The sequence below is a fragment of the Rattus norvegicus genome, chromosome 6 (assembly GCF_021556685.1).
Source record: "Rattus norvegicus strain SHRSP/BbbUtx chromosome 6, alternate assembly SHRSP_T2T, whole genome shotgun sequence".
Classification (NCBI taxonomy): Eukaryota; Metazoa; Chordata; class Mammalia; order Rodentia; family Muridae; genus Rattus; species Rattus norvegicus.
Window position 1 is genome coordinate 137794892 of NC_141539.1, and position 68999 is coordinate 137863890.

At 56.1% G+C, this 68999-nt stretch overlaps 3 protein-coding genes across 4 annotated transcripts in view; 2 read left to right on the forward strand and 1 right to left on the reverse strand.

The window, feature by feature from the left end:
• Positions 1-925: 925 nt before the first annotated feature.
• Cep170b (centrosomal protein 170B) lies at positions 926-26049 on the forward strand. Of its 2 annotated transcripts, NM_001427267.1 has the most exon segments (19): positions 926-1126; positions 3255-3386; positions 9846-9935; positions 10637-10715; positions 11098-11156; positions 12225-12363; positions 14089-14193; positions 14278-14751; positions 15079-15791; positions 16069-16242; positions 16456-16546; positions 16721-18391; positions 19673-19910; positions 21764-21923; positions 22241-22387; positions 22527-22615; positions 22877-22970; positions 23977-24028; positions 24123-26049. In NM_001427267.1, coding segments are annotated over 18 exon segments (4728 nt in total). In that variant the 5' UTR covers positions 926-1126; positions 3255-3281; the 3' UTR covers positions 24371-26049.
• Positions 26050-38226: 12177 nt separating this feature from the next.
• Pld4 (phospholipase D family, member 4) lies at positions 38227-45739 on the forward strand. The gene is made up of 11 exons (NM_001126288.1): positions 38227-38351; positions 39949-40035; positions 40675-40838; positions 41212-41395; positions 41702-41822; positions 42244-42371; positions 43480-43680; positions 44258-44397; positions 44512-44677; positions 44765-44861; positions 45164-45739. Exons 1-11 carry the CDS (start codon positions 38247-38249, stop codon positions 45358-45360), a joined length of 1590 nt encoding a protein of 529 aa, NP_001119760.1. The 5' UTR covers positions 38227-38246; the 3' UTR covers positions 45361-45739.
• A 1580-nt stretch (positions 45740-47319) lies between these two features.
• The window catches only part of Ahnak2 (AHNAK nucleoprotein 2), a 35219-nt gene continuing 13539 nt past the window's right edge, over positions 47320-68999 (reverse strand). The window contains 1 exon segment of the mRNA NM_001446917.1: positions 47320-68999. This exon segment is cut by the window's right edge and continues 1242 nt beyond it. Coding sequence (NP_001433846.1) covers positions 50820-68999 — 18180 coding nt within the window. The 3' untranslated portion in view covers positions 47320-50819.

The window sequence follows — 68999 nt, forward strand, 5'->3', positions numbered from 1 at the left end:
TAGGGCAGAGTTGGGCAACTGTGGCCGCAGGCTTTGGAGCCTGGGAGGGGTGGATTGGGTTCACACAGCTCCACTATACCAGCAGGATAAAGCGCACATTCCTAGGCCTGGAGTCCTCCTCGGCTTCCCACTTCCGCCAGGGCCCTCACTATTACCCTTCAACAGGAATACAGGAATGCACTCTTCGGAACAGTCCCTCCACCACTTCTCCAAAGCCGCCCCGCCCCACGCTAATCCTTTCCCTCTTGGCTCTAGAGGGACACCTGATACCTCCATTGTGGCACCGGGCACCAGCTAGCGGCCAGTGAGAACGTACCTCAGGAACTGGGAGCGCCTTCGGAGTTCCCCGCCCCTCCCCGTCCAGCCCACTGTGACTTCCAGGTAGGTTGGAGTCTTTGCCCACCATCCTGTTCCCAGTCCGTGGCCTGTCCTGCACCGTTGGGGGCGCAGGAGGAAGAGAGCCAGCTGGACGCACAGGCCTCTGGGATCCATCCTACTTCCTTCGCCCTGCACCCCTCCACTGAGCTGAAAGGCCAAAGGTTGGGCTGGGAGAGCGGCTAGAGCCCTGGCTTCTGGAATGTGGTTAAGTGTTAACTATTCAGCTCTGGGACTGGACGCTGGGCAGTGGTACGCCCTGTCTCGCAACCCTGGGATAGCGGGAGCCAGAGAGAAGGTGGTCTGGGTGCACAGGGTGGGGAGACGCGCGGCCCCAGGCCGGGCTGAGGACAAAGGTGATCTCCGGTTCCTGGTTGCCCGATCGGGCGCGCCAGGTCCGGTGGACCGAACGGGAGGGGCTGCTCGCAACCTCTGGGGCGGCGCGGCGGAGTCTAGCTCACCTGCTGCGGCTGGCCCGCCCTAACCTGGTTTCCGGGGGGCGGGGCGGGGCGACACGGGGGCGGGGCGCGCCGGGGCGGAGCGTGCCGCCGCAGACGTCAGGGGACCCGCCGCGCGAGGCCGCGGTCCGGCGCTCTGCCCGTGGGCTCGGCCGGGGCTGCCGCCAGCGTGCGGGCCGCGCCGGGCATGTCCTAGGCGGCGGCCCCGCCCAGCGCTCGGCCGGGCGGGCGGAGGGCCGGGCTGGGCCGGGCAGCGTCCTGGCGGGCGAGCCGCGGGCCTGGCGGGAGCACAGGTAGGACGCAGGAGGGGCCGAGCCAGCCCTGCGCACACCGCAGCAGGGCCTCCAACAGGATACCTGCCTGCGTGCTTCGGGGCCGAACCGGAGCGGCCGGGCCTGGACAAAGGCGACAGCAAGGAGGGCGGTGGGCGAGGGCGCCTGGCACACCTGGTCCGGCCAGTGCCCGCGATGCTGCCCATGTCTGCGCGCTCCCGGGAGGGGCCGCCTGGCACTGGCGACAAGGCCTGGCTCCGCGCATGTCTACGCGGCCTGCCGAGCTGGTAGACCTGGGCGCCGGGTCCCCGCCCGGGCAGGGCCAGCGCTGATTCAGGAGACAACGCCGCTCCCTCCCCCTCCGGGCCTGGCGCGCCTGCCCACCTCCGGGCCTCCTCCCGGTTGCCGGGTCCCCCCTCCTTCTGCGGTCCCTCCTTCCGTCTTCCTTCTCTTCTCTCCTTTCCCTTTAACCACTACCGTCTCCCTGCTTTCTCTGCCTCCTTTGGGCTTGTCCGCGGCCGGGAGGGGACCTCGTTCTTTCTGCTCCTTTCAGCCACTGGGCTGCTCCCTGCTGCCTCTCAGCATCCGCATCACCACCTCCTCCTTCACCTTCGGGTGGTGGCTCTTCTGCCTGGCACGGCTGAGGGGGACAAGTTTGGGGTGTTTAATATTTTCCCTCCTAGCAACGATGGCCGGGCTAGCCCAGCCCCAAACCTCCTCCAGGAAGCCCTGGCTCCGAAGCTTTTCCCAGTTGGGCCGGCGGTGGCAGTGGTCACCCCATGACCAGGCTCTGGGGTTTGGCCTCCCTCTTCTGAGGGTGTCCCTGAGCCCGCTGTCCACAGTGAGATGACGGCAGGTGATGTCAGAGTGGGAGACATCCAGGCTGGGTGGGGCTTGAAGGCTCAGTGACGCCCCGGGTCTGGGGTCTGGGGGGCTCCCTCCACGGCTCTGACAACCTTGGCCAGTAGGATTGGATCTTTCTGGGAACTGGGGCTATGGATACCCAACGGGGTCTGTGTCCTGGAGGCTCCAAGGGCATTGAAGTCTTGCCCCTTTAGTCGCTACCTTTAGGCTGGGCCATAAGGAGAGAGGACCCCACAGAGGGGTAGGGGATGCTCCTGACCACCTGGAACTGTTTTGTAATGAGGCAGGTTTCTCCATCTTCCTCCTGCTTCCTGATGGAATGCTATGGGCCTTCATAGATGGGCGAAACCCTGTGTTCCTGCCTGCTGCTTACCCCAAAGGGGACGGAGACCTGGGTGAGCAGCCCAGTGTTGAAGTCTCTAAGACATGGCCCCTGGGCGTTGCAGGATAGGGTTTGGGGCGCTAAGATCACCAGTGTGACCTCTCTGCCAGAGAGGTGACTTGTGTGACCGCTCCTGACCAGCCCTGTGGGGACCCAGAGTCTTTCTGTATTCCTCTGCCTCTCATCCAACTTCCAATTGCTGAATGCTGTGGCCCTGCCTTCCCCTCTACCCACTCTGCTCCACACCGCTGCCTTTCTTACCTGTGAGAGTCTTCCACTAACTCTTAGTTATTCCTTCTATTGCTGTCCCCTGACTTTCACTTTCTTGTGAGAGTGTGTGTGTGTGTGTGTGTGTGTGTGTGTGTGTGTGTGTGGTTTTAAAGTACGAGGGTTCAAATCCAGGAGGCATCCGCCTAGCAACTGCCACACCTCAGGCACTCTAGGAGCTCTAGAGTGCCCTCTTGGACAGTTTGCCCGCACAGAGCCACTGCCCTGGCCCAGACTTGGGTTCACGCTCTGTTCTTGAAGCTAACGTCTCTGTTTGAACAAGGCTTGGATTTTTTTTTTTTGGTTCTTTTTTTCGGAGCTGGGGACCGAACCCAGGGCCTTGCGCTTCCTAGGTAAGCGCTCTACCACTGAGCTAAATCCCCAGCCCCAAGGCTTGGATTTTCATGTTGTACTGGGCTCTATGGGGATGGAGCCAGACCTGTGCTTGGGGATCTGCAGAGTGGCCCTGCTGCGGGAAGCAGACCCTCTGGTGAGGGTGGGTGTCCAGCAGCTCCCCATGGGCCATGCTGGGTACCACCTGGGAACTGTTTCTCATGGTTCACATGGACATGTGGGTCTGCACCAGGGGACCAGAGTCTAGGCTGGAGAGCTCCAGTGTTGACCCTCTCCCCACAGGGCCAGGCCGGCCTCCTCGGTGCCAAGATGAGCGTCACATCTTGGTTCCTGGTGAGCAGCAGTGGCACCCGCCACCGGCTCCCGCGTGAGCTCATCTTCGTGGGGCGTGATGATTGTGAGCTCATGTTGCAGGTGAGTGGGGGCTCCTCACATTTGGGCAAGTAGAGAAGAGATCCCTCTTTCCCTGGGCCCCATGCCCACAGATGGGCAGGAGTAGGGTACTCATGGGCCTGGGCTCTTGCTCTCACGTCAGACCTGTTTCTGACAAGAAAGTGCCAGGGTTCCAGGAAGGGTGGGAAGGTATGGGCTGAGGGACATCTTGGCTGCACTGAAAGGTGGTTGGTTTGTGTTCTTATTGGTTTGCCATAGGGTTTGCCTGAGGGAGGGCTGTCCTGGAGGTCTTGCTCCCAAGTGTGTCCACATGGTAGATAGTGCTGCTGGCTTTTTCATGTGGCCCGACAGGATGGGTCCCCTTCCTGGGCTAGAAAGGGTGATATGGCTGGGCCACCTGGGTTTCAGAGCCTGAGTTGGGTTTCTTGGGGCTTGGAAATAAAGGACGGGGTTTTGGTGCTGACCTACATGGTATATCCTGGCCTTGGGGGGTACAAAGGAGTTGGGCTCCCTGCAGTCCCTGCTCCCACCTCAGCGTAGAGCATAGAATCCTAGCCTCAAGCCTCCGGGCTCCGTTCCCATCATGGGACTCTGCGAAGGACATGAGTGTCCTCATGGGGTCCACCTAAGGGGTCTGATCAGGCACAGAGCAGCAGGCGTGTGCCCCCACATGGGTCTTTTTGTAATTATTTAATCTCCCATGCACAGCGTGCACACTCCCAGGCTGCGTGAGGTTCCCGGGAGTGGCTGAGCAAAGACAGCTGGACAGCAAGCCTTGACGGACGGACACGTCCGAGGCTAGTACCACCCAGCGCTTGTGCCGCTTTCTGAGAGCTCATGGCCCTCAGAGGTTGCAAGCTGGATCTGGTCCCTTGTGGGATGGTGTTAAGAGGTGGGGACTCGAAGGTCCTTGTGTGGGGAATTAAAGGGTGTCTTGTGTGTCTGCTGTTGTGATAAAAGCCATGACTGAAGGCAACCTGGGGAGGACAGGGGTTTTGTCACCTTACTAATCTGTCACTTAACCGTCATGAGAGGAGGAAACCAACTGGAAGCAGGAGCTGACTGAAGTAGAGGCCATAGAGGTCCACTGCTTGCTGGCTTGCTCTTCATGGCTTGCTCTGCCCGCTTTCTTCTCCACCTAGGACCACCTGTTCCAGGGTGGGATTACCCACAATGGGCTGGGTCATCCCCTGTCAATTAGCAATAAAGAAAATGTCCCAGGCTTGTATGCAGGGAATCCAATGGGTTCATTTTCTCAGTTGAGACCCCTCTTCCCATGTGACTCTAAGCTTGCGTCAAGTTAGCAGAAACTCATTAGCACAGGGTCTTTATAAAAGATGTCTGAGGCAACTTGCCCGCTCCTTATGCCAAGCGGGGACCCAGCTGGAAGGCGCTGCCTTTAAAATTGCCTGTCTTTGGCACCTTAATCGTTGGTACCCATCCCTTAGCACCACAGACATTAAGTTTCTGTCATTTATAAATCCCATGGCTAAGGCATTTTGTCATAGCACAAGTTAGACCGAGTCTGGGTTTTTCTGGCTTTTCTCCATATGATGTCTGGAGGACTTCACCTAAACAAAAAACCAGCAGCTGCTCCTGCTGGGAGATCCTAGGTTCCCTGCACAGCCCCTCTGTCCCTTCATGACTCTGCAGGGGGAGCCAAGTCAAATCCGTCCTGTAAAGGGCTGTGAGGGTCATGCAGTTTCTGCCGTGTGACGTGCCTTGCTTGCCTAAGTCTGAGGGAGTGCAGTGACTGTGGAAGAACACACAGGAAGTTTACATACTCATGGGCATTGGTTTTATGAGGCACGCACTAGCATTGGGTGCTTCATAGTTAATTTGAAAGTATAGAGCTGGGCTGGAGAGATGGCTCAGTAGTTAAGAGCTCCGCCTGCTCTTCCAGAGGTCCTGAGTTCAAATCCCAGCAACCACATGGTGGCTCACAACCATCTGTAATGAGATCTGATGCCCTCTTCTGGTGTGTCTGAAGACAGCAACAGCATACTTATATAAATAAATAAAATAAATCTTTAAAAAAAAAAAGAAAGAAAGAAAGCATAGAGTCTACGGAACAGGTGGGAGTTCTGGGCTGTGTTCCGAGCCTGTAGCCCACGGGGTCGTTCCCTCATGGTGTGGTCCTCATACAGGCCTTGGCCATGGCTTTGCTATCTTCCCCAGGGTCACCAGGATGTCTCTATGGGACACCAAGGGACAGACAACACTTTGGGAGGAGTTGGAGTGAGCCTGGACCCAGAGCTGGGGACCCAGAGCAGCTTCTCCTCCCTACCTGGACCTGGCCTCGCAGCTCTAGGTCTCCTACTCAGGGGTCTTAGTACCTAGAGCAGATTTGGGGTCAGGCTCTTGGTTTCTGGGCTTGTTAGTGGTGGAACTGCAGCAGTTTTCCATGCTGGGTAGCCCCTGGTCTGCGTGCCACTCCATTTCTGTCCTCTCTGTCCTCAAGGGATGTCTCTCTTACACATACTATCTTAACTGAGGCTTGGGAGGTCATGCAAGCATAGAAGGAGTGCAGAGCTGAGCCCCTTCCTGTCCCCCTTGCAGGCGGCCTTGCCCTGCCCTGCCCTGCCCTGCCCAGCTGGCACTATTCTGGCCACCCCTTCCTCTCACCCTCTTGGTGTCTGCCATCTTTCTGCTTTTCTCTCTGTGCAGCTTCCCCTCTGAGAAGCCCCAAGGCTCTGTTCCTGGTACCTCTCTAGTCTCTCTGGCCTCTTGGCTGCTTGTGGCCAGAGGATTTACATATCATTTGTACCTGCCCTGACCTCAGCATCTGGGCTGTTCCATTGCTGTCCTGGGACCTTCCAAAGTAGCCTAGGCGTGTCACCATCGTCTGTCCCCTCTACATTAATACCAGGAGCCAGCGTTACCCCGGTTCCCTTCCCTGCATTGGGACCCTCCAGTTCCCCAACCCCACCCTACACCATCCCTGATTGATTTCTGTCTCCTTGTCACGGCCGTCGCCACCCCCAGCCAGCTCCCGTTCACCTCGGCTCCCAGCTCCTTCTCGGTGGAGGCATGCGTCTTTGGCCAGCCTCAGTAATACATCTTGCTCCATTTCCTATGTGAGGAGAAATGGGAAGAGATACCACTGTGGGTGGGATTGCAGGGCCTAGGACTGACCAGGCACATCAATGAAGGGTGGCGAGGAGGTGAAGTACCAAGAGGGTTGTTTAAGGAGTTGGAGACTCCACTGTAAAGAGGATTGGCTGCAGGAGGACAGAGGGGCGACTGCCAGACCGGGGAGCATCAGTGGTGTTCCAGAGAGGCTGTGCTTGAATCAAGTCAGAGGGCCAGAGACATTTTGTTTGTGTCACAACACAGCCACCACCAGTAGCCACATGCCATCACCAGTGGGCTGTGCTGTGGAGGGACTGCAGTGTCTGTTCTGTATTCCCAGAGCAGACCTGGCCCAGAGCCAGCACCCATGAATGACATGATGTATCATGTAAATATGAGCACATGCATACACACATGTGCATCCGTGAGGTATCTGCAGGTTTTTTAAAAAATATATATGTTGTATGTGTATGCATGTGCTGTTAGCTTAAGGAAAGCAGGCTCTCGCCTCTACCCTAGTCTGTTCTTTGGCTGTGTATGACACCCTAACCCAGAAAGCACATCTCAGAGCCTCAGAGAGGCTCTGTTCGCACAGCAAGTTCAGCTAGCTGCCGTGGGTGCCCGTATCTCTGCTATGGTTATGTGGGTGGTGAGCTGGTGGGGCAAGGCATGTACGGAGCTCTGGGTGTGGTCATGGCTGGGGTCAGCGCAGCCAGGACAGGGTGCCAGGCGTGAATTTTAGATGCCTGTCGTTTTAACATTGTAAGTAAGCACAGGTTGTTAACGTCTCCTTCCTTCAGTGTGTGTCTGGTGCTCTTCTGGCTACCTCACATGACTATGTTTGTCCCCTCTGCCTCACAGTGTTCCTTTCCAGTCCCCGGAGGAGTCTAGCACTGGGTACGGGCCCAGAACTCCGTCTTCTGACTGGGCTGGCTTCTGCCTCCTTAGCCTGTGGGTGTGGCTGGGTAAACTTTACTGCTGGCCTTTAGGTGTTGCTGACGGGAGAATTCTGGCTGGGGATGGCAAGGAAGCAGCTTGATTCCTTCCTCTCCTGTAGTTTGAGAGGGACTTGTCAGGGGACAGTCTGAGGAATGGGTGGCTTACAAACCCACCATGAGTCAGGGGTGTTCATGGGAGCCTTGGGTCGAGTCAGAGGTATTGGAAATAGGTCAGGGTAGGAGTAATACTGTGGGAAGAGGAAGGGTGGGTTCAGGGAGAGGACGGTACTGGGTGGACAGCATCATGAGGGCTGGAACCCAGGCTAGGTGAGGGTGTGGTATGAATAAAGCCTATCTGGCCTGCCTGAGAGAAGGAGGTGTGGAGAGGACGCCAGGGCCTTAGGGCTCTGGGTATGCAAGCCTAGGGGTCTCAGGAAGTTACTCGGGACTGGGCAAAGTGGTGATGGTAAAAAGAGTGCCAGTGGGGTGGGGAAAGAATGTTTTAGATGTAGGCCTGCTGAATACAGAGGCTAACAGAGTATACCCCTAGGAATGGTCGGGACATGCTGGGTGGACATTCCTGGAAAGGTCCTGGAGGGTAGGAATGGCTGAAGTGCCTGAGGTGGCCATCAGGTTCAGGGCGTGGAAAGCTTCAGGCAAGAAGCCCTCCCGCCTGGAAGGGTTGGCCTGAAGTGCTTCAGGGGTCAAGTCAAGATGCATCCACCTCGGGCTAGCAGAGCCCAGGGCTATCCTGCCCCTTCTGGCCCTGAGTCTGAGCTTCCCTGAGGCCAGAGTTAACTGCAGGTAGAGCTGTAGGGAAGAAATTTGGACAAGATGGGCCTTGAGGATGGGGCTAGGCCTTTCAACGTCAAAGACCCACTCTGTCAGAGACCTGTGACTTTGGGAACAGGTAAACTAGACCAGGAGAAGGCCTGGGGAAATCCCAGGGAGACATCGAGCAGGCTGGATCTTAACGTGTTTGTCCCTAGCAGAAATGTGTGCTACACTGGAGGAGGCAGCTGAAGGGTGCCCACCGCCCCCAACCCCCGGAAACTGCTCTCCCCATTATATAACCTTTGTATCCCACTCATTTCCAGAAAGAACTGAGGGGTCCTGACGGGATGAGGTGTGACCCCTCTCACCCCCACCAGAACCTACTGTCACTGCGGCCTACCGTCATGGACAAGTCAGCCACCTTGGGGCTGTTGGGTGCTTATTCCCCTGGTGGCAGTGGCTGTGGGACATAGAGGCTGAGCCAGGGCCCACCTGGAACCCACCCTGCTGCAGTCCTGTCTCTAGGATCTTCCCTAATACCTCCTCTAGACAAGTAGAGTCTCCTCTGCCAGGCTGGGTGGGTAGCAGTAGAGGTGGGCTGGGCCAGAGCTCATGGTCACCCTCTTCCCCGTCTCTCCTCTGTGCCTGGTCCTGGAGGGGTGCCCCCCAAAATGGGTCAGTTGTTGCTGGGAATATGGTACCTGGAAGGAAAAGGGCCCAGGCTGTAGTGGTGGCCGCTTGAGGCCCCCGAGTCCCCAAGGGAGCAGCTGCAGGTCTTGCCCCAAAGGCTGTCAGCGGTGTGCTTCCGAGGTGAACCCCGTTGTTTGGAAGGCACTCCATGTGAGCTCAGTGGTTTCCCTGAGTTGGTCTGTGCTATTGTCCTCTCTTAGGCTGAGCAGGGAGAGGGGCCAGGCAGACACCACTGCTCCCTGAAGTGCTTGTCGTGTGTACTATGGGGAAGGAGATGGGGCAGTAGGCAGTGGTGCCGGTGCTGACGTGGCCTTGCCGACCGGATGGCATGGACCCACACTGACAGTGCCTAGCAAGTAGCCCGACCCTGTTCCTGCCCATGTCCTGGGCGTAGACTCTGGGGCCTCAGCTGTGTGAAGGGCTCGGTGACTATCCTTGGGAGGGGTCCTGTGCAGGTTGGTGGCCAGGCAAGGTGAGAACAACTTGGAGTGGAGTGCCACATGCTTGTTGAAATGAGAGCTGGTGCTCAAGCGTGAGCAGGCGCACGCCAACTGCCGGGGTAGGGCAGTGGGAGCGGGGTGGGGAAACCTAGTGATAAGTACTTACTTACTGTCGGCTACATGTGGCCACCACGCAGGTTTATGTGCTCCTGTGGGCGGGGCCAGGGTGTAGCCTTTCCTCTGGCTCAAGTGGACGGGGATGGCCTGTCTCAGATGACTAGAGGGTTCCCATGCCGTCCCATGCTGACCCAGGAGCCAGCACCTGCCCTGGAAATGATGCTGGGGAGGGTGCTTCTGGAAGAGGGGTCCTTGGTGTGGCCCTGGTGCCTTGCATAGCCCTGTGGCTTGCTGTAACAGCTGAGTGGGTGACTCTGACTGCACACTGTCATAGGACAGGGGCCTCAGGAGCTTTGAGTCCCAAGGGTTGGTATTATGGTAGGCATTGGGAGCGTGGGGGACTCCAGCCTGGGGTTGGGCACCTGAGGGCTACCGTCTGTTTCCTCCAGTCCCGTAGTGTGGACAAACAGCATGCTGTCATCAACTACGACCAGGACCGTGATGAACACTGGGTGAAGGACCTGGGCAGTCTCAATGGGGTGAGTGTACTGGGCTCTTGCTTGGAACCACCCCAGCCACGATGTCTCCAGGGACCTGTCCAGAGCCCCCACTGGCCGAAGATGAGGCCCTCTTCAGCCAGATCTCTGCTGGGCTGGGGAGGCACAATGCTAGATGAGCCACCTGCTCCCACCTGGAAAGCGAGTGTGTGTCCTTTTCTTTGGTTCTTTGGGACTGGGGAAGGGGGAGGCCTTGGCTGTACGAGTGAGGATAGGAGGACGGATGGATAGGCTCTGTGGCTTCGTGCATCTGTCTTACCTAGACACGTTTCATTCTATGTTTGTCAGACGCAGTCCATCCCAGGACCCTGTTTCAATAAGAAAACAGACTCTGACCTGTTGCTGCTTGTGCAGCCCTGAGAAGGTGTCCCACAGCTGCCCTAGTGTGTCTTGCCTACATAGTGTGAGCTAGGGACCAAGACTTGGCATCACCCTCCACCGCCCTGATCCACCCTTCATATAATGCAGCCCTTCCTGCAGGGCTTTGTGACAAGTAGGCTTTCCCTTGCCGCCCACTGGACTTGGAAGACCGTGGGGACATCTGACCCCAGTCCCAGCAGGTTTGCCCACCTGGGCCCTGCAGAGTCTGCTACCTGAGAGGTCTGCTCCTGGGACAGTGGGTCAGGAGCACAGGAAGGTGAGGGCCCTGCTTAAGGCCTCCTCCTCCTCCCTTTCTTCCTCAGACATTTGTGAATGACGTGCGCATCCCAGACCAGAAGTACATCACACTGAAGCTCAACGATGTCATCCGCTTTGGCTATGATATCCTTCTCTGAGGGACTCCCCTACTTTGCCCCATCAGGACCAAGGCCATGACTGTTCTGCCGTCTTAAAGAAGATTAGGGGATTTCTAAATCACAGCGGAGGCCCTCAGGCTTAGAGGTTACCTGAGGTTGGGCTCCCTCTGATAGAGGGGCGTGTCTGCCCCTAGCCTCAGCCTTCCTAGCTGTATGCTCAGCCCGAGGTCACAGAGGAACTGGGGAACTTGGGACTTGGAGTCCTGGCTTGACCTTGAGTACATTGGGGCACGTTTGGTCCTCCCTGAGAAGGTCCTCCTACCCAGGAGCCTTTGAGCCTACCCAGTGCTGCAGCCATAGGTCCCTCCTGCTCCTCCTGTTCCGTGTTCTCCTTAACTCATAGCCACATTCCAACATGTACGTGCTAGAGCGTGTGCAGCACCGTGTTCCTGAGGAGGCGCTCAAGGTCAGTGTCAAGGAGGCCCAGGGACTAAGAGAGCCCCACTTTGGCACCCCCGGCTGTGAGGGCTGAGCCCGAGAGCCTGCCATTCTCTGCCTCTGCTTTGGTTTACCTCCAGACAACCCCCAGGCTCCTGAGCCACCCTTTGCTGGCTGCGGGTACCATGAATCAGGGCTGTTTGGCCTGTCCTGCCGGATGGCCCAGTCCAGCAGGCAAGAAGTAGTCATTACCCTTAGGTTTATACAGTGACAGATGGTGGGGACAGCTGGGGAGGCGAGGACTGAGTGGTTGGCCCTCCTGGAACTGTTGGAGCTCTTGAGTCCTACAACTATATAGCCTTGGACCTTTCAAGTCAGAGTCTGTGGCTCAGAAGATAACCCAAAAGCTGGGAAGCAGAGGATACGGGTGAGCCAACTGACGGGAGGCCAAGAGCCCCTGGAGTAGAGTTCCTCAGTGGGCCAAGCAGGGTGGGAAGTCAGCCCACACTTTTGGGCCCTGAGCCACCCAGGGGAGGATACAAGGACGGATTTAGTTAGACCACTAAGGGCGGGGCAGGAAGTAGAGAGCAAATGGAGACCGCCACTGTGTCCTCTGGGTTGGTGTCTTTGAGGCTCCTGGTTGGTCGGAGCCTCATCTAGGAACTTAGGATCTTCCAGCAGGCCAGAGTTTTCCTTCCCCTACTTGTATGGGTCATGGAGCTTTGAGCTCTTATGTGAACCATGTGAGTGGTCTGTCCTTACCCAGTTTTCCAAGTGAATTTGTAAAGTAAGAGGTCATGCAGCTAGGACCCTGAGTGGCTTACCCTCCCTAGGGTCCGTTTCAGGTGGGGCCTGGAGGGTGATGGTCTCCAGGCTCTGTTCTTGTGATCCTTGCTTTCTTCCTCCCCTCCAAAGAAGCAAATTCCATTCTGCCTAGCAATGTGAACTAGAACGTCCTCCACGGGGACCTAGACCCTCGATTGCCTCACCAGACGGACTAGTCTCAGATTTGTTTGTGGAGGAGAGGCAGGGCTGCCTGGAAGGTTTTTCGAGGCTGGCACAGCACCCCTTACCTTGCTTGCTTGCTTGCCCGCAGCACGAGAAGTACACCAGCCAGCTGCAGGTGAGCGTCAAGGTCTCTGCACCCAAAAGGAGTGACACGCTGCCAGACCACACACCCTACTGCGAGTCCTCACAGCCCAGGCCGGAGAAAGGGGACCGCAGACATGGAGCAGGTGGGCCGTGGGTGTGGGGACCAGGATGGGTGGGGGAAGGGCAGAAATACAAAGCCACTCAAGGCCTTTCTGTCCCCATCCCTGTCTACCATCTTCCCTTGCTGTACCCCATGGGACCTCTCGTCCCAGCTTGCGCTCACGGTTCACAGCACAGCATGGTAGTCAGGGCGCAGGCCTGCTTAACCATGGGCTGGTCTTGTGTGTCCGCATATACCTCCCCAGGCCTGCCCACTTTTCTTGGACCCCAGGGCCGCCAACAGTTGACGGATCATTAGGTGCCAGACCTTGTGGTCTGCAGCAGATCAGAGGGAGGCAGGGCAGGTCTCCCTTGCCTGAAGTTGGGTGTCTGTGCCTGATCCTGCCGATCATATGGTCCCTCGGGCTGGGGTGGGTAGGCGAGTGCAAGGTAAGGCCTGACTTGTACATTTAGGGGCTGCTGTAGAGGTAGGCAGTGGTATCTGGGTGTAGGTGGGCATGGGGATAGCATAGCATGGTGACAGGCAGTGTAAGTCCTGCCTGGGTATTCAGTGGTTGCCTGGGCAAGCTCGAGGTGGAAGAAGGTGCCCCAGCCTTGGCCAATATCTACTGTGCCCTGTGTGTGGGTCAGCCCATGTATGCACATATGGAATCTTGAACTGCTAGTGTGTGGCTGAGATGAACAGTGACGCATGCTTGCTTGTGAAGACTGCTGGGGACCGGGCAGGTTTCCAGAGTCACCTGACCTGTTCTGAGCACCTGTTAGTGTCCAGACTGTGAGTACACACAGCTGGTGACAGCAGCCTGGAGCTGCCCCTGAGGTTATAGCAGGTGCAGCCAGTTGGGCAAGTACGTTTCTCAGTCCTACAGAGCAGGCACAGCACACTGGAGGAGCCCAGAGAGGCTTGGACAGCACTGCCTAGTAGCAGACACATGCTGCTTCAAGGACTGCAGTGTACAACACTGGGTAAAGAATGAGATGGGGGGGGGGGAGGCTGGAGAGATGGCTAAAAAAAAGAAAAAAAAAGAATGGGGTCAGGGGGCCAAGAGGAGAAGGGTGTGGATGGTGGAATGAGATTAGTACATACGGTAAACCGCAGGGAAATGAAACCCGTCATTTGTACACAGAACATATAGCAATTCTGTAAAGAATAGAGCCCCTGAGGGACAAGGAGACACACGCAAGACAACAAGGGAGAGCCTCCATTCTACAGGGGCACTCAGGGGACAGAGCTATGTGTACCTCATTGCTGACACCCTGCCCTGGGGCCCTGGACTCTGCTCCTGCCCAAATCAGGGCTGAAAAACCTAGATTCATGGGAGATAGAATATCAACTTCTAGACATAGATCCTAACATTAAAACAAATGCACCTAACTGTCACATTGGCCACTCAGACTGTGGTGGCCTCACCCCAGAGCCACCCACTGTGGCATAGCCATTTATAGAATCTTAGAAGAGTTTCTAAACCTTGTTTGTGGGCTCTTGTTGCCTTGTATACTGTAAGGCAGAGAATGCTGTCCTAGGAAATGAGCCTTCCTACGTCACCAGCGACAGGCCTAGGCAGGGATAGAGGTCATCTTCACCCACAGATGTGGAAACAGGCCCAGAGTGTTCAACAACTGGCCAGACACTTGAATAGCTGCAGGTCCCAGCTGGCAGGCAAGACCAGGGCTTAGTCCTCAGACTGGCCCTGTTCCAGATCTTCACTTTGGAGGCCATGGAACCTAAGTTCTGAACTCCCCTACAGAGGCGGTAGCTTACCGCACACCCCTCTATGGGCAACCCTCCTGGTGGGGTGAGGATGACAGTGGGGCACCATCTGAAGACCGGCACCAGCAGGAGCCCTACCCAGGTGAGTCTCAGTGCTCCAGCTAGCACTGGGTGAGGGTAGCAGGGTGGCTTCTAAAAGGCTTGGCCTGAGGACCCCTCTCCACAGAGCGTCCCAAGGACCTGACACAGCAAGACAGTGAGCTAGACAGCTGCCGTGCTCCTGCCGAACCACCAGACTACTCGTTCAGACGTGAGCCCAGCTACTTCGAGATCCCCACAAAGGAAGCCCCGCAGCCTCCACGGCTCCCTGAAGTGCCAACGCAGGAAATGCCCACAAAAGACCAGGAGGCCTGCACTGGTGGGACGGCCCCAGTGGTGCAGAGCCATGCCTCCTTCACCATTGAGTTTGACGACTGCAGCCCAGGCAAGGTGAAGATCAAAGACCACATCACCAAGTTCTCCCTGCGTCAGCGGCGGCCCCCCAGCAAGGAGACCACACCCGTGGAGATGGTCTCGGCTGAAACCAAGGTGGCTGACTGGCTGGTGCAGAATGACCCAAGCCTGCTGCGCCGGGATGGCCCAGGGGATGACCGCCACAGCACCAAAAGCGACCTTCCTGTCCACACTCGAACTCTGAAGGGTAGGTGTTGACCGGCACCGGGGCAGGTGGTCTGCCTGCCGCTCACATTCCCCATGTCGGTGAGGGCCTGGGTGGTTCGGCTGATTTTCACTTTCCAGTGAGTTGGCCAAGATCACCTTCCTGGTCTGGGTCTGGGGAACAGGATGGGGACAGCGTCAGGTGTCTTCTAGTCACTGAGCCACTTGTCACCTAGTCACTAGGCTCCCAGTGCTTGCTACAGGACTCCCTTCCATATGGGTGTCAGTTTGGATTCATTCCCAGTGGGCACGGGGTAGCGAGGCTCCCCAAGACTGATCACTGTATGCTGACCAACAAGGGTTCTCTCAGGCCACAAGCATGAGGATGGGACACAGAGCGACTCGGAGGACCCCTTGGCCAAGACTGCTTCAGTGTCTGGAGCCCCGACAGAGGCCAGTGGGGAGCAGGTGCGGCTGCAGAGGCAGATCAGGAGGGACCCTCAGGAGCTTCTGCACAACCAGCAAGCCTTCGTCATTGAGTTCTTCGATGAGGACACACCCCGTAAGAAACGCTCACAGTCCTTTACACATACTCCACCTGCAGACCCCAAGGCTGACAAGCGCAGGGTCACGGGGGCTGCGGACAGAGAGCGTCCCGGTGTCACGGTGCGCACCACAGGCAGCAGCTCAGGACCACAGAGGGCCAGCTCGCTCAAGCGAGAGAAGACTGAGGAGCGACTGGGCAACACCTCTCCTGTCCCCCGTGCCTCCACCCGCCCCTTTGGCAGTGTGGGGCGCCGCTCCCGCCTGGCCCAGGACTTCATGGCCCAATGTATGCGGGACAGTTCCCCAGCCACCAGGCCTGGGCCTGAGAAGACGCCTCCAGTGCTGCCCGCCCCTTTGACGCCCCGAGGGGCCAGCCCCGTGACCCCCTCAAGCACCCCGCCGCCTCCCACTGACCCCCAGCTGACCAAGGCACGTAGACAGGAGGAGGATGACAGTCTTAGTGACGCGGGCACCTACACCATCGAGACAGAGGCTCAAGACCAAGAAGTGGAGGAGGCTCGGAAGATGATCGACCAGGTATATGATACATGGTTAGATGGTACCCTTCAGTGGGCTGTGTGGCAGGAAGGGTCATGTTGGGGAAACCAGATGTTGGCCTGTTGCTATCAGGTCATGTGTCTGGTCCAGCCGGACAAAAGGACTAGGAGAAGGGAGCGCCCCGGGCTCTGCCTCTTACCGTGATGGGTTGGAACCTGTTGCCCATGCACCATACCCAGCAGAGTAATTGGGCTCACGTCTGTGTGAGGGTGGAGACCCGGCACCTCTGACCCTTGGCACTCTCTCCTTTTGGCAGGTCTTTGGGGTGTTCGAATCCCCTGAACTCTCCAGGGTGTCCTCAGCTACCTTCCGCCCTGTCATCAAAGGTGACAAAGATGAATGCAGTGATGGCGGCATGGCCCAGCGGATGGCTTTGCTGCAAGAGTTTGCTTCCCGCACCCCAGGCATGGCCGCACAGATGGAGCAACAGGTACGGGGCTGGTCAGCCGCCCCGGGAAGAGTGAGGGAAGAGAAGGGCCTGAGTCCTGATGTGCTGGTGAAGCTGACCAGTTGGTGACACTGGGGCCTAGGGCAGGCCACAGGGCCCTCCTGACTGCTTCTGCAGAGGGTGTCTAGGACAGCTTTGGCATGATGAGTCTCTTCTAGCTTCTGTTCTGAGCGTGTGCCTCCCTTCTCTCTGCAGAGCCTCCTGGTCCCAGGTTCCCCTGGGGGTCAGAAGTGGGTTTCGCGTTGGGCTAGCCTGGCTGACAGCTATACTGATGCTGGCTTGGCAGGTATGGAAACCCAGAGTCACCGTAAGGGTTGGGGGCCATGCCAAGGTGGCCCCAGATCCTCACCATAGATATAGTTTGTCTCAGCCTGGACCTGGGAGAGGGTTAGGGCTCTGTGCGCATGTAGGGCCTGCAGGTCTGTAGCCATTCTAACTGCCTTGGGCTTGTGATTTGCAGAGGACGGTCCTGGCCGCAGAACTGGAGAGCCCGAGGGGCCCCTGCCTGTGCGAACCCGGCGTCTGCTCCCTCAGTTGCCCAGCGATAGGGCTGACAGCCCCGCAGGCCTTGAAGCGGCCAGGCGGAATGGCCCAGGGCCACCAGAGCTGAGTGGTGATCCAGCAAACTGCCTTATAGGCCAGGAAGACCTGGACCCCGATAGTCTCAGTGATGCCAGCGGGTCAGATGGTGGCCGAGGCCCGGAACCAGGCACAGAGCGGCAGGAGGATCTAGCATGGGTCAGGGGTCGGCGCTCACCAAGGGCCCCTGGGGAGCTAGCCCCCACCTCTTTCTTCATTGGTGATCAGAATGGGGAGGCCACCTTCCCCAAGAAATCATTTGTGGCTCCTGGGGAAGCGGATGGCCCGGGACGGGTTGTCCAGACCAGCCCTTCAGCAAGGGACAGCCTTTACATCAGTTCCAACGGGAGAATGGTGATCCAGTTGCGCAGTGGTCGGTCCCCAGAGCCTGACCCGGCCCCACCCAAGGAGACTCTGACCTTTGCCCGGCAAGAGAGTTTCACTAAGGAGCCGACCAGCGGCCCCCCAGCCCCTGGCAAGCTCCCCCACATTTCTAGCCACCCGCTCCTACAAGACTTGGCTGCAGCCCGCGCCTCACGCATGGACTTCCACACTCAGGACACCCACCTGATCTTGAAGGAGACCGAGACAGCCCTGGCAGCCCTGGAGGCCCGACTCCGCTCCAAGTCTGCAGATGAGTGTGAGGAGGGCAGCACCCCTAGGCCCCCAGAGGACTCCCTGTCTGGGGATTCGGATGTGGACACAGCTAGCACTATTAGCTTGCTCAGTGGCAAAAATGGACCTAGCCCAACAACCCCCCAGACTCCAGGGCCACAGAAGGAGAGCCTGCTGTCTCCTCCAGCAGTACCAGACCCGGGGGTTATGACCCCAGGCAGCGCCCGAGAGCGACTATCTGAGCGACAGCATCGCCCACCACCTGCAGACTTGGGCCATGGAGACCCATCAAGGCGCCTGGCTATGCGGCGAGGCCATGGGTCTCGAGGGTCCCTGGACTGGCCAGAAGAAGAGCGAGGCTCTGGCCTTGCCCACCTGCCCAATTCTAACCATGAGACCCCCGAGGCTACCGTGTCAGGTCGCCAAGGGCCTCGCCGGAAGCCGGTGGCTCCCCCACCGTCCCCAGCTGCCCGGGAGGAGCAAAGCCGCAGTTCCACCACGGCTCAGAAGGTGCAGCAGGTACTGACCCGCTCCAACAGCCTGTCCACCCCAAGGCCCACCAGGGCCTCCCGACTCAGGCGGGCCCGTCTGGGGGATGCCTCAGACACTGAGGCCGTGGATGGTGAACGAGGGACCACGGCCAACCCTGAACCAGTAAATCGTGCCGCCCCTGAGCAGGCCAAGAAACTGACACGCTTGGACATCCTGGCCATGCCCCGGAAGCGGGCGGGCTCCTTTACAGGGCCCAGTGATTCTGAGACCACCCCTGCCCGTACTGGCTTCTCTGGTCGCAGTGCTGAGCTCTACAGCACCAGCCGTAAGCCCACGATAGCTGAGGCCCGCGCTGCTGCCAAGAAAGCTGCTGCTACTGCTGCCAACCCAGGCCCCCGCCAGCCCTTCAGCCGGGCTCGCCCGGGCAGTGCCAGATATTCTTCCAGTGAGTGTGGGGGAGTGGGCTGGTGGGCTGGTGGGCAGGCAGGGTGGCTAACAGCAGCTGAGCCCCTGGGTAGAAGTGTTGTAGACCCACGCTGGCCAGGGGTGCCCATAGCACCTATGTGGCAAAAGACCCTCCAGGGTGCCTCCTGTCACCCCAGGGGCTTCAGTGCGTGGGCCTTAAGGTTGGCTCTGTCATTCTTGGTGTCCACAGGCTAGAACCTCTGATGGCTCTGTAGGGCCCAAGCTGCCCAGCTGAGGACCTGAGGAGGGCTCTCCCAGAGTTCTCTCTAGCCCCTGTCCCCTGTGCTGAAGCCCCAGTGAAGGGTGTCTATCTAATGAGAGCCCATCTGACACCCTTGAATGGCCACAGAACCCCTGGCCTGAGAGGACTGTGTCCACATGAACAGTGACCTCTGCCCCACCCCCTGAGTCACGTGTGTACAGTAAGAAGGGGCATACTATTTCAGCTGTCAGAGCTGGCCCCGTTTCTGGAGTGGCCGGTGACCTGTCCATTTAGCTCCCGTCCCATCCCGTCAAGGGGGCTGAGATGTGCCCGAGGATTGAGTGGATTGGTTTGAGCCAAGGTGCCGCAGCCGCAGCCCCACCCCTTGGCGTTGCTGTCCCCGGCTGACCCCACTTCCCCCCTTGACCTCCCAGCATCTTCACATAGACCTCCTGCCTGCTGGGACCACTGGGTGGGGATGGCTGCTTGTCAGAAACTGCTTGTCCCTAACCTGCCAGCACTGCTTAGCATGGAGGCCCCATCCAGCCCTCATCCATAGTGTGTTTGCGATCAGTGCTGGGTGGGGCTCAAGACAGCTCTGAGCCTAGGAATCTGAGATCCTACCCAGGCAGCCACACCTGAGGATGTAGGTCTGATGAAGGCTGTGGGAGCCTGGCTTGGGCTGGCAGAAGCCTGACCCCACTCACCTGTGTGAGCCAGCTTTGTGGCACCATAGCTGGTCCCTGTGAATGGCTTACCTCATTATCTGCCCGGCCTCCTTTCCTGGTGCCCAGGGAAATGCTCCCATGTCATCGGGCACAACCGGTTGTCACTCTGATCCCACTCTGCCCCCTGGATGCTGTGCTGACCCCAAGAGTGCCCAGTCCCTGGCCCTGCATGTCCCTTGGGCTGGGGTGCTTCTGCTAGGGTCCTCTGGGGACAGCTGTGACGCGCCTGTCCTGCAGCATGGGGCCCTCGTCCTGAGGGACCCCGAGGCTACCTAGGCACTGAGTGTTCTCTGTTCTGTTCTCGCTTCTGAATCCAAACCACTCACTCAAGGCACTCGGCGGCGGCAGCAGGGTTCGGATTACACGTCCACCTCCGAGGAGGAGTATGGGTCCCACCACAGCTCCCCTAAACACACACGCTCCCATGCCTCAACAGCCACACAGACCCCAAGGGGCAGCAGCTCTGTCCGGGCTCGCTCCCAGGGCCCCCGAGACACAGACGATGATGAGGAAGAGCCTGACCCCTACGGCTTCATCGTGCAGACAGCAGAGATCGCGGAAATTGCTAGGTGAGCGACCAGTCAGGGCCAGGCCAGGGGCCCCTCCCCTTGGCTGAGAGTGGCCTAAGGGCAGGGGCTAGGCCGGGCTCCTGACCCTGAGTAGATTTAGAGATTGTTTGCTGGGTGGTGGTTATGTGAGTGGGTGGGTGGATGAGGCCAGGCGTGGCATGCCTTTAATCCCTGTACTTGGGAGGGAGAGGCAGGCAGATCTCTGAGTTTCAGGGCAGCCAGGTCTGCAGAGTGAGTGAGTTCTAGGACAGCCAGGGCTACATAGAGAAGCCCTGTCTCAAAATCAACAGCAGCAACAACGAAGAAGGTGCATGAATGACTCAGTGGGTGTGGATGGAGGGATTAGTCACTAGGTGACGGCTCGGTTGATAAGTAGATATTTGATGGATGGGTGGATGTCTGTCTAGAAGGGCGGGGAACTTTGGGTTCAAGGAGCTAGTGTGACCACAGTTTATTCTAAATAAACTTTGTCACAGGGCCAGTCTCTGGGATATGTTCTGGGAGAGGGTGTGTAGAGATGAATCTCACTGAGCTATGGCCAATGCCCTGGGGGCCAGGCACTGAAAGGCTTGTAGAGGACCCCTAGGAACTATGTTGAGGATGTTGATCTTGAGAGCTCTTGAGACACTGAGAAAGTGACCAGAGACAGATGGCCCTCAAGAGAGTGACCCATGTGGGGATGAGGGTAGAGTTACAGTAATCTCACAGGCAGAAATTGCAACCATGTAGGAGACAGGGTAAGAGAGATGGGTTGAAAAAAGGGGCCTTCTAAGAGGCAGGTGTGGGATGCAGGAGGATGTACGGCCCTCAGGTGAGAACCAAAAGGATAAGGGCTCCCCAGGTCTCAGCTGGGTTTAAGAAGGAACAAGAAAAGGCGTAGCCATGTGGGTTTCTCAAGCTCTGTTGGGCCTGCCTGGGCCCAGGGAGGCAGCATAGGTGGAAGTGGGAATGGTTGGAGGTTTGGTGTCACCTAGAGTCTGGGGAACCTGCTTCTCTGCTCTCTTGATGTCAGAACCAAGAGACCAATGGGTGAGCGGCCTGGGTAGCCCAGGTGGAGAACCATGAGGAAGCTTTTAGAGAGGAGCAAGTCTGGCAATAGCCCAGGGTGCAGGTCTAGGTCATAGGGTATCCCAAGTCTGCAGCTGAGGGTTCAAGTGTGTGGACCTCAGCGGTGATGAAGAACCATTAAGGCGGGAGATAGGATGTTAGCCCTTCAGGGACCTCCCCAAAGAGGGGGCTGGCCATGTGCCCAGGAGCCTAGTTAAACTGGGGCCCTCAAAGCAGCAAGCTCAGGGAATTGCTGCTGCCTCCTTTCTCCTCTTGTCTCCTGGCTGATTAGGTACCTCACTGGGACAAGCCCAAAACCCTTGTCAGATAGGCGTTCCCCTATGGTGTGATCAGAACTCAGCCATATTGGAGGAGCCACAAGGTCCCTCTACCTAACTCTGACCTTTGGAGTTAGGAGTCCCCCATGCTAGTTATGAGTCTCATTCACTCCTCCCCCACTTCTGTTCCCCTGCTCACCAAGGTGGGACCTGTGCATTCTGTGGCTGAGTTAAATCCATTCTGTCAGGACCTGGTGGCCAGTGTCTAGCTCTGCTGTGCAGGAAGTGGAGAAAGTCTGGGGGTTCTACTCTCTGTCAGACCCTTCCCCATACACCTCAGGCCCCGCTCTGGCAGACAATGTACCTCAGGACCAGGCCTTCCCCAGCACGGCCTCAGGCAGTGGAGTTGGACCTAACTGCTCTGTGTCCATGTGCACAGGATGCTTGTGGGTCCTCACCACCCACTCGTGTGCTGGGGCTCTCCCAAGAGGACCTCTTGCAGAACTTGTTTTTTCCTGTTGGCTGCAGGCTAAGCCAGACACTAGTAAAGGATGTGGCCATCCTGGCCAGGGAGATCCATGATGTGGCTGGAGATGGGGACTCGCTGGGCTCCCCAGGACCCACTCGCAGCCCATCTCTCGGGAATGTGCCCAACACCCCTGCCTCAACCATCTCAGCCCGGGAAGAGGTGAGTTCCAGGCCTCTCGGGTGCACACGCTCATCTGCCAGGGTTGCGGTCCCACCTTGTGCTTCTTGGTTTGAGGGCTGTAATGAGAATCCTCACAGAGTCCATGAGAACTTGTGCTGTGGAAACTCGTCCTCAAGCTCCGCTGATTCCTTCCGAGGGAGTGGGTGTTGGGAGGGATCTTGAGCAGATGGGCCCAGGCCTGTTTTATCCTGTTTTATCGCTTGTCTGTGTCTGTTGAGCAGTGGAGGGGCTCACTCCACCCCCTAGTGACTCCAATGCATCAGAGGAGGCAATGGATCTTTCTCTGTTCCCTGCAGCTGGTACAGCGCATTCCAGAGGCCAGCCTCAACTTCCAAAAAGTGCCACCTGGCTCCATGAACTCCCACAACAACTTGGACCAGAACATGAATGACAGCCCCGAGGATGCCCTGGCCAACAAGACAAGGCCTCGGAACCGCGAGGAGGCACGGTGCCCCACCAGCATTGCGTAGCTGCGGGTCGGGGCATGTGTTAGACAGTGTCTGGAATGTGGGATGGAGGCCAGCTAGCGGGGTGGGGAGGGGAGGGACGGCCCCTGCTACACTAATGCCCGGGTCCTTCCAGGTGATCTTTGATAATCTGATGCTAAACCCAGTGTCCCAACTGTCACACGCCATCCGTGAGAACACGGAGCATCTTGCCGAGAAGATGAAGTAAGTCCCTGGGGGCAGAGGTGACAGGTCACGTGTGCTGTGTCTAGCATCCAGGACCACAGCCTGACGGGTCACGAGTAGGTAGCCGCATGCCCACACTCCCACCTGAGTGTCAGAGAGCTAGTCAAGTTCCTGCTCTGGGCTTCAGTTTCTCTCCCGACTCTAGCAAGAGATGGCGTCAGCTTTACTGTGGTGAGAGAAATATGGGGAGCAGCTGTTCTGTGTTCTCTGTCACTGCCCTTGTCCCTGCTCCTCTCCCAGGATCCTCTTCCAGAACACAGGCCGGGCATGGGAGGACTTAGAGGCCAGAATCAACGCTGAGAATGAAGTACCCATCCTGAAGACATCCAACAAGGTGAGAGACAGAGACCCCCATCCTCAGGCCTGGCCCCCATCCTCAGGCCTCAGGCCTGGCCCCCATCCTCAGGCCTCAAGCCTGGCCCCCATCCTCAGGCCTGGACCCCATCCTCAGGCCTCAGGCCTGTCCCCCATCCTCAGGCTTGTCCCCCATCCTCAGGCCTCAGGCCTGGCCCCCATCCTCAGGCCTGTCCCTCATCCTCAGGCTTGTCCCCCATCCTCAGGCCTCAGGTCTGGCCCCCATCCTCAGGCCTGGCCCCCATCCTCAGGCCTGGACCCCCATCCTCAGGCCTCAGGCCTGGCCCCCATCCTCAGGCCTCAGGCCTGTCCCCCATCCTCAGGCTTGTCCCCCATCCTCAGGCCTCAGGTCTGGCCCCCATCCTCAGGCCTGGCCCCCATCCTCAGGCCTGGACCCCCATCCTCAGGCCTCAGGCCTGGCCCCCATCCTCAGGCCTCAGGCCTGTCCCCCATCCTCAGGCTTGTCCCCCATCCTCAGGCCTCAGGTCTGGCCCCCATCCTCAGGCCTGGACCCCCATCCTCAGGCCTGGACCCCCATCCTCAGGCCTGGCCCCCATCCTCAGGCCTGGCCCTTCATCCTCAGGCCTGCCCCCAACCCCGAACCCCATCCTCAGGCCTCAAGCCTGACTCCCCCATCCTCAGGCCTCAAGCCTGACTCCCCCATCCTCAGGCCTCAGGCCTGGCCCCTCATCCTCAGGCCTCAGGCCTGGCCCCCATCCTCAGGCCTCAGGCCTGGCCCCCATCCTCAGGCCTGGCCCCCATCCTCAGGCCTGGACCCCCATCCTCAGGCCTCAGGCCTGGCCCCCATCCTCAGGCCTGGGCCCCCATCCTCAGGCCTCAGGCCTGGCCCCCATCCTCAGGCCTGGCTCCCAGGCAGTGGGTTTTACTGAGCTGGTCTAAGGCACAACTCCAATCCAAGTCCACCAGGAGGACCTGGGGGCCCTGCATGTTCCTACTCTAGCCTTCCTCCTCCTCCTCCTTCCCAGGAGATCAGCTCCATCCTAAAAGAACTTCGACGTGTACAGAAGCAGTTAGAAGGTAGGTGTGGCCCAGACCTAGGGCAGGCAGGGGCAGCCTCAAAGGCTTATAGCCAGATTCTCACGTGGTATGCCTCCTTGGCCTCTTCCTCCAGTCATCAATGCTATTGTGGACCCCAGCATGAACCTCGACCTACTGATGGGAAACAGGGCTCCTGCAGGGTCCGTTCAGCCAGGACTTGGGAAAGCCCGGCCAGCAGCTCAGAGCTCAGCTTCTCCTGCCTCGGTGGACACCTTGCTGCCAGCCATGCCTCTCAGGAGCTTCCCACAACGGGCAAACTGCGGGCCCCCCGGCCTCCCGGAGCCTGCCTTCCTTCCTGATGCTGAGAGGTTTCTGATCTAAGCTGTGAGGCGGGCAAGGCCAGCCTTCTTGTGCGCGTGTGTCCTGTGCATCACCCATCCCATGGCCCACCTGCCTGGCTCAGGCAGTTCTGTGAAAACCCCACATGTGCCATAACCCATGGACGGGTGCCTCCCATTCCCAGGCCTCTCCTCAGCCAGCACCCGAACCACTTCATCCAGCTCATGGCTACCCCATCCCCACAGACCTCCTAGCCCAGCCCCTGGGGTGTCCACTGCCGAGGGCCAGCCTGCGAGGTCCCATATTCACCTCCTGTCACTCACGTTGTTTTTGTTAGTAGCTTTAAAGGAAAGAGTAATTTGCTCCCCTGCAGGAACTCCTAGGCCCAGCTTAGGTGCAGCTCCAGCTGGGAGGCCCTGTCTCATCCCTGTGTGCTGGCTGAGGCCAGACAGAGAATGGAGCTGGACCCTGGGACCCATCAGTGCCAAACACAGAAGCTGGATGAGTTTGGCATGTCCCCAAACTGTCCAGGAAAGAGGCCACTTGCTTTGTGGCTCCTACTGAGTCCACGGCCAGAGCTGCTGCAGAGTCCATCAACCTGGGCAGATGAGTGTTTCACGGAGATATTTGGGGGAGGAACCCCACAGCTCTACGCCCTTGGTGCCAACACAACTGCCAAACCCACTGAGTTTGGGTGCCATCCCAGCAAGCTCTCCTGAGTGGTTCATCCCAACTAGGGATCCTGGGCTTCCTTACGGTGGGACTGGGTATAGCTGGTGAACCAGCAGTCCCGTTGGTTATGGTGAATGCTTTACCAGAGAGGCAGGAAAAGATTTGGAAGGTTTGTGATGTAAACCATGCACCTGCTCCTGCTGTCCCAGATGGTGTGGGCAGGAAGTGGTAACTACAGCAGGCTCCTGTGGCCTGCTCCATCCTGGAGGCCTGGCAGGGACAGGCCCACTACTGGCTATGCTTTCTCAGGATTAGTTCGGCTGGGGCCTGCCGGGTGAGCAGAGAGCGGCTGCCCTGCCGCTGCCCCTTGCTGATGTTTCTGGCGGCACTAAGCCAAAGAGACCGTTGGCTGGAATGGGATGGGGAGAGTCCCTTATTGTTCAGGCTGGCATGGGTGTGCTCTGTAACCTGCCTGATGTTTGTGTGGGTGTTGCTCCTGAACAGGACCTATCTGCTGGGGAGAGGTAGCTGCGGCGGGGGACCCAGAGCCCTCAGGGGTAGCATGGGTCTCCCTGTTTACACTTAGCTGATAGTCATGCACGGGTCCTGTGTGCCTCTGCCCAGCCCACCTGATGTTTACGTGTGTGTGTGTGTGTGTGTGTGTGTGTGTGTGTGTGTGTGTGTAGCCTGCTATCTGTCTGGAGGAGGTGCCAGCCCAGCCCGTTGGCTGCTGCCTTGCATGTCCCACACATTGCCCACAGCCTGCTCTCCATAAGTAAACGGCTGTCCTGCAGAGTCCATGCCTCCCACCCCTGGTCATCACTGTGTAATTTTTTTTTTAAATGCACAAAATGGTGTCCTCTACACACTTAGTTCCTCTGTCACTTTAGCCTTCACCCTGGCATTGGTACTGTGCCTGCCTGGCTCCTGAAGGCCTCTGTACATTGTTCTCAGGCGGTCTTGTGGATGTCTTTTCGAAAACGGTTATTTTATATGATTTGTCATGGGATTTGTTCTAATAAATCATTCCTCCACGTGGCAGCACACCAGCGTCTGCAGCCTTGGCCCTCTTCTCTGAGGATGGTGTTGGGTAAACGTCTCCTTGACACAAGGGGTCTCTGGGCTCACACTAAAGGCAGCAGGTATGGTGGCATATGCCTTTGATCCAAGAACCTGGGAGGAAGGGATCTCTGCGTTTGAGGGCTGCATAATGATATGGTCTTTTAAGAAAAGTGAATTCAGATGTCGCCACCAGGTGGCACCCAAAACAAGGAAGCAGCAAGCAGATGTTTGCTTTTATTCCAGTTATGCGTATCAGTGGTCGCATGCGCTCCGTGCATCCCTGGTGCCAGTGGAGAGTAGAAGAGGCCATTGGATCATCTGGAACTGGAATTACAGGTGTCTGTTATCCGCCACGTAGGCTCTGCAGACCAAATCTGGTCCTCTGCAAGAGCAGCCAGTGCTCCTAACCACTGAGCCGCCTCTCCTGCCCCAGCTCCTCACTTCATTACAGATCAGAAAGCAGCTGGCAGACCAGAAGCTGGGCTAAGCTATCTCCTCCAAAGGCCCCTGCTGTCCCCCTTCAGCCACCAGGCCCCACCTCCTGAGCTTCCAGTCTTACCTTCTGGGGTCCCAGGAGCTAAACGCTGAGCCTGGGAGGGAACATTCCAGATCCGAGGAGTCGTGGGGGGAGGGGCAGGATAAATAAATCATGCTCTCACCTTCAACTGGGAAAAGATGCACAAAACAACAGCTTTCGGATATGAGGCAACAGCAAAGAAGGACTGTGATCCCCTTGAGAGGACATGTGAGCTGACAGCTGCCCTCTGCTGCACGCGAGGGCTCTTGCCCGACATCAGGGCACTGCTAAGCAGATGTAGGAAGGACAGAACCCAGCAGGGCAGAAGAGCATGGGAGAGAACAAGCCTGGACTACACAGATTGGCCATGACCTTCACTTGTGGGAGAGACTGCAGGAGGTTAGGGAAGCAACCACGGAGTGGGATGGAGGCTGCGTGTCCCTGGAGGCTGCTCCAGGCCTGGGACTGTTTATGTTGTCACCGTGTAGAGAAAAGAGCTCATGACACACAGGGCATGGGCCTTGGTGTAGGGATAACCTCTTGTGGACTGTGTGGAAGCATCACCTGTCAATAAAAAGCTGGTAGCCTATTAGCAAAAGGGGGAGGGAACAGTGGAAAGAACGTGAGGCTGGATTGGCAGGATCTGCCGTGAGGTTGTCAGGAGCCATAGGACACAGACAGAAGAGCCAAGGCAAGACTCGGACGCAAATAAAGGACCATGTGTCTCGGCAGTAGACTGTCATAGAGGGTTAGGGTAGATCAATATCTACCTAGCTTCGTGCTTGCATCCTGTTAATAAAAATACCAGATCTCTAGAACAGGTGTAAAAATGCCCTGCTGTCGTTTGGGATCAAAGGGACATAGAAAATGCTCCAAAGATTTACTTTGTATTTGGTGCCCAATGTGGGGCTAGAAATCTAAGCCTAGAGCCTAAGAACTGGTGGAAGGTGATTCCTTTGCCAGGGACTGGGAAACCACAGAGAGGCAGTACCAAAGGTGGATATTTCCAAACAAAACAACAAAAACCTGTGGAATAGAAAAGCAGCTCTTCTGGGCTTGGAGCACATGTTACAGGCCAGACCCGACCTTGACGTGGGGGAAGGTTGTGCTTCTACCTGTAGCTGGGAAATACAGAGCTGGGACACAGAGTAGCTGGATTCAGCCTATACAAAGAGGCCACAGGGGAGGGGTCAGGCATCTGGTAAGACACAGCTCCTAGCTGGTACCTGTCAACAAGAGACTGGACTGCTACCAGCTACAAACCTGGAAGGCAGAAACTCCTTCCATGAACTGAACGGGAAGGGGTGGGGGTGGGGTCCATACAACACCAGCTCTGGCCAACACAGACATGAGAAGAAATCTGAGCACAGATGATCGGGTAAAAAAAAAAAAAACAAAAAACTGTTTGAAATTATGTTTGGATGCTAAAAAGGGAAAAAGGCTGGGTATGAAACACCGCTGATAGATGCAAATAGTTTGAGACTAGTAAAATCCTTAAAGAGAATTAAAATTAAAAAGAGTAAGCCACACAAGGATGAAAAAGGACTTAGAGAAAATTAATACAGAAAAGGTTCTAAGTTTAGAAGGCAGTAATAGAGAAGTGCACATAGAAGATTAAGTCTCAGAGCTGGAGAGGTGGCTCAGCGGTTAAGAGCACTGACTGCTCTTCCAGAGGTCCTGAGTTCAAATCCCAGCAACCACATGGTGGCTCACAGCCATCTGTAATGAGATGGGGTGCCCTCTTCTGTTGTGTCTGAAGACAGCTACGGTGTACTCAGATACATAAAATAAATAAATCTTAAGAAAAAGATTAAGTTTCTGAAGGAAAAAAATAGATAAAAAAAATTTTTTTAATGTGCACAGAGGCTAAAGAAGATAAAGGAAAGTCTCCAAAGAAAGGAGAGAGAGAGACTGAAAAAGAAAATATTTTCAATGTTAAAAAAGTGGAAAGCAGGGGTTGGGGATTTAGCTCAGTGGTAGAGCGCTTGGCTAGCAAGCGCAAGGCCCTGGGTTCTGTCCCCAGCTCCGAAAAAAAGAAAAAAGAAAAAAAAAGTGGAAAGCACTGTAGACGGGCATTTGGAGCCCATAGAGCTTTGCTTTGACTGTCAGCATAAAATGATTATATAAGGCAGGCCAGTGGAACAGAATTGAAGACCCAGAAATGAACCCACACCTGTGGTCACCTGGTCTTTGACAAAGGAGCTAAAACCATCCAGGGAAGAAATAGCATTTTCAGCAAATGGTGCTGGTTCAACTGAAGGTCAGCATGTAGAAGAATGCAGATCGATCCATGCTTATCACCCTGTACAAAGCTTAAGTCCAAGTGGATCAAGGACCTCCACATCAAACCAGATACCCTCAAACTAGTAGAAGAAAAAATGGGGAAGAGCCTCAAACACACGGGCACTGGGGAAATTTTCCTGAACAAAACACCAATGGCTTATGCTCTAAGATCAAGAATCGACAAAGGGGACCTCATAAAACTGCAAAGCTTCTGTAAGGCAAAGGACACTGTTGTTAGGACAAAATGGCAACCAACAGATTGGGAAAAGATCTTTACCAATCCTACATCTGATAGAGGGCTAATATCCAAAATATACAAAGAACTCAAGAAGTTAGACTCCAGAGAGCCAAATAACCTTATTAAAAATGGGGTACAGAGCTAAACAGAATTCTCAGCTGAGGAGTATGGAATGGCTGAGAAGCACCTAAAGAAATGCTCAACATCCTTAGTCACCAGGGAAACGCAAATCAAAGCAACCGTGGGATTCCACCTCACACTGTCCCTGTTTAGCTTCTGTATGAATGAGACTCGGGCTATGATTTATTTATTTAGCTCCATGCAGTTACTGGGGGATGACCCCTAATCTATATTTCTATTCGCTACACTGTTAATTCCCAGCTGTGCTCCCCAAATACTTGCTGTTTGGGCTCCTTCTGCCCCAGCAGTATGTCCTGGGGGGTGGGGGGCATTTCACTCAGGCACATGCTCCTGCTCCATCTCTAAGTGGAGACCTCCTGCTCTCTCTGTCTTCCTCTTCCTTCACTGTTCTTTCTCCTTCTCCTTCTCCTCCCTCTCTTCTTCCTCTCCTCTTCCTCCCCTCCTCTTCCTCTTTTCCTCTTCCTCCTCCTCCTCCCCCCTCCTCCCCTCCTTCCTCCTCCTCCCTCCTCTTCCTCTTCTCCTTCCTCCTTGTGGTCTCCCCAGCCTGGTAACTGACACTGTGCCCCTTTCTATTCTCCTTAATAATTGGCTGCAGCCACCTTTATTTAACCAATGTTTTAAATTGGGGGAGGGGGACAAAGTTTGCACAGCATCGTTTGACGACAGGTGAGGATCTGCTGTTGGGGACAAACAGATCTCGGGGGTCAGTATTTAGCATTTGAAATCATAGCAGCTCTAGACCAACCCTCAACATTTGCTGGTTTTGTTTTGAATGGGAAGGTCATCCTCCAGGACTTCCTGCCACCTCAATCTTGGTTCTGAGTGCTCCTGGGGAACTGGGCACGGGTGGGTTAAGCAGTAGCTAGAATTTGTTTTTTAGGCGATAAGGAAGTGGAGAGTGCACCCTTCCTGGGTGGTGAGTAACCTGAGCCCAGTGGCAACAGCAAAGCCCAGCTCGGACCTTACAGGTACAACCCTCACTCCTGTTACTATTTCTGCTGCCAGTGCCTATTCCTGTGCTGAACTCAGTGGTCTCCCTCCCTCCCCACACCTCGGTTTGTTAGATGCATTGGTTACAGGGATGGATATAATGTATATAATCATGAAATGAAAGTGTAAAGACCCACAAATTGATAAGTTTGCTAGAATAAAGGGCAAAGTGCACCTGCGTGCTCCCCCAAGAAGAGCGCCATCTGGAGCCAGCTGGAACTTGCTTTGTGGTTTTTCCCAGAGCTCTAACCTTCCTCCTGTCTGGTCGGCTTGGGTATCTTGTGCCCGGATGAAGCCTTCTTATTTATTTTCCCACGTCCCTGACCTTGCCATTTAACCCCAACATTTGTTTTAACTGTAACACTTTCATGTATTGGAGACATGACATGAGAAGAATTCCAAATGAATCAGAAGAAAACAGAACACGGCATTCACAGTTCGTGTGATAATACCAAGAAATCCAACTTAAGCCAGGACATGGTGGGTGGCACGTGTCTTTCATCCCAGCACTTGGGGAGCAGAGGCAGGTGGATCTCTGAGTTCAAGGCCAGCCTAGTCTACAGAGCAAGTTCCAGAATATCCAGGCCTACACACTTTATATCTCAAGAAATAAAAATAAAAAAGAAAGAAAGATCCAACTAGTAAGTAACACCGTTCCAGAAAAGGCAAGACAAAAAGAAATGCTGAAAGGAATAATGACAAAAGTTTCTAAGTATGATGAAAACTATAAACCCAGAGTCTAATAACCCAGCCAAGAAAAATACCAATGAAAACACGGAAACCCCTGAGCTGGCCTTTGTCACTGTGACATGACACCTGATGATGATGTAAGGAGAAAGGTTGGTTTGGGACTCTGTTTTCTCAAGTTTCTATTCAAGGTCAAGCTCACAGGAGAGCCTGGGTTTGATCCCCCACACTGCTAAAAAGAAAAACCAGGTCTCAGTCAAGGTTAGCTGGGTTCATTGCCTTTGAGTCCAAGCAGAGCACCAGAGCTGTGGAAGCTTGTGGTGGGGGCGGCTGCTCACCTCCCAGCAGCCAGGAAACAGGCAGAGGGAACAAGAGGAACAAGTCTGAGGAAAGGTTGATACAGGCAATATGGGGAAAACACCAAGAATATGGAATAGATGCCAAGGAAAGCCATAGGCAGTGAGTAGAGTCAATCCAACAGAGAGGCTTCAGGGGCAGTGCTGCCCAGGACCTTTGGCATTCACCACACAAACTCCACACTGCAGACGGCAGACCTGGAGCTACATCGTCTGAATGTTTGCCCTCTGGGTCTGGGTCGTGCTTTGACCCTGTGTTCTCACTTCCGCCTTTGGCATGGTGCTGTCTACCCAATGCCGTGTACACTGTGAGTATGCAACACGCCTTTTAACTTTACAGGGGTTCGTGAGAATCTGCCATGAGTCTCAGAGGAGACTTTGAACTTGGTTTTTTAAATACCTGAATTGTTAAGGTTATGGGGTCTTGTGGGAATTCTGGAATTGTGGTTTCTTAAAAAAAAACACACAGAAATGTGATACAAATATGTTTTCATTTTAATCCCATGTGTGCGGATATGGGGCTGCTTCAGATTGTCCACAGCGGGTGACTATGATTTGCCTCGTGCTCTAGCCGGGGACGGTTTGTCCAGCTCTGGATAGTTTCTGGGAGTGTGTGACGATTGGAACTCTGGGAAGTTTTCAGAGGGTCAATAAATAAATGCTAGAGCCCCAGTAGGCATTGTTGGTGGTTGGTGGTCATTGGAGGGGTGAGCACAGTTTGTTAGTCAAGTCCAAAGAAGAAACAAGAAATTAGATTTAGTTCTCTCTCTCTCTCTCTCTCTCTCTCTCTCTCTCTCTCTCCCCAATCCCCTTCTATCCTTCTTTCTCTCTTCTCTAGTGGTAGGGGGTGAAACCAGGGAATAAAGGGTGGGAAAAAGGAGAACCCACGAAGTTCTATGCAGACCAGCAATGGGCACTTAACCTGGGGAGGTGGCTGGGCAGTTCAGACCATGTGCTGCTCTTCCAGAGAACTGGGGTTCAGTTTCCAGCACCCACATAAAGGCTCACAAGTGTCTGTTAACTCCAGTTCCAGGGGACCTGATGCCCTCTTCTGGCCTCGCAGATTACTGATGCATGTGGTGCACACACAGGCAAAACGCTTGTACTTGTTAAAACCAAAGATTATGGGAGACTCTTGGGGAATAGAGTACATGAATTCTGTACTGTGAGGTAGCCATGAGCCTTTAGGGGTGAGAAACCAAGTCCGGGGATTTGAACGTGAAGTGTCCCCCAAAGGCTCATAAGTTGAAGGCTTAGCCCAGTGGAGAGCACAAGCGTTAACTTCATCAGCGAGTGAACCTGCTGGGAAGTGTATGCTGAGAAGGCTACTAGAAGGTCTGACCTGTTTGGGGAGGTCACTGGCTGCATTTGAAGCACGTATGTCGACCCACCCCCGTCCTCCCACCACTGACTGCATGAGATGAGTGGTACTCCTGCTGCCCCACAACAAACCCTCTGTCATGGTGTTTTACATCATCACAGCCTCAGAGACACAGCCAGTGACTGTGGACCCGAACCTTGGGAACCAACTAAACCAACAACAAAACTTCTCCTCTCCTAAACTGTTTTCTCAGATACTTGGTCACAGTGACGAAAGATGTCTAACATGGGATTTGGGGAAATATCTTGTTCCCTAAAATGCTTACTACAGAAGCCTAGGGACCTGAAGTCAGCATAGAGCCTTGTCTTAGTTAGGGTTTTACTGCTGTGAACAGACACCATGACTAATGCAACTCCTGTAAGGACAGCATCGAATTGGGGCTGGCTCACAGGTTCAGAGGTTCAGTCCATTATCATCAAGGCAGGAACATGGCAGCATCCAGGCAGGCATGGTGCAGGAGGAGCTGAGAGTTCTACATCTTCATCTGAAGGCTGCTAGCAGATACTGGCTTCCAGGCAGCTATGATGAGGGTATTAAAGCCCATGCCCACAGTGACACACCTACTCCAACAGGACCACACTTTCTAACCCTGCCACTCCCCACTCCCTGGCAAAGCATATAAAACCATCACAAGCTTGCATAAAAATCCAGGGCAGTGGCGCATACTTGTAATCCCAGGGCTGGGTGATATAGACAGGTGTCGTGCGCCTAATGTCCCGCCAGTAAGAACGACGCGCGGCAACAGGATTCTTCTGCGAACAAGCCTTTACTGTGTTACAGCTCTTCTTAATGTTACAGCTCTTCTCAGTGTTACAGCTCTTCTTAGTGTTACAGCTCTCTTGAACAGGGACTCCGAGCAGCAAAATCGCTCGGCTTATATAGACAACAGTATGCTAATTATCTCTCAGGGATTGGTGGGGCTTGGATCACCCCACTACTTGTCCTCCAGGGATTGGCGGAGAATGAATCACCTCATTAGCATATGTGCAGTACTGCTGTTCACCACTAGAGGGAGCCCTAGCAAGGGGACAAGCCTGCACATGCGCAGTAAGTCGTTTATATCCAGACAAGGCTGGATGTCGGTGCCATCTTTGTTTCGCCGCGCCGCTCTCTACATCTCCCCCTTTTTTGTTTAATAAAATGACTGGTCTAGATCTGGGTGTCACGTCAATCTTGTCATTGCTCCTGTCTTAGGTCGTTCTCATCCAAACTCGGCCTTACCCGTCATAGAGTTACCCTATCGCCACCGGGCCCCATGTCTTAGGTTGGTTCGAGTTCGAGTTCGAGTTCGCTCTCTACAGACAGGATCCTTGGGCCTCACTAGTTAGCCAGCCTAGAGCAACCAAGAGGCCCAAACTTTCGAGAAGCATTGTCTCAAAAAGACACAGTAAGGGGTTGGGGATTTAGCTCAGTGGTAGAGCACTTGCCTAGCAAGCACAAGGCCCTGGGTTCGGTCCCCAGCTCCGGAAAAAAAAAAAAAAGACACAGTAGACCTGTGTGCTTGAGGAACCACGCCTGAATCTGTGTGGGTGCCCGTACTTACAAAGTGTCTAACATCACCTCAGGAAGAGAAAGAAGGTGGCGATGGGAGAAGGCAGGTCAGGCTAAAACCAGCAGTGTGGTTCTGTGTCCTAAGTGCAACTCTCGATGCCAAAATAACCCTTCCAAAGCTATTGGTGTCAAAGAAAATGAAAACTGCTTATTTTAAAACGAAAATACTATATAATGTCCCAAACCACTGGACATATAAGATAAAGTGTTAAAATTTTTTTCATTGAACCAGTGGAAGGGGAAGCCCTTGGTCCTGGCAAGACTGAACCTCCAGTGAATGTGATTGTTGGGGGGAGGGCGGTAATGTGGGGGAGGATGGGGAAGGGAACACCAATATAGAAGGGGAGGGGGAGGGGTTAGGGGGATGTTGGCCCGGAAACCGGGAAAGGGAATAACAATCGAAATGTAAATAAGAAATACTCAAGTTAATAAAGATAAAAAAAATAAAGTGATTTATAGGTAGTAAAAAAGAAAAAAGAACATACAATGTAAATAGCAGTTTCTATGGGAAAACTTTGAACAGAATTAAAATATTGAAACATGATATAAATATACAGATAATTTGTCTAAATAGTTTAACAAATAATTATTCCAATGTTTTCTCATTATTCATTATACATATTTAACATGTGCACTTTAATATCAATGTGTGTTGGCTGAATTGCTAAACTAGTTGTTGAAAAAGTTAATATATTGTTTCTCAGAGTTCTGTGATCTACTATATATGCCACAGTATAAATAAAAATGAAAAAAATATTTAAACCTACAAAAATTTTTTTTTCATTGATTTCAACAACAAAAAAGAAAAAAGTCATCAAGGAGCTTGGGGTTGTGACTCGGAAGCTGGGGGTGTGGCTAAGGAGGCTGGGGTGTGGCTAAGGATGCTGGGTGTGGCTAAGAAGGCTGGGGGTGTGGCTAAGGAGGCTGAGGTGTGGCTAAGGAGGCTGGGGTGTGGCTCTGTCTGTAGACAGCTTGCCTAGAATTTGCAAATCAGCTGCGATGGTGTTCATTATTGTACCGCTCTGGAGGCGGAGGCAGGAGGATGAGAAGTTCAAGGTGATTTTGAGCTACAGTTCTGCAGTTCAACCTGAACTATGTGAGAGAGACCCTGCCATCAACAAAACAGCAAAGACCCTACCTTCTGTTTCTTATTTTAAGCAGCAAGGAAAAGCATAGGAAATGAAGCTCAACACGGATATTAGAGCCTAGTGAGCAAAGACGCATCCGTTAAGGAGAAAACACGCACTGCAATGGTCCTGAGATAACCAGAAAGCTGGAAGCTCCCTCTCACCCAGCGACTTCACAGCCTCCATCAGGGGTTAGCACATAGCTCACGCGTTTGTTGCGCGCGCGCACGCGTGTGTGTGTGTGTGTGTGTGTGTGTGTGTGTGTGTAAGCTAGAGGAGTTTATATTGTCTGAAATTTGGTCTGTAACTACTTTGTTTCATAAACCCCCAGGACCGTTTAGCATCCCGACTATTGTTTAGTTCCTGTGCAGTGGAGCTGACATCTGCTGAGCGCCTCAGGGTGTGAGGAGGGGTGAGGCCAAGTGGATCTCACTTTGGTTCTCATGGACAGGTTTGTCTCCCTCAGGCTCCCGTGATCAAAACCAGCCTGGTTATCCGAGGCACGGTAATATGGACACCCCTAGCTACAGTCCTGCAATGGAAACTCAAAAAGGTGGCATGCTTGTCGCTGGCTTGGGTGGCTCCTTACTTGTTAGCCTTCCTGACAAACACTGAGGCACTTCCTCCCATAAGACACATTTTGAGGGGTTGGGGATTTAGCTCAGTGGTAGAGCGCTTGCCTAGGAAGCACAAGGCCCTGGGTTCGGTCCCCAGCTCCGAAAAAAAGAACCAAAAAAAAAAAAAAGATACACATTTTGAAATAGAAAAGAAATTGAAGACAAAGATTCTCAGCTTTATGAGAAACCTCCAAAGCCATCTTCCCCAGCCCAGCCCATCAAGGGCTCAGGGTGTATAGCCATTTAAGAGGAGCTGGTCACCACAAGGTGCCACCATACTTCCAGAAGACCTATACGCCAGCCCTTGTGTCCTATGACTCCCTTAGATATACTCAGGACAAATGCATCCCAAGGTGGTGCTGCACACCGTGCCTAGTCCTAGCCTACTGTAGCCCGGGAGGGGAGTTGTGGCGGACAGGCTTGGGTTTCCTTGAAGCAGCAGGGCCTGCCCTCCTATACCTGAAAGGTGCATCCGGGATGTTCAAAGTTCTCTGCCCTGCTTTCAAGCAGGAGGAAGACCCTCTTCCACTGACCTGAGTCCCCTCCTGCCACCTATTCAAAATCCCCGAAGACCCCTCCCTCAGGGTATGTACCTGGAATAGTGATACTCGAGGCATGCAGTGGCTTGACTTGAGGAGGCTACCTTCTGTGTCCTAGAAAGGACAGCCAACCCTATTGTAAGGCCCGAGCAGACGTTAGTAGACCTTAGCACAACTGACTCCGTGATGGAAACTCAGCGTGTAGACATCACCACCACAATTAAAACAAAGACCTAATCCATCGAAACGCACAGCCCTAGGAAAGTCTCCAAATGTACTAAGCTTGGTTTTTGACTTCTGTAGTTCCACGTCTGTTAACTGTTCTTGTTAACTAAAGCGTATCAACCCAGGACGTGATTTCTATGCTTAAAAACTCACCCAAGAAAGGCTTGGGGCTACACTGGGATCCTGAAACCCAGTGTGGTTGCTGGGTGGCTAATAAAGGCTTTCTGTTGGCTTACACCCATGTCTGAGCCGTCTTTTCTGGTGGAGAAGTCACAACACCCCCAAAGCCAAGCTGGGGTATTATCCCACAGGAAGTGAAGGATGGGACTCTTTTCTGCTCACTTTCTGACCTACCAGGCTGGACATGGGTCACTAAGGTCAGGCCCTGCCCTCAGGACCTGAGGCTCCCCACCCTGTGAGGTTGCCATCCTTCCCCTGAGGACACTCTGAGCCAGATCCCTGGACTGAGGCCTTCTGCCTGCCAAGGAGGAGCGAGGTCAACCTGGACCCTGCTCAAAGTTGGGGCTGTTCCCGAGACCCTGTCTAAAGGCAGCAAGGTTTGGTCTTCAGAAAGATCCTTCTTGGAATATGAGGGGAGGCAGAATCCTTACAAGGAGCCACTAGGTGACCTACTTCTGTGGATACACCAGGGCACAGCCCCACCTGAACTCCTCAGCAAGGTGAGTCATGGCTACCTCCAGATCCCAGCTTTCCTTGCAGCTAGGTATGGCCCTATGACCAAGTGTAGATGGAGTCGTAGGTAATAGATGAATGGAAGTTCCATTTTTGACCTCCAGAAGTCTTCTGGGGATGCTGTGTTCTCTGCTAGGGATATGGGGGTGACGGCCGAGCTTTGGAAGCCCTTTTAGGATTTGAAGGATGTGAAGCTGATTGCAGGGTACGGTTGGTGGATCAGTCAGTTTTCCTTCACCAGGACGCAAACCCGAGATGTAAACCATTTAAAGAACAAAGGACTTAGGCTGTCTTGCAGCTTCAGGGGTTTCCACTCGGGATCAGCTTTGCCATGGCTGTGGACCAACCATAGTGACAGCAGCAAGGCAGAGGGAAGCAGCTTGCCCATGACAGACAGGAAGCAGAGAGAGATGAAGAGCCCAGGCATCAGATATGGCCACCAAAGTCCTGACCCAGAAACCTACATCCTCCAACCAGGCCTCCACAATCTCCACCTCCTCCCACCAGTCTACCCGCCATGATTGTATCATTGATGACCCTATCATTGCCCAGTTTGTCAATTAGCTCATGATGCAGTTTCAATCACACCACCAGCCTTCAGTCTGTGAGCCCCCCTGGAGGCCAGTTAGGCTACGGTTTGAGCCTCTCCTACTTGAGTCTCTGGTGCTTGCGGCAAACTTAATTCCAAAGACTTTTGAGTTACAGTGGAGGGACCCTTCCTAGGAGCAGGCAGGGTAGATTTTTCTCCAGAGGGTGAAAGTTCTCAGCTCCGCCCTCTAGAGTAGAGGCCCATTCAGTCTTGAGGCGGGGGTGGGGTACGTAGAACAAAGGGGAAGTGAATGGAAGGGGAAGCAACAGGCCAGAGAGGAGGCAGGTGCCTGCACAGGCAAGGCCTGCAGACAATGACTGGAGCCAGGATGGACAAGAAAAAATGGCACCCAGAGGTAAGTGTTAGCCAGGCTAGGGCCAGACAGGGCCTCAGGACGGGTATCTGTTTACCTCCCACAGCCCCACCCTCCCAACACCTTAGATCCCACAAACCACCAGATTGGTCGGCAGATGACCGCTCCTTGCTTAATCTATGAATCCAAGATCATTGGGTATCAAAATCTCCAACCACCTGGCAGCCATGTCCTGTCCCATACCTGAGGCCCACAGCTTAGCCCACAGGGCAGGAACCCCAGAACCTTGAGGCTCAGGAGGCTCAAGAGTTTATTTCCCAGCTCACCCCACTTCTGAGATGCTAGTACCAGGGAACGTTCCTCTCTGGACAGTCTAGATTCGAAAGACCCACAGGGACCAAGGATGGGACAGGTCTGCAGCGGCTTAGAGCTACCCTTCCTGGTTCTCCTCCCCTGACCTCAGAGTAGTTCTGAGAAGGAGCTCAGAGGTCTGTGGCCCTGGGAAGTCCTAGATTACGGCTGCTGCATTCTTGCCTTTCTGTCAATTCAACTATTTTAAGGGATGAGAATACTTCTCTCAGGGCAGCTGGGGGAGGTTGGCCAGCAGCTCTCTGATGGATAGCCCAGCCTGGTGACCCTGGCCCAGAACCTCATGTCTGTGCCCCACTGGACATTGTAACAATTGGTCAAGGCCAGAAGCTAAGCTCTAAAGCTGCCCTGGTCTGCTGAGTTGCCTGCTGTGGGTCAGGGTGGGAGATTTATCCAAGAGCATGAGGCCGGCTCTGGGTGGAAGTGACCTCCTGACTCCCTTCTTCAGGGGGCTCTGGTAAGAGGGTGCTGGGCCTCTGTGGATGACTCTGCCTCTACAGCACCCCCCATCCTCTCACTGTGGTTTCTAGTCCCCACTTCCCTGTAACTTGGGGCACCAAGGGCAGACACAGCCGCAGGCCTGGCTCCTGTAGCCCATTCCCTGTGCTGAGGCTAGCCCCATGTCTGCAGGCCGCTGTCTAAGACAACCCCTAGAGGACAGTGGGACCCGTGAGTGAGGTTAGCTCCCTGCAAGTATCTGTGCCAGGGGCTGGGTGACCCATTTGGGGTGCACAGGGGCTCCTGAGAAGTTGGCCTGGCTCTTTGTAGAGTGATCGCTCTGAGGGAACAGGGTGAGTTCTCCATCCCAACTCGCTGTGGCCTCCCTTGCAGTCCCAAGCCTTGACAGCAGTGTAGGGCTTTGAACTCAGCCCTTGGTGGCCCCTTTACCATGTCCCCACTTTAGAGCCAGCTGTCTACCCTGGGGCCCAAATCAGGGGCCATCTGGGGAAGGGAAGCAGCTGTTAATAAGGAAGGAATGGATGAGGCAGCCCAAGCAGAAACTGCACTTTCAGACCCGGTTTCACTTGTGGTTGGAACAAGGAACTGAGACTCACACACTCGAGACAGCCGCATCGGAGGATACGAAGGGAACGAGAGGGTGCAAGCAGCACACGGCCCAGGGAAGGAGTGGGCTCAGCCTGCATGGGTTCCAGGGGAGACCATGTCTGAGCTGCAACTAGTGTCTGAAGGCTTGTGCCTCTGTAGGGACTGCCTAAGGAGGTGACACCATGGAGCTTGGGTTGCTGCTGACACAGACTGTTTTGTACAGATGCTGATACCTCTGCAGACAACAATGGAGGTCCCTGACTGGCCCTACTCCACTCCACCTCATGGTCCACACAACAGAGTTGGCATGGTATGACAGGAGAACCTAAGGCAGGGCTGGCTGGGGACTCAGCCCTCTAAAAACAAGTTTGAACCCAATTTCTAATCAGAACCACATTCAAACTTTCTTAATTTCCCAAAGATTAGGTCCCGGGGCTTGATTAGAGAGTACAAAACTAGTCCTGAAGTGTGTGGTGTGTGTGTGTGTGTGTGTGTGTGTGTGTGTGTGTGTGTGTGTTTGCGTGCGTGCGTGCGTGTGTGTGCATGTGCGTTTGTGTGTGTGTGTGCATGTGTGCGTGTGTGTGTGCATGTGTGCATGTGTGCATGCGTGTGTGTGCATGTGCGTTTGTGTGTGTGTGCATGTGTGCGTGCATGTGTGTGCATGTGCGTTTGTATGTGTGTGTGCATGTGTGCGTGTGTGTGTGTGCATGTGTGTATGTACCAGAGTAAGGCTATCTAGACTGTTGTATATCTTGTCCTTGCCTCATCGCTGCAGAGTGGACCATAGAGAGAGCTGCCGACCACCTACACCACCCAGGCCTTACTCTGTGTATCCCTCATGCCCTCCTGCTCATCCCAACCCCTCCCCAAGAGTCTGAGCAGTGCCTGTTGTAGTACAGGAGAGCTGTCTTGGCTGCTAAGAAAGGCTGTGGTATGTCACCTCCTGCAGGTACTAGGGATGCTGGCTATCCTGGGACTCGGCTCTGTGACTCTCACCTTGTTCCTGTGGCAAGGGCCCACTTCTTTCACCAGTCCCCAGATGTTCCCTGAGGAAGTGCCCTCCTGGTTCTGGGAGACCCTGAAAGGAGACACTGAGCAGAATAACTCCTGTCAGTGAGTGAACACCAGGGGTTCACATGGGGTCGTGGGATATGTGTCTGGGCGGGTTGCTGCCTCACTGGGTCCCTGAACGGGTGATGCAGCTCACAGTAAGGCTGTGATTGTCCCAGGCATGGATCCTGGACTTCCCCAAGAGCATGTTCCATCCCCAGGTTTCTGCTGAATGTCACCATACTCCGGCTTAGGGGGTGCTTAGGCTAGCTCTTCCCACTTCACTGTCCTCTTTCTGTTCCTTCGGCCTGGGTTCAGGCCCTGGAGCCACCCTGGGTTCAGGCCCTCCCTCCGACTGGTTGGCAGGAAGTGGAGCAAATGGCTGGCTCGTGGCTCCGACAGATACAGCTTGGTCTGCTTTGGGTTCTGTCCCTAGGCTCATCCTTGCGGAAAGTATTCCCGAGGACTTGCCGTTTGCAGCCGGCAGCCCCGCTGCCCAGCCGCTGGCCCAGGCTTGGCTGCAGCTTCTTGACACTGCTCAGGAGAGCGTCCACATTGCCTCATACTACTGGTCCCTCACCGGACAGGACGTTGGAGTCAATGACTCATCTTCTCAGCAGGTTAGTCCTTGTTTTTGCTTTCTGACTTTGAGGCCTGGGTCTCTCCCCGGGTGCCAAGGACTCGTCAAGTCAGGCTGCTATCTGTTCAGAGCTCAGACAGGCCCAGGGCTTAGCTCTGGGGTGGGGCTGGGTTAGAGCAAGACCAGGTCCCTTGGGTGGCTCTTGGGACAGGGCAGAGGGACTGCGGATAGTGCATGCATGGTGTCATTTATTTGGCCTCTATTCATGAGTCAAAATGTGGCCTACCGTGGGCTGTGGGTAAAGGACCAGCCTGAGGCAGCTTCTCATGGTATCCTGGATTTGTAGGGAGAGGCCCTTCTACAGAAGTTTCAACAGCTCCTTCTCAGGAATATCTCTGTGGTGGTGGCCACCCACAGCCCAACATTGGCCAAGACATCCACTGACCTCCAGGTCTTGGCTGCCCACGGTAGGTGTCTGCGTGCTGGGCTCTGCTGTGTTGAGGTCTAGCACCGGGGAATGAAGCCAAAGACTACCAGGACTTCTGGGGTGGGTGGAAAAATTTCTCCAGGACCCTGGAGGACTTGAGCTCAGGATTGAGAAGGAAGACATTAGACAAAGCCTTGGGTTAGAGGCTACAGGGAGAAGGCGTAGGCACGAGCATCATCAAGGTTATGGCCTGGACTGTCTAGAGGGGTCTCAGGGAAGCCTGTACCTTGGTTTCCTCACCCATGACAATCTTGATCCGTGGGTAAAATGATCAGTGATCTGAGAGTAAAATGTCCATTCAGATACAGACAGATCTGTTAGGCCGTCCTGAAGCCAGCACTAAAGAGCTGGCTCTCCATCTGTCTGTCCATCTGTCTATCCATCTCGTTTGTCTACTGCAGGTGCCCAGATACGACAGGTTTCCATGAAACAGCTTACTGGTGGTGTCCTACACTCCAAATTCTGGGTTGTGGATGGGCGGCATGTCTACGTGGGCAGTGCCAACATGGACTGGCGGTCCCTTTCTCAGGTGGGTCCCAAGGCCCAGAGATCGGATGAGGCCCAGGCATAGCTTCTCCCAACTCCATCTCTAAGGGCTACTCTTTCTGAAGAGAGCCAGTACTGTGAGAAGTTAGCCAGCAGAAACTTGGGTTACATGCCACTTTTGTCATACCACCACAGCGGGGACCAGTCAGAGTCGGTCCCACCAGTTATAAGATTCTACATGACCTTGTACTCAGGCCCTGGGACAGCATTTAAGAAATAGAGAATCAGGCCACGGCTCATGGGAAAACACAGTTTACAGGGTTGGGGAGATAGCTTGACCAGTGAAGCATTTGCCTTGCAAACGCAAGAACCTGAGTTTTATCCTTAGATATCGGGAGAAGTTACAATAGGGGGATCCCTAGCCCATCCTTATCAGCAATTCCGGGTCCCACGAGAGACCTCGTCTCCAGAAAACAAGATGGCCGGCTGAAGAGATGGCTCATCAGTTAAGAGTCTGATCTTCCTGAAGACTGAGGTTTGAGTCTCAGCAGCTGCACGGCAACAAACTGTAACTCTAGTTCCAGGGGATCCGATGCCCTCTCCTGACCTCTGGAGGCACCAGGCACACACGGACGTAGGTGCAGGCAAAGCATGGTCATACGCATAAAATAAAACAATGGGGATATCAAACCAAGATGACTGCCTCCTGGGGCGTGACACCTGAAGTAGCCTGGCTTCCACATGTCAACACGTACCTGCACACACAGGAACACACTTGCTGGCACATGCACACACATGCACACAAAGAAATGGTAGATTACGAAGCACGCCTGAGGCTTTTTGGAAGTGACATATTTCAAAGGCCCGAGTTGCATCTCAATAGACTAATACGTGGTTGGCATAGCACACCCCTAGTATTGCGCGCTCTCTCTCTCTCTCTCCCTCTCCCTCTCCCTCTTCCTGTCCCTCTCCCTCTCCCTCTCCCTGTCCCTGTCCCTCTCCCTCCTTCCCCCCTCACACACACCCCACACCTGTTAGTGCAAACAGTAGATATAAACAGGAATTGCACCCTGCCTTCCATCCCTGGCGGTTTCCACTTAGCCCGGGAGACCTTCGCTCTCTCAGTGTCCACGGACCCTGACCCCCTGCAGGTGAAGGAGCTTGGCGCTATCATCTACAACTGCAGTCACCTGGCTGAAGACCTTGAGAAAACATTCCAGACCTACTGGGTGCTGGGGACTCCCCAAGCTGTTCTCCCTAAACCCTGGCCTCGGAACTTCTCAACCCACATCAACCGGTTCCATCCCTTGCGGGGTCTCTTTGACGGGGTTCCCACCACAGCCTATTTCTCGGTAAGATGGCCAGCCCTCAGGAGTTCTGGGGATGCTGCGGGAGGCAGGCTCCACACTAGAGCGGGTGCTGGGCCAGCACCAGCAGTGAGAAAGAGGTGCTGGAAGGTGGCAGACCTGAGGTCCCAGGAGTCTCCAGACTGTTGAGGGGGTTTAGAGCCAAGAGGCTGTGGCTGGGCTCAGAGAAGGATAGGGAGACCCAGAGCATTGATATTCTTTACTTGGAGGGAAGATGGGCGATTCCAGCAGCTCCATTTCCACCAGGGGAAGTCCCTTGGCTGGCCCAGAGGCTGGTCCACAGCAGCAGGTGGAACAGATCCCACTAGGTACGCAGAGTTGGTCTGGAGAGAGTGGATCCACTTCCCAGGTCAGGCAGCCTGTGGACGGTTAGGCTGGTCTCCCGGAGCCCAGGATGCCTGGCTACTTCACTGCCTCCCTCCCAGACCTCAGGAGCACCTCTGGCCATTGGGGAATGATCTCGGTCACAACACGGGGTTTCTTAAGTACTGGTCAGCGGAGCCATGAGCTTAGGCTTGATTCAAGGGTGGCAGTGTTCTGAGAAATGTTTCTCCCACTGCAGGCCTCTCCTCCCTCACTCTGCCCCCATGGCCGTACCCGGGATCTGGACGCAGTGTTGGCAGTGATGGGGGGTGCTGGCGAGTTCATCTACGTCTCAGTGATGGAGTACTTCCCTACCACGCGCTTCACTCACCCAGCCAGGTGGGTCTGGGTGAGGTCCACCCTCCTGATTGGCAAGTCCCAGACACAGCGACCCTGCACCTGAGACCCCTACTCATCTTGGTTTCAGGCAGAGCACTGATCCTCTCTTCCTAGGTACTGGCCCGTGCTGGACAATGCACTACGGGCTGCGGCCTTCAATAAGGGTGTGCGTGTGCGCTTACTGGTCAGCTGCTGGTTCAACACAGACCCCACCATGTTCGCTTATCTGAGGTCCCTGCAGGCTTTCAGTAACCCCTTGGCTGGCATCTCAGTGGATGTGGTAAGAAACTGACCTTATGGGTTGGTGGGGGGAAAGGAAGTTCCTTCTCCCACCCGGCCCACCCTAACTTGCTCCTAATCCCTGAAGAAAGTCTTCATTGTACCTGTGGGAAATCACTCCAACATCCCATTCAGCCGCGTGAACCACAGCAAGTTCATGGTCACAGACAAGACAGCCTATATAGGTGAGTGGCTGGAGCAAGAGGCGTGGGAGGACAGAGAGCTGGACAAGACAGATGTGCTCCAATATTCTGGGAACCAGACACTTTGCCCAGTTTTCCAGGTGAAGTCCTGAGCACTGGGGCCCAGAATGCTGGTAAAGAACCGACTGCATCTACGTAAGGGGCTACCACTCATGGGGTCTGATGGCAGCACAGTGGTCAGTGTTCTGAGCTGTCCTTCAGCCTGTAGCATGGGTCACAGCACGGGCTGGACTGCAGGGGAACACAGGCCCAGGAATCAGTGTCTCCTCCTCCCCCTTCTCCAGGCACCTCTAACTGGTCAGAAGACTACTTCAGCGGCACCGCCGGTGTGGGCCTGGTTGTCAGCCAGAAGACCCCTAGTGCCCAGCCAGCCGTGACCACCGTGCAGGAGCAGCTGAGGCAACTCTTTGAACGGGACTGGAGTTCCCACTATGCCATGGGCCTGGACAGACAAATCCCGAGCCAGGATTGTGTCTGGTAGGGCTGAGGGTTGATCCCTTTGACTCTGGCTTACAGCTCTAGGTGGACGCAGATACCCATCAGGCTTCCGTCCACCCAAGCTCAGAAACTGGGAAAGCAAAAGGCATCTCCCGGGGCCTGAGATTGTCACCAGGCAAACAGCTTCTGGCAGAGCTCTAAATGGCTTTTAAATGAAGAGGAGACTAAAGCAGAGGAGGGCACACAGTGACACGGAAAGAAAGCAACCTCATCTAAGTGACCCCAGAACCCAGTTGGTCCTCCCTGACCTACCTACGATGAGGGTCTAGGGCCGTCCCCAGATGTAATGTTGGTGCTGTCTGGCCACAACCCCTAATAAAACCCCACCACCAGCTTGCACACCTGACCCAGGTCAAAGTGAGCATTTTCATGTTCTCTCTCTCCCTCCCTCTTGTCTGAGGTGTGTGTCCATATTTATATATCATGCAGATGCACATGCTGTGACCAGAGATTGGTACTGGGTATCTTCCTTCACCTTAGGTTTTCAGACAGAGTCTCCCTCTGAAGCCAGAGCTTGCTGGATTGGCAAGACTAGCTGTCCATCAGGCAACAGGAATCCTGTTTCTGCCTCCCCAGCATGAAATGACGAGGCACTTGGTCTTTTGTCTGAGTGCTGGAGACCCGACCTCAGGTTCCCATGCTTCCACAGCAGAACCTTTATCTAAAAAGCAACGTTTGCGATCCCTGTGGGTCGTGTGCTCACTAAGTGTGGGCCCCGATTTTCCGCCAGCCTCCAAGGAAGTGCGTGCTGAAAGGCTTTGTCACACCTTAACCCACAGACTTCTCCTGCCCAGGCGAAGATTCCAGCACCAGGAAGGTCCAGCCCCTGCCACCCCCCCCCCCACTTCCTTCAGGAATCCCTCAGGAGATCCCTCCTGAAGGCAGCAATACTGTCTCACAAGCAAGGTGTCCCATTGAGTGTGTCCAGGACATGCAGGGACCTCTTTATCCCCAAGGACTTCATGGATACGGTCAGTTCAGCTGAGCCCTGTGTTCATGAAAAGAAGTTTCGTCTCAGAACTGGGTCCGTGTGGGATGGGAAGGAGCAGCAACTGAGGAGCCCAGCCAGCCTCATCAGGATCTGGAATTGTGGCTCACTGTGGTGTGGGGCCAGGGCTGTAGAAGGATGGGGTGGGGCTAATTGGGATGGGGCCAGGGCTGCATGGCTATTATAGGGGTGGGATCAGGACCCTGCCTGGAAATAGTGGGTGGTGATCTGCAGACCAGTTCTTTTGTCATCAACCCAGAAGGACTGGATGCAGAGTTCTGATCCTGTGTGCCGAGGCAGGGCGTGGAGCCACGTTTGGGATGGAGTCCTGACCTTTTGATGCTGGGCTCACACTGAGTTTGGAAGCCTGTCTCTGCACCCAACCTCTTACTTATTTCTGACCAAGACTCGGACGTAGCTGTTGGGGTAAAGATAATAAAAATGGTTAGCTATCAGTTCCTGCGAGCCGGATCCACTCGCTCCAGCTGCTACTCTGCCACGCGGTCTGCAAGCCGCCCTCTCCTGGCTGTCTCCCTTTTTTTTTTTTTTGGTTCTTTTTTTTCGGAGCTGGGGACCGAACCCAGGGCCTTGTGCTTCCTAGGTAAGCGCTCTACCACTGAGCTAAATCCCCAGCCCCTGGCTGTCTCCCTTTTAACCTCCCTCTCTGTGTGGTTCCCTAGGTGAGAGGTACCATGCCTGGCATGCACACACGTGCACACACACACACACACACACACACACACACACATCTCGTTCTGTGGATCTGCACGCTCCAACTGCCACTCAGCCATTTCTTTTCTTTTTTTTTCCCGGAGCTGGGGACAGAACCCAGGGCCTTGCACTTGCTAGGCAAGTGCTCTACCACTGTGAGCTAAATCCCCAACCCCACTCAGCCATTTCTTTCACACACTGTCCTCTTTAGCCTGGTAAAATAAAAGTTCCAGAAACCTGTAATTTAACGATTAGATTTATATGTTAAATTCCCAATCCACACAACAAATTCACTGCCAGTTAATAAAGATATAAAGCGCCCAGCTAGACAGGATAAAATTGACCTAGTCCCCCTGGATCTGGATCATCCTGCTCTGTCTCCGTCTTGATTTTCCGCTGATTCTCTTCTCTCCTTCCTAGACTTTTCCCCACCTACCCTTCCTTCTCATCCAATGATAGGCTTTGCCTTATCCTGGGCCCGCCTTGCTGCATAATGACATCATCCTATATCTACCTGCCCTGTTGATGTCCCAGGAGTCTTAGTGGGTTGGAGCTCAGGGATGGTTTGGGGTGTGGAGAGCACTGGATACAAAATAGATGTCCAGGGTCCTTCTGTCCTGCAGTCTTGAACACCCCTCCTCTGCCCTCTCCTTCCATCTGCGCTCAGGGACAGCTAATACGATCACATCAGGCAGGGGCCAAGCTCTTGCTGCTTCATCAGTGCCCATTCTCACCCACCTGAAGGACACCTTGGGGGTCAGCCTCCCCGTCTGTGCAGAAAGCTCCCTAAACCCAGCCTGCCTTCCTGCTAATTGTGTAAGGATCTGGAAGTGTGGTTACAGGCAGCTCACATGGCCCTTCGGGACCTAAAAGGTGCTGGGGCTGGGCAAGGCCAACCTCTACCATGGCTGAGGCGGCTCCTCGCAGACTCCCACCAGGCTCCAAGAGTGCATACGTGGGTTTGCTGCATGACTCTCAGACACACTCCAGGGCAGACACCAGTTCAGGCTGCCCTGTTGGCTCAGCCAGGATGGGTCTGTTTCACCCACTGGTGTCAGTGCCAGACTTCTTGATTTATTCTAAAACAGATCCAGCTTGACAGGTTTAGGAGTTGGTGAGGGTCTTGTACTATGACATGGCCCTTCTCGAGGTGGCAGACAAACTTTTAATGGGTCCCATGGTATCCAATACCAGGTACTTACACCTCTGTGTACTCCTGCCTTGAGTGTGGGCAAGGCGCATGCCTTGTGGTCTCTAAAAGAACATACAAGATAAGGGATTTCTCATCCTCGGTTGAGTGACATGAGAACGTACTGCCGTCTGTCTGGGAGTAGGACCCTTGCTGGCTATGCAGGCAAATCCATGTGATAGAGTAACCAATGGCTACCAGGAAACAAAAAGACGAAGTCTTCCATGTTCACCCAGTTCCCAGGTAACTGACAAAGCAATTATGGCAACCTCAGTGGCTCTATCTGGAGACGAAACATAGCCCCTGCTTACATCTGATGTCATCCCTGGAGGGCCTTGAGCAGAGGACTCACTTAAGACAGGCGGGGACTCCTGACCCTTGGAAGCGAGGAATAATGAATGTGCAGTAGACCGACTCTCTCTGTAGTGTTACTGGGCACACATCAAGTTTGGCAGGCACTTGTAAGTCAGGCCAGAGAGAGGCTGGGAAAACTGGGCAAGGGGTATCATGGCTGTTCCTGTCTGTGTGGCCAAGGTGTACTGGCCCAGAATGCTTTCCAGAACCTTCTATGCATCCACAACTTGGCTGACTCTCCAGCCTGTGTGGCTACTCATGGAGACATGGAGAGAAGAGCCCAACCTTTCTTCCCTGGCCATTCCCCTATACATGTCAGCTACCACCCTTTGGCCTTCTGTGGGCAGCTTTGGGAGTAGCCAGTACTCACACCACCCCACTCTTCATGGGTGACTCAGTCAAGCCACAAGCCATCCATCCTGTCTGTGAGAGAAGGAATACTTGTTGCCAAGAGCCTCTGTGGGTCAGGAGGGAGCTAAATTCAAGTTTCAGTGTCTCCCTGGGAAGAGTGAATAATACCAGGAAGGCCTCAGTAGGCAGTCAGGAAGTTGCAGAAAGCCCCGGGCCTTGCTCCAGTAACACAGGAATTCACTTCAGACTGCAGGAAGGTCCCTCAGGCAAAAGCAACTTCTGATGATGGGCCATGCCCTGAGCTAAGCCTCCAGGGCAACTAGCTGCTCTGTGTTGGCCCTACTCATCCTAGCCCTGCTCTGTCCAGATGGCAGGAGGGGTGTGCTTGTGGCCCTCCCCTACTCAGGGTTCTGATTTCTTCCTCTGTACCCATGAGGTCTCTGGCTGAGGGTGTGGTGGTCAAACACATGCAAAATGGCAGCCCCTCTGAGATGAAGCTCAGCTCTGGTTTCTGGAGCTACACAGTAGAGAGGAAGACTAAAGTGCAATGAGAGGAAAGCTAGTACTGGCTAGCTCAGTCAGTAGAGCACGAGACTCTTAATCTCAGGGCCGTGGGTTTGAGGCTCACGTTGGGTGCCATCTATTGTAAAATTATAATAACAGTTTTCTCTTATCCCCACTAGGTCCAGCACCGCAGTGCCCCAAGAATCTGGTAGATATCTTGCCAGAAGCACACATCCCAACTCCATGGTGGCTCAGTGTCTCTGCTGCCACACACTCTCCCAGACTCAATTCTCCACAAGAAAGAACACATAACACAATAACCTCTGATCTAATAGATAAGATATAATTGCCCACCTAAACATACAAAGCCCTATACACATCCATCCCTCAAGAATATTCATAACAACCTGTAAATACACAGAGTGGAATTTCCTCAAACTTTTCTCCCACCCATCCTTCCTTCTCATCCAATGACAGGCCTCGTTCTATCCTGTACCCGCCCTCACCTGTATGACATCCTACAGGGATACACGAGGGTCCCAGAACAAAAGACCTCAGCAAACCAGACCACTGAATGTATCGCTTCCTTTATTGAAGGTGACTGAACAGGGCTGTCTGTATGGGCTGCTGCAGTCTGTACACTCAGGAGCCAGAGCATGGAACTTGTACGTGCCTGGGAAAATAGTTGCACACTGGCAGGCCAGTAGACAAATAGACCCACACCAAGGTCTCATGGCAAACCCGTGTGTGAACCCTGCTGGACAACCCATAGTTACCACTGAGTGCAGACAGCCACTGGTCAGATCTATCTCCCACACAGATACACCCTCAGTCCACACCCCGAAGCATGCCATTGGTTAGAGTTGGAGTGCATGGCCAGAAAGGCAATGGGGTTTCCCCAGGATGCACCCTACTCTGCCTGCTGAGTTCACCAGGAAACAGCAGCAGCAAGAGAGAGGTTACCCCAAAAGCGGCTCCTACCCGCACAGGCATAGGAACCTCAGAGACAATATTGCTCTTGTGGTGATGGACAGCCTCTTGGGACTTACCCCATGAAGGCCAACAGAATTCTCAGAACTAGACAAATTTGCAGCCTCTGTTGCTTCCAAAGCTTGCAAGAAAGTATGGTATTTTGGGTCCATATAGGAGGGCTGTGTGTGTGTGTGTGTGTGTGTGTGTGTGTGTGTGTGTGTGTGTGACAGGTAGGTGATATTCATTTCTGCTTTGGTCTCAAGCCTGTGGATCTACATAAGATCATGCGTTCTAGGGTGGGGTGCACTTGTAGCGCCCAGTACCTAAGTTTCAGGTTTGGTTGTTTGTCTCACCCACTGACTGGCCTCTGACCTCATTTGGCCACAGGCCTGGGTATAGATTTGTCACCAGTGTCTCTAGTCTGTTCCAACAGTACTAGTTCTGTTCTTGCAGAGGATGTCACCATTGCTTCAGAACCAGGCCCAGCACTTGTCACCTCTGACTTGGCTTCCTCCTCCTCCTCTGGGGAGAAACTTTCTCGAGCATCGAAAAAGGTTACTGTTTCCTCCTGGAGCTTGTGTTCTGCCTGGCCTTCGACATCTTCAGTGCTTCTGGGCTTCTTGGTTGGTGAAGAGGAGAATCCTAACTTGGGAAACCGGAACCAGCCCGCCTTCTCCTGCTTTCTGGGCAGTTCAGGGTCCAGCCGAGCGGTAGGCTGCATGTGGACAGGAGATCTTTGGGTAGTGTCTCTGGAATCAGCGGCTGTCTCTTCCACAGAGGAGAACCCAATACTTGGAAGCCAGGACCACAGCAGGCTGGACTTTTTACCTTCTGCTTTCTGTTTTGTATCTGTATCAGGGGCCTTAACCTCCTGGCTGTCCTCAGGAAACTCAAGGATCTCTGCTGGTTCCTCATCTGAGGTGCCGTCCACAAGCTGGGGCCCAGGAGGCATGCCAGTTCCAGAAGAGATAATCTCAAATGGTTCGCCAGTGTCAGGTGGGACCTCAGCAGGAATGGAGTGTCCCCCTGCAGCAGCTGGCATGGGAACTCCACCCTCACCCTCCTGGGAGTCAGGACCCACTGTATACACACAGGCCTGCATAGGGGGCTCTGGAATTTTCACTTTCAGCAACGAAAACCCGTAAGAAGGAGTCTGGATCGTAGAAGCAGGGATCTCTGATTCCCGCACAATCTGAGTACATAAGGGTCCGGGGACCAAGGGGTCAGCACTCGATCCTTCCACTCTGCTGGAAATGGCAACTTCTTGACTCTCACCTCGAGAGCCCTGAATGTGCACTCTGACCTTAGAAATCGGAGATGCTTCTGAAGATTGCTCAGGGCTTGCTGGTGGCATTCCGGTATCCTCGGTGCCCGTCTTTAGAATGCTGGCTTCCCAGAGCCCGGGGCTACCCTTATGAACGGTACTATCAATACTGGCCTCTACCTCCCTCACCACAGGGAAGAACACATCAGCCTCGGAGCTGGGAGCAGGGAAGGAGAACCGGGGTACCTTCAGTTTGGGGAATGTGACAGTCAGTACAGAATCCTCCCAGAGCTGACTCATGCTCACCACAGAGACCTGGGATGGCACTTCGGTGAGGGAGGCCTTCAGCCTCAGAGGCCCTTGCGGCTGGGAAGCCAAGTGTCCCGTTCTAGCCTCCATCTCATCAAGAATATTTCCTCCTGGCCCAGGATGCTGCTCCCTGCCTGTTCCTTCTGGAGGAAGCTGGGGTTCTGAGACTCTCACACCAGGGACCTCGAGGGAGATAGAACCTTGGCTCCCACACTCAGGGGTGGGCAGATGTGTACGGGAGAGTTCAACAGTGGAGTGATGCATCCTTGAGCCTGTTCCATGGAGATCGTGTTTCACAACCTCGGCATACGTTGGGCGTTCTAGGGGCCTCACACCAGTCCCTTCTTCTGGGGACCCCAGGGAGATATGTGTCTCTATCTTGGACTCAGGCACATGGGACAGCTGCATGCAGGCTGCTGCTGTTTCCTCTGCCTCTGAGGGCATGTCGATGACAGGAGTCTGTGACTTTTGAGGGGCTTCCTGTTCTCCAGCCCGGTCTCGATCCTTGGATGAGGAGCGTCTGAAACCCGGAACTCGGAACTTGGGTATTCTGAACCGGCGCTCTTTCGAGTCCGTTGACATCTCTTTTGCTGTGGGATCCATCTCAAGGTCTTCCACGGTGGGGGCACTATCCCCCTGTCTCCCGGATGGCTGCGGGAGGCCTTCTGTTCTGGGTGTTGCCAGTTCCCCAAAGGGCTGACTTGGAGAGACAGTCTTGAGACTTTTGCCGTCACCTCTGACATTCAGGTCATCTTTGGGAGGAGGAAGTTCAGTTTCGGATGTAGGCAACTCTGCTGTAGTGGAAGAGGCTCTAACATGGAGTTCTGTGGTGACGTCTTTTGAATGAGTGTCCCCAAAATGGGCATCGCTGACAGCTGTTTCTATGACGTCCAAATCACCTCCAGATGTGGTACCAGTGAGTGAAGGCCTCAGGTCTCCCTGTGGCACAGCAGCCGACCCCTTAGAAACCTTTACCTTGGGTAATGCCAGTCGCGGCAGAGAGAAGCTCAGCTTCCGGCCTCTTCCCTTGTCTACTTCCTTGTCCAGAGATCCATGCTGGGGGGATTCTACAATGGAAACCTCACTTTGAATTTCAGAATCTGTTTCCGCCGAGGACAAACCTAGACTAGGCAGTGGGGACTCCTGTGAATCAGACTCAACTTTAGACCCCGATGTCTTCTTTGGAGACCAATGTAAGGAAGGTAACTTGATACTGGGCAATTTGAAAGAAGTGTCTTTCATTTCTAGAGTAGATGTTTCGGGTGGTGGACTGATTAAAGACTGACTAGAAGATACATCCAAAATGCAGACGTCAGAAGCATCAGAAGACGGGACCTGAGGGGCCGCTGAACCAGACAGTGTGTCAGAGGCTTGAGGTGAATGGACACCAGCCTCGGGCACAGACGGAGGACATTCAGACTCAGAAGGTGGAAGAGACAGGACGAATTTGGGCTTGTGGAATTTGGGAAACAGAATGCGCGCACTGAACTGAGGGAGTGTAGAATCAAGAGAACCAGGTGGAGGGTCCACCATGATCGAAGAACGGCCAACATATGAATAGAAAGACTGAGAAGTATGAGGGGAGGGTGAAACAACAGCACCGGGAAAACCATCAGCCGGAAAAGCAGCTACTGCATGGCTAACATCATCATCGGGATAATGGAAAAAACCTTCCCGGTTGGAGGAACCCACCTCATCATTACCACCAGTCACATCAACTTTGGGGCCCTTCACTTCCACATGGGGCCCCTTGACGTCTACCTTGGACATCTTGAACCTGGGGATCTGGACCGTGGGCAGGTGGCCCTTAGGACCGGCATCCGCAGCAGCCTGGGCAGACATTTCTACATCGGACGACTGATGCTCCAACACCATCACGTCCATCTGGCCTGCCCTGATCTCCAGGTCGGTGGAAGGCAGCTGAATGCTGACGTCAGGTGTCTTCAGGTCACCCTGCACAGAGGGCAGTGCCACGTCCCCCTCCACCTTGGGAGCCCCCACCTCCAGAGAGGACTCTACGGTGGGCTTTCCAGGCATGGACACACTGAAAGAGGGCATTTTGATCTTAGGCATCTTGAACTTGCTGTCTTTGGCGGCCACGTCTTGGTCACCCAACACGACATACCCTTCCAGCTTGGCACAGGGTGCCTGGATGTCGACCTCCACACCGGGCAGGGCCACATCCAGGTCAGGGGCTCTCACTTCGCCCTTGGCTCCCTTCACATCCACTTTGTGGCCTTTCACTTCCACCTTGGGCATCTTGAGGCTGGGCATCTGTACCTTGGGTAGGTGGCCCTTAAGGCTGGCACCAGCAGCAGCCTGGGCGGGCGTCTCTGCATCAGTCGGCTGGTCTTGCGCCAGCATCATGCCCTCCTGCCTGGCCCTGAGCTCCAGGTCGGCAGAAGGAAGCTGCATGCTGACGTCAGGTGTCTTCAGGTCGCCCTGCACGGAGGGCAGCACCACCTCCCCCTCCACCTTGGGAGCCCCCACACGCAGGGAGGCATCCACGGTGGGCTTGCCAGGCACGGACACGCCGAAGGAGGGCATCTTGAACTTTGGCATCTTGAACTTGCTGTCTTTGGTGGCCACCTCTTTCTCTCCGAGAGCCATGTCCCCTCCTAGCTTGGCAGCCGGCCCCTGGATGTCCACCACCACACCGGACAGGGCGACCTCCAGTTCAGGGGACCTCACCTCACCCTTGACCCCTGTCACGTCCACTTTTGGGGCCTTTAGGTCCACATGGGGCCCCTTGACATCTACCTTGGGCATCTTGAGGCTGGGCATCTGCACCTTGGGTAGGTGGCCCTTAAGGCTGGTGCCAGCAGCAGCCTGGACAGATGTCTCTGCATCAGTCGGCTGGTCCTCCGCCAGCTTCACGCCCTCCTGCCTGGGCCTGAGCTCCAGGTCAGCAGAAGGCAGCTGAATGCTGATGTCAGGTGTCTTCAAGTCGCCCGGCACGGAGGGCAGCGACACCTCCCCCTCCACCTTGGGAGCCCCCACATGCAGGGAGGCGTCCACGGTGGGCTTGCCAGGCACGGACACGCCGAAGGAGGGCATCTTAAACTTGGGCATCTTGAACTTGCTGTCTTTGGTGGCCAAGTCCTTGTCTCCCAGAGCCTTGTCCCCTTCTACCTTGGCAGCGGGTGCCTGGATGTCCACCTCCACGCCCGGCAGGGTGACCTCCAGGTCGGGGGACCTCACCTCACCCTTGACCCCTGTCATGCCCACTTTTGGGGCCTTTAGGTCCACATGGGTCCCCTTGACATCTACCTTGGGCATCTTGAGGCTGGGCATCTGCACCTTGGGTAGCTGGCCCTTAAGGCTGACCCCAGCAGCAGCCTGGACGGATGTCTCTGCATCGGTCGGCTGGTCCTCCGCCAGCTTCAAGCCAACCTGACCAGCCCTGAGATCCAGGTGGGCAGAAGGCAGCTGAATGCTGACATCAGGTGTCTTCAGGTCCCCCTTCACCGATGGCAGTGCCACATCCCCCTCCACCTTGGAAGCCCCCACCTCAAGGGAGGCCTTCACAGTGGGCTTGCCAGGTGCGGACACACCGAAGGAGGGCATCTTGAACTTGGGCATTTTAAACTTAGTGTCTTTGGCAGCCAGGTCCTTCTCAGCCAGCACCAAGTCCCCTTCCAGGTTTACACTAGGAGCCTGGATGTCCACCTCCACGCCGGGCAGGGAGACCTCAAATTCGGGGGCGCTCACCTCACCCTGGGAGCCCTTCACTTCCAGTGTGGGTCCCTTCACATCCACGTGGGGTCCCTTGAGTTCCACCTTGGGCATCTTGAGGCTGGGCATCTGAACCTCGGGTAGGTGGCCCTTCAGGCCGCCACCGACAGCAGCCTTGGCGGGCGTCTCTACATCCGGGAGCTTAACGCCCACCTGGCCTGCTCTGATCTCCAGGTCAGTGGAAGGCAGCTGAATGCTGACGTCAGGTGTCTTCAGGTCACCCTGCACAGAGGGCAGCACCACGTCCCCCTCCACCTTGGGAGCCCCTACCTCCAGGGAGGACTCTACGCTGGGCTTTCCAGGCATGGACACACCGAAGGAGGGCATCTTGAACTTGGGCATCTTGAACTTGGTGTCTTTGGCGGCCACGTCTTGGTCACCCAGCAAGACATCCCCTTCCAGCTTGGCACAGGGTGCCTGGATGTCGACCTCCACACGGGGCAGGGCCACATCCAGGTCAGGGGCTCTCACTTCGCCCTTGGCTCCCTTCATGTCCACTTTGGGGCCTTTAACGTCCACTTTGGGGCCTTTCACATCCACGTGGGGGCCTTTGAGGTCTACCTTGGGCACCTTGCAGCTGGGCATCTGCACCTTGGGCAGGTGGCCCTTAAGGCTGGCACCAGCAGCAGCCTGGGCAGATGTCTCTGCATCGCTCGGCAGGTCCTCCGACAGTTTCTGGCCCTCCTGGCTGGCCCTGAGCTCCAGGACGGCAGAAGGAAGGTGCATGCTGACGTCAGGTGTCTTCAGGTCGCCCTGCACGGAGGGCAGCACCACCTCCCCCTCCACCTTGGGAGCCCCCACACGCAGGGAGGCATCCACGGTGGGCTTGCCAGGCACGGACACGCCGAAGGAGGGCATCTTGAACTTTGGCATCTTGAACTTGCTGTCTTTGGTGGCCACCTCTTTCTCTCCGAGAGCCATGTCCCCTCCTAGCTTGGCAGCCGGCCCCTGGATGTCCACCTCCACACCAGGCAGGGCGACCTCCAGTTCAGGGGACCTCACCTCACCCTTGATCCCTGTCACGTCCACTTTTGAGGGCTTTAGGTCCACATGGGGCCCCTTGACATCTACCTTGGGCATCTTGAGGCTGGGCATCTGCACCTTGGGTAGGTGGCCCTTAAGGCTGACCCCAGCAGCAGCCTGGGCGGATGTCTCTGCATCGGTTGACTGGTCTTCCGCCAGCTTCAAGCCAACCTGACCAGCCCTGAGATCCAGGTGGGCAGAAGGCAGCTGAATGCTGACATCAGGTGTCTTCAGGTCGCCCTGCACCGAGGGCAGCGCCACATCCCCCTCCACCTTGGGAACCTCCACCTCCAGGGAGGCCTCCACGGTGGGCTTCCCAGGAACGGATACACCGAAGGAGGGCATCTTAAACTTGGGCATCTTGAACTTGGTGTCTTTGGCGGCCACGTCCTGGTCACCCAGCACGATGTCCCCTTCCAGCTTGGCACAGGGTGGCTGGATATCCACCTCCACGCCGGGCAGGGTCACATCCAGGTCAGGGGCTCTCACTTCGCCCTTGGAGCCCTTCACGTCCACCTTGGGGCCTTTCACATCCACGTGGGGGCCTTTGAGGTCCACCTTGGGCATCTTGAGGCTGGGCATCTGCACCTTTGGTAGGTGGCCCTTCAGGCTGCCCCCGGCAGCAGCCTGGGCGGATGTCTCTACATTGGTCGGCTGGTCCTGCGGCAGCTTCAAACCCACCTGGCCTTCCCTGAGCTCCAGGTCGGCAGAAGGCAGCTGAATGCTGACTTCAGGAGTCTTCAGGTTATCCTGGACAGAGGGCAGCGCCACGTCCCCCTCCACCTTGGGAGCCCCCACATGCAGGGAGGCATCCACACTGGGCTTGCCAGGTGCGGACACACCGAAGGAGGGCATCTTGAACTTGGGCATTTTAAACTTAGTGTCTTTGGCAGCCAGGTCCTTCTCAGCCAGCACCACGTCCCCTTCCAGGTTTACACTAGGAGCCTGGATGTCCACCTCCACGCAGGGCAGGGAGACCTCAAGTTCGGGGGCGCTCACCTCGCCCTCAGCACCCTTCACTTCCAGTGTGGGTCCCTTCACGTCCACGTGGGGTCCCTTGAGTTCCACCTTGGGCATCTTGAGGCTGGGCATCTGAACCTCGGGTAGGTGGCCCTTCAGGCCGCCATCGACAGCAGCCTTGGCGGGCGTCTCTACATCCGGGAGCTTAACGCCCACCTGGCCTGCCCTGATCTCCAGGTCAGTGGAAGGCAGCTGAATGCTGACGTCAGGTGTCCTCAGGTCACCCTGCACAGAGGGCAGCGCCACATCCCCCTCCACCTTGGGAGCCCCCAACTCCAGGGAGGACTCTGCAGTGGGCTTTCCAGGCATGGACACACCGAAGGAGGGCATCTTGAACTTGGGCATCTTGAACTTGGTGTCTTTGGCGGCCACGTCTTGGTCACCCAGCAAGACATCCCCTTCCAGCTTGGCACAGGGTGCCTGGATGTCGACCTCCACACGGGGCAGGGCCACATCCAGGTCAGGGGCTCTCACTTCGCCCTTGGCTCCCTTCACGTCCACTTTGGGGTCTTTAACGTCCACTTTGGGGCCTTTCACGTCCACGTGGGGGCCTTTGAGGTCTACCTTGGGCACATTGAGGCTGGGCATCTGCACCTTGGGCAGGTGGCCCTTAAGGCTGGCGCCAGCAGCAGCCTGGGCGGATGTCTCTGCATCGCTCGGCAGGTCCTCCGACAGTTTCACGCCCTCCTGGCTGGCCCTGAGCTCCAGGTCGGCAGAAGGAAGCTGCATGCTGACGTCAGGTGTCTTCAGGTCGCCCTGCACGGAGGGCAGCACCACCTCCCCCTCCACCTTGGGAGCCCCCACACGCAGGGAGGCATCCACGGTGGGCTTGCCAGGCACTGACACGCTGAAGGAGGGCATCTTGAACTTTGGCATCTTGAACTTGCTGTCTTTGGTGGCCACCTCTTTCTCTCCGAGAGCCATGTCCCCTCCTACCTTGGCAGCCGGCCCCTGGATGTCCACCTCCACACCGGGCAGGGCGACCTCCAGTTCAGGGGACCTCACCTCACCCTTGACCCCTGTCACATCCACTTTTGGGACCTTTAGGTCCACATGGGGCCCCTTGACATCTACCTTGGGCATCTTGAGGCTGGGCATCTGCACCTTGGGTAGCTGGCCCTTAAGGCTGACCCCAGCAGCAGCCTGGGCGGATGTTTCTGCATCGGTCGACTGGTCTTCTGCCAGCTTCAAGCCAACCTGACCGGCCCTGAGATCCAGGTGGGCAGAAAGCAGCTGAATGCTGACGTCAGGTGTCTTCAGGTCGCCCTGCACTGAGGGCAGCGCCACGTCCCCCTCCACCTTGGGAGCCCCCACCTCCAGGGAGGCCTCCACGGTGGGCTTCCCAGGAACGGATACACCGAAGGAGGGCATCTTAAACTTGGGCATCTTGAACTTGGTGTCTTTGGCAGCCACGTCTTGGTCACCCAGCAAGACGTCCCCTTCCAGCTTGGCACACGGTGCCTCGATGTCCACCTCCACACCGGGCAGGGTCACATCCAGGTCAGGGGCTCTCACTTTGTCCTTGGCTGCCTTCACGTCCACCTTGGGGCCTTTCACATCCACGTGGGGTCCCTTGACATCTACCTTGGGAATCTTGAGGCTGGGCATCTGTACCTTGGGTAGGTGGCCCTTAAGGCTGGCACCAGCAGCAGCCTGGGCGGGCGCCTCTTCATCGGTCGGCTGGTCCTCCGCCAGCTTCACGCCCTCCTGCCTGGCCCTGAGATCCAGGTGGGCAGAAGGCAGCTGAATGCTGACGTCAGGTGTCTTCAGGTCACCCTGCACGGAGGGCAGCGCCAGGTCCCCCTCCACCTTGGGAGCCCCCACCTCCAGGGAGGCCTCCATGATGGGCTTCCCAGGAAGGGATACCCCGAAGGAGGGCATCTTGAACTTGGGCATCTTGAACTTGGTGTCTTTGGCGGCGACGTCTTGGTCACCCAGCACGATGTCCCCTTCCAGCTTGGCACAGGGTGGCTGGATATCCACCTCCACGTTGGGCACGGCCACATCCAGGTCAGGGGCTCTCACTTCGCCCTTGGAGCCCTTCACGTCCACCTTGGGGCCTTTCACATCCACGTGGGGGCCCTTGAGGTCCACCTTGGGCATCTTGAGGCTGGGCATCTGCACCTTGGGCAGGTGGCCCTTCAGGCTGCCCCCGGCAGCAGCCTGGGCGGATGTCTCTACATTGGTCGGCTGGTCCTGCGGCAGCTTCAAACCCACCTGGCCTGCCCTGATCTCCAGGTCGGTGGAAGGCAGCTGAATGCTGACGTCAGGTGTCTTCAGGTCACCCTGCACAGAGGGCAGTGCCACGTCCCCCTCCACCTTGGGAGCCCCCAACTCCAGGGAGGACTCTACGGTGGGCTTTCCAGGCATGGACACACTGAAAGAGGGCATTTTGATCTTAGGCATCTTGAACTTGCTGTCTTTGCCGGCCACGTCTTGGTCACCCAGCATGACATCCCCTTCCAGCTTGGCACAGGGTGCCTGGATTTCCACCTCCACACAGGGCAGGGCCACATCCAGGTCAGGGGCTCTCACTTCGCCCTTGGCTCCCTTCACGTCCACTTTGGGGCCTTTCACGTCCACGTGGGGCCCCTTGAGGTCCACCTTGGGCATCTTGAGGCTGGGCATCCGCACCTTGGGTAGGTGGGCCTTAAGGCTGGCCCCAGCAGCATCCTGGGCAGGCGTCTCTGCATCGGTCGGCTGGTCCTGTGCCAGCATCATGCCCTCCTGCCTGGCCCTGAGCTCCAGGTCAGCAGTAGGAAGTTGAATGCTGACGTCAGGTGTCTTCAGGTCGCCCTGCACAGAGGGCAGCACCACGTCCCCCTCCACCTTGGGATCCCCCAACTCCAGGGAGGCATCCACTGTGGGCTTCCGAGGAACCGACACACTGAAGGAGGGCATCTTGAACTTGCTGTCTTTGGCAGCCACCTCCTTTTCTCCGAGAGCCATGTCCCCTCCTAGCCTGGCAGTGGTCACCTGGATGTCCACCTCCACTCCGGGCAGGGTGACCTCCAGGTCTGGGGACCTCACCTCACCCTTGACACCTGTCATGTCCACTTGTGGGGCCTTCAGGTCTACATGTGGCCCCTTGACGTCTACCTTGGGCATCTTGAGGCTGGGCATCTGCACCTTGGGTAGGTGGCCCTTAAGGCTGACCCCAGCAGCAGCCTGGACAGATGTCTCTGCATTGGTCGGCTGGTCCTCCGCAAGCTTCACGCCAACGTGGTCAACCCTGAGATCCACCTGGGCAGAAGGCAGCTGAATGCTTACATCAGGTGTCTTCAGGTCCCCCTTCATCGATGGCAGCGCCACCTCCCCCTCCACCTTGGGAGCCCCCAACTCCAGGGAAGCCTCCACAGTGGGCTTGCCAGATGCGGACACACCGAAGGAGGGCATCTTGAACTTGGGCATTTTAAACTTGGTGTCTTTGGGGGCCAGGTCCTTCTCAGCCAGCGCCACGTCCCCTTCCAGCTTGACACCAGTCGCCTGCATATCAACCTCCAGGTCAGGCACTGAGACCTCAAATTCGGGGGCGCTCACCTCACCCTGGGAGCCCTTCACTTCCAGTTTTGGTCCCTTCATGTCCACGTGGGGTCCCTTGATTTCCACCTTGGGCATCGTGAGGCTGGGCATCTGAACCTCGGGCAGGTGGCCCTTTAGGCCGCCACCGACAGCAGCCTTGGCGGGCATCTCTACATCGGGAGGCTGACCCTCCGTAAGGGTAGCCCCCACCTGGCCTGCCCTGATCTCCAGGTTGGTGGAAGGCAGCTGAATGCTGACATCAGGTGTCTTCAGGTCACCCTGCACGGAGGGCAGCCCCCCATTCCCGTCCACCTTAGGAGGCCACACCTCCAGGGAGGATTCCACGGTGGGCTTCCCAGGCATGGACACACCGAAGGAGGGCATCTTGAACTTGGGCATTTTAAACTTAGTGTCTTTGGCAGCCAGGTCCTTCTCAGCCAGCACCACGTCCCCTTCCAGGTTTACACTAGGAGCCTGGATGTCCATCTCCATGCCCGGCAGGGAGACCTCAAATTCGGGGGCGCTCACCTCACCCTGGGAGCCCTTCACTTCCAGTGTGGGTCCCTTCACATCCACGTGGGGTCCCTTGAGTTCCACCTTGGGCATCTTGAGGCTGGGCATCTGAACCTCGGGTAGGTGGCCCTTCAGGCCGCCACCGACAGCAGCCTTGGCGGGCGTCTCTACATCCGGGAGCTTAACGCCCACCTGGCCTGCTCTGATCTCCAGGTCAGTGGAAGGCAGCTGAATGCTGACGTCAGGTGTCTTCAGGTCACCCTGCACAGAGGGCAGCGCCACGTCCCCCTCCACCTTGGGAGGCCCTACCTCCAGGGAGGACTCTACGGTGGGCTTTCCAGGCATGGACACACCGAAGGAGGGCATCTTGAACTTGGGCATCTTGAACTTGGTGTCTTTGGCGGCCACGTCTTGGTCACCCAGCAAGACATCCCCTTCCAGCTTGGCACAGGGTGCCTGGATGTCGACCTCCACACAGGGCAGGGCCACATCCAGGTCAGGGGCTCTCACTTCGCCCTTGGCTCCCTTCATGTCCACTTTGGGGCCTTTAACGTCCACTTTGGGGCCTTTCACGTCCACGTGGGGGCCTTTGAGGTCTACCTTGGGCACCTTGAGGCTGGGCATCTGCACCTTGGGCAGGTGGCCCTTAAGGCTGGCGCCAGCAGCAGCCTGGGCGGATGTCTCTGCATCGCTCGGCAGGTCCTCCGACAGTTTCACGCCCTCCTGGCTGGCCCTGAGCTCCAGGTCGGCAGAAGGAAGCTGCATGCTGACGTCAGGTGTCTTCAAGTCGCCCTGCACGGAGGGCAGCACCACCTCCCCCTCCACCTTGGGAGCCCCCACACGCAGGGAGGCATCCACGGTGGGCTTGCCAGGCACTGACACGCCGAAGGAGGGCATCTTGAACTTTGGCATCTTGAACTTGCTGTCTTTGGTGGCCACCTCTTTCTCTCCGACAGCCATGTCCCCTCCTACCTTGGCAGCCGGCCCCTGGATGTCCACCTCCACACCGGGCAGGGCGACCTCCAGGTCGGGGGACCTCACCTCACCCTTGTCCCCAGTCATGTCCACTTTTGGGACCTTTAGGTCCACGTGGGGTCCCTTGACATCTACCTTGGGCATCTTGAGGCTGGGCATCTGCACCTTGGGTAGGTGGCCCTTAAGGCTGGCCCCAGCAGCAGCCTGGGCGGATGTCTCTGCATCGGTCGGCTGGTCTTCTGCCAGCTTCACGCCAACCTGACCGGCCCTGAGATCCAGGTGGGCAGAAGGCAGCTGAATGCTGACGTCAGGTGTCTTCAGGTCCCCCTTCACCGATGGCAACACCACGTCCCCCTCCACCTTGGGAGCCCCCATCTTCAGGGAGGCCTCCACTGTGGGCTTGCCAGGTGTGGACACACCGAAGGAGGGCATCTTGAACTTGGGCATTTTAAACTTAGTGTCTTTGGCAGCCAGGTCCTTCTCAGCCAGGACCACGTCCCCTTCCAGCTTGACACCAGGAGCCTGGATGTCCACCTCCTCGCCGGGCAGGGTGACCTCCAGGTCGGGGGACCTCATCTCACCCTTGTCCCCAGTCACGTCCACTTTTGGGGCCTTTAGGTCCACATATGGCCCCTTGACATCTTCCTTGGGCATCTTGAGGCTGGGCATCTGCACCTTGGGTAGCTGGCCCTTAAGGCTGACCCCAGCAGCAGCCTGGACGGATGTCTCTGCATCGGTCGGCTGGTCCTCCGACAGCTTCACGCCAACCTGACCGGGCCTGAGATCCAGGTGGGCAGAAGGCAGCTGAATGCTGGCGTCAGTTGTCTTCAGGTCCCCCTTCACCGATGGCAGCGCCACGTCTCCCTCCACCTTGGGAGCCCCCACCTCAAGGGAGGCCTCCACGGTGGGCTTCCCAGGCGCCGACACACCGAAGGAGGGCATCTTGAACTTGGGCATTTTAAACTTAGTGTCTTTGGCAGCCACATCTTGGTCACCCAGCAAGATGACCCCTTCAAGCTTGGCACAGGGTGCCTGGATGTCGACCTCCACGCTGGGCAGGGTCACATCCAGGTCAGGAGCTCTCACTTCGTCCTTGGCTGCCTTCACGTCAACCTTGGGGCCTTTCACGTCCACGTGGGGGCCTTTGAGGTCTACCTTGGGCACCTTGAGGCTGGGCATCTGCACCTTGGGCAGGTGGCCCTTAAGGCTGGCGCCAGCAGCAGCCTGGGCAGATGTCTCTGCATCGCTCGGCAGGTCCTCCGACAGTTTCTGGCCCTCCTGGCTGGCCCTGAGCTCCAGGTCGGCAGAAGGAAGCTGCATGCTGACGTCAGGTGTCTTCAGGTCGCCCTGCACGGAGGGCAGCACCACCTCCCCCTCCACCTTGGGAGCCCCCACACGCAGGGAGGCATCCACGGTGGGCTTGCCAGGCACGGACACGCCGAAGGAGGGCATCTTGAACTTTGGCATCTTGAACTTGCTGTCTTTGGTGGCCACCTCTTTCTCTCCGAGAGCCATGTCCCCTCCTACCTTGGCAGCCGGCCCCTGGATGTCCACCTCCACACCGGGCAGGGCGACCTCCAGGTCGGGGGACCTCACCTCACCCTTGTCCCCAGTCATGTCCACTTTTGGGACCTTTAGGTCCACGTGGGGTCCCTTGACATCTACCTTGGGCATCTTGAGGCTGGGCATCTGCACCTTGGGTAGGTGGCCCTTAAGGCTGGCCCCAGCAGCAGCCTGGGCAGATGTCTCTGCATCGGTCGGCTGGTCTTCTGCCAGCTTCACGCCAACCTGACCGGCCCTGAGATCCAGGTGGGCAGAAGGCAGCTGAATGCTGACGTCAGGTGTCTTCAGGTCCCCCTTCACCGATGGCAACACCACGTCCCCCTCCACCTTGGGAGCCCCCATCTTCAGGGAGGCCTCCACTGTGGGCTTGCCAGGTGTGGACACACCGAAGGAGGGCATCTTGAACTTGGGCATTTTAAACTTAGTGTCTTTGGCAGCCAGGTCCTTCTCAGCCAGCACCACGTCCCCTTCCAGGTTTACACTAGGAGCCTGGATGTCCACCTCCACGCCAGGCAGGGAGACCTCAAGTTCGGGGCCGCTCACCTCGCCCTCAGCGCCCTTCACTTCCAGTTTGGGTCCCTTCATGTCCACGTGGGGTCCCTTGAGTTCCACCTTGGGCATCTTGATGCTGGGCATGTGCACCTTGGGCATGTGGCCCTTCAGGCCGCCCCCGGCAGCAGCCCTGGCGTGCGTCTCTACATCCGGAGGCTGATCCTTCATAAGGTTAACGCCCACCTGGCCTGCCCTGATCTCCAGGTCAGTGGAAGGCAGCTGAATGCTGACGTCAGGTGTCTTCAGGTCACCCTGCACAGAGGGCAGCGCCACATCCCCCTCCACCTTGGGAGCCCCCACCTCCAGGGAGGCCTCCACACTGGGCTTGCCAGATGCGGACACACTAAAGGAGGGCATCTTGAACTTGGGCATCTTGAACTTGGTGTCTTTGCCGGCCACGTCTTGGTCACCCAGCAAGACATCCCCTTCCAGCTTGGCACAGGGTGCCTGGATGTCGACCTCCACACCGGGTAGGGCCACATCCAGGTCAGGGGCTCTCACTTCGCCCTTGGCTCCCTTCACGTCCACTTTGGGGTCTTTAACGTCCACTTTGGGGCCTTTCACGTCCACGTGGGGGCCTTTGAGGTCTACCTTGGGCACCTTGAGGCTGGGCATCTGCACCTTGGGCAGGTGGCCCTTAAGGCTGGCGCCAGCAGCAGCCTGGGCGGATGTCTCTGCATCTCTCGGCAGGTCCTCTGACAGTTTCTCGCCCTCCTGCCTGGGCCTGAGCTCCAGGTCGGCAGAAGGAAGCTGCATGCTGACGTCAGGTGTCTTCAGGTCGCCCTGCACGGAGGGCAGCACCACCTCCCCCTCCACCTTGGGAGCCCCCACACACAGGGAGGCATCCACGGTGGGCTTGCCAGGCACGGACACGCCGAAGGAGGGCATCTTGAACTTTGGCATCTTGAACTTGCTGTCTTTGGTGGCCACCTCTTTCTCTCCGAGAGCCATGTCCCCTCCTACCTTGGCAGCCGGCCCCTGGATGTCCACCTCCACACCGGGCAAGGCGACCTCCAGTTCAGGGGACCTCACCTCACCCTTGTCCCCAGTCATGTCCACTTTTGGGACCTTTAGGTCCACGTGGGGTCCCTTGACATCTACCTTGGGCATCTTGAGGCTGGGCATCTGCACCTTGGGTAGGTGGCCCTTAAGGCTGGCCCCAGCAGCAGCCTGGACGGATGTCTCTGCATCGGTCGGCTGGTCCTCCGACAGCTTCACGCCAACCTGACCGGGCCTGAGATCCAGGTGGGCAGAAGGCAGCTGAATGCTGGCGTCAGTTGTCTTCAGGTCCCCCTTCACCGATGGCAGCGCCACGTCTCCCTCCACCTTGGGAGCCCCCACCTCAAGGGAGGCCTCCACGGTGGGCTTCCCAGGCGCCGACACACCGAAGGAGGGCATCTTGAACTTGGGCATTTTAAACTTAGTGTCTTTGGCAGCCACATCTTGGTCACCCAGCAAGATGACCCCTTCAAGCTTGGCACAGGGTGCCTGGATGTCGACCTCCACGCTGGGCAGGGTCACATCCAGGTCAGGAGCTCTCACTTCGTCCTTGGCTGCCTTCACGTCAACCTTGGGGCCTTTCACGTCCACGTGGGGGCCTTTGAGGTCTACCTTGGGCACCTTGAGGCTGGGCATCTGCACCTTGGGCAGGTGGCCCTTAAGGCTGGCGCCAGCAGCAGCCTGGGCGGATGTCTCTGCATCTCTCGGCAGGTCCTCTGACAGTTTCTCGCCCTCCTGCCTGGGCCTGAGCTCCAGGTCGGCAGAAGGAAGCTGCATGCTGACGTCAGGTGTCTTCAGGTCGCCCTGCACGGAGGGCAGCACCACCTCCCCCTCCACCTTGGGAGCCCCCACACGCAGGGAGGCATCCACGGTGGGCTTGCCAGGCACGGACACGCCGAAGGAGGGCATCTTGAACTTTGGCATCTTGAACTTGCTGTCTTTGGTGGCCACCTCTTTCTCTCCGAGAGCCATGTCCCCTCCTACCTTGGCAGCCGGCCCCTGGATGTCCACCTCCACACCGGGCAAGGCGACCTCCAGTTCAGGGGACCTCACCTCACCCTTGTCCCCAGTCATGTCCACTTTTGGGACCTTTAGGTCCACGTGGGGTCCCTTGACATCTACCTTGGGCATCTTGAGGCTGGGCATCTGCACCTTGGGTAGGTGGCCCTTAAGGCTGGCCCCAGCAGCAGCCTGGGCAGATGTCTCTGCATCGGTCGGCTGGTCTTCTGCCAGCTTCAAGCCAACCTGACCGGCCCTGAGATCCAGGTGGGCAGAAGGCAGCTGAATGCTGACGTCAGGTGTCTTCTTGTCGCCCTGCACTGAGGGCAACACCACGTCCCCCTCCACCTTGGGAGCCCCCACCTCCAGGGAGGCCTCCACGGTGGGCTTGCCATGTGCGGACACACCAAAGGAGGGCATCTTGAACTTGGGCATCTTGAACTTGCTGTCTTTGGTGGCCAAGTCCTTGTCTCCCAGAGCCTTGTCCCCTTCTACCTTGGCAGCTGGTGCCTGGATGTCCACCTCCACGCCCGGCAGGGTGACCTCCAGGTCGGGGGACCTCACCTCACCCTTGACCCCCGTCACGTCCACTTTTGGGTCCTTTAGGTCCACATGGGGCCCCTTGACATCTACCTTGGGCATCTTGAGGCTGGGCATCTGCACCTTGGGTAGGTGGCCCTTAAGGCTGACCCCAGCAGCAGCCTGGACGGATGTCTCTGCATCGGTCGGCTGGTCCTCCGCCAGCTTCACGCCAACCTGACCGGCCCTGAGATCCAGGTGGGCAGAAGGCAGCTGAATGCTGACGTCAGGTGTCTTCAGGTCCCCCTTCCCCGATGGCAGCGCCACGTCCCCCTCCACCTTGGGAGCCCCCACCTCAAGGGAGGCCTCCATGGTGGGCTTCCCAGGAATGGATACACCGAAGGAGGGCATCTTGAACTTGGGCATTTTAAACTTAGTGTCTTTGGCAGCCAGGTCCTTCTCAGCCAGCACCACGTCCCCTTCCAGGTTTACACTAGGAGCCTGGATGTCCACCTCCACGCCGGGCAGGGAGACCTCAAGTTCGGGGCCGCTCACCTCGCCCTCAGCGCCCTTCACTTCCAGTTTGGGTCCCTTCATGTCCACGTGGGGTCCCTTGAGTTCCACCTTAGGCATCTTGATGCTGGGCATGTGCACCTTGGGCATGTGGCCCTTCAGGCCGCCCCCGGCAGCAGCCCTGGCGTGCGTCTCTACATCCGGAGGCTGATCCTTCATAAGGTTAACGCCCTCCTGGCCTGCCCTGATCTCCAGGTCAGTGGAAGGCAGCTGAATGCTGACGTCAGGAGTCTTCAGGTCACCCTGGACGGAGGGCAGCGCCACGTCCCCCTCCACCTTGGGAGCCCCCACCTCCAGGGAGGCCTCCACACTGGGCTTGCCAGATGCGGACACACTAAAGGAGGGCATCTTGAACTTGGGCATCTTGAACCTGCTGTCTTTGGCAGCCACATCTTGGTCACCCAGCAAGACGTCCCCTTCCAGCTTGGCACAGGGTGCCTCAATGTCCACCTCCACGCCAGGCAGGGCCACATCCAGGTCAGGGGCTCTCACTTTGCCCTTGGCTCCCTTCACGTCCACTTTGGGGCCTTTCTCATCCACTTTGGGGCCTTTCACGTCCACGTGGGGGCCTTTGAGGTCCACCTTGGGCATCTTGAGGCTGGGCATCTGCACCTTGGGTAGGTGGCCCTTAAGGCTGGTGCCAGCAGCAGCCTGGACGGATGTCTCTGCATCGGTTGGCTGGTCCTCCGCCAGCTTCACGCCCTCCTGCCTGGGCCTGAGCTCCAGGTGGGCAGAAGGCAGCTGAATGCTGATGTCAGGTGTCTTCAAGTCGCCCTCCACGGAGGGCAGCGCCACCTCCCCCTCCACCTTGGGAGTCCCCACATGCAGTGAGGCATCCACGGTGGGCTTGCCAGGCACAGACACGCCGAAGGAGGGCATCTTAAACTTGGGCATCTTGAACTTGCTGTCTTTGGTGGCCAAGTCCTTGTCTCCCAGAGCCTTGTCCCCTTCTACCTTGGCAGCGGGTGCCTGGATGTCCACCTCCAC

Excerpts from the sequence above, each read along its gene's own strand:
- Cep170b (XM_087554366.1), top strand. The coding sequence starts at position 11,106 with ATGTACGTGCTAGAGCGTGTGCAGCACCGTGTTCCTGAGGAGGCGCTC. Across the intron at positions 11,157-12,224 it reads TTCCTGAGGAGGCGCTCAAG|CACGAGAAGTACACCAGCCA; the intron begins GTCAGTGTCAAG and ends GCTTGCCCGCAG. Across the intron at positions 21,924-22,240 it reads CCATCTCAGCCCGGGAAGAG|CTGGTACAGCGCATTCCAGA; the intron begins GTGAGTTCCAGG and ends TGTTCCCTGCAG.
- Pld4 (NM_001126288.1), top strand. The coding sequence starts at position 38,247 with ATGGAAGGGGAAGCAACAGGCCAGAGAGGAGGCAGGTGCCTGCACAGG. Across the intron at positions 38,352-39,948 it reads AGAAAAAATGGCACCCAGAG|ATGCTGATACCTCTGCAGAC; the intron begins GTAAGTGTTAGC and ends TGTTTTGTACAG. Across the intron at positions 41,396-41,701 it reads ATGACTCATCTTCTCAGCAG|GGAGAGGCCCTTCTACAGAA; the intron begins GTTAGTCCTTGT and ends CTGGATTTGTAG.